The following is a 72,089-nucleotide window of genomic DNA, read 5'->3' as shown; positions in this document are numbered from 1 at the left end:
CTTGCACCAGTCCACTGCCACTCCTATTAGGCTGTTAAAGCAAGGCTCACTTAACAAATACACACACACAAGTACACAAACACAAGCAGTGTCTGACATGCACATTACATTGTAGTTTGTATGCATCATGCACACTTGCATGTCAGACCCAGATTAAAGAAAACTTCCGCTGGATGCCTGAAGCACATGATTTAAAAAATGTGAGTGCTGCAGCTGACCGTAATGCATTCTGTCAGGGGCGGAATGTTCTAGGACTTCAACTAAAACACGGCTGACCTGACTGATCCTAAATATATGTGAGTTTGAGCAGTGAGCACCTGCGGTAGTTTGGCTGCCGTTGTAGATTTGTAGATATTCTGTTTGGACATGATTAAATATTAGATAAAGCTTTTAATCAAACATGTGTCTTCTCATATATGCCCACACAAAGAGTCTGATACACCCCCACACACTTTTACCACTTTTATCAAGCATGGCCAACATTTTAGGCCAGAAGGATTTCAGCTGAGGTTGACGTGATGTCTGAATAAACCGCCTTTGTCCCTAGGCATAAAAAACATGACCATCTTTTTTAATGACCTCTTAATGAAATTATTCAGGGAATGAGCAATGCTCTCACTCTCTCATGCATTAGACATAAATCACTTCCGCACATCAACTGTAATTAGTATTTTATGGGCATAGGTTATAAGGTAATAAGGTGTTTGTTGGGTTACTAATTTCTAACAGAATATTTTAAATATTTCGTTATATGATCATTACTGATTTATTATCACAAATGTTTTCATACAAGTTAATTTACACAGGCGGTTTCAGAAGTAGCTCATGCTAAAATACTTTGGTGGTATACTCTCCACTCTGGAGATTCATAAACATATAGCATTAACAAAAGTATTGCTGATTATTCTGTTACTGCAGAAAGTTCATGAATAAATGTTGAATCTATCTATATTTATTTTAGCAATCCAATATTGTGCCCCAGGATCATCAGGTCCATGGCACCAATTCATTCTACTAGGCTGTTCTTCCAGTTTTCCAACTTTTCCAGTTCAATTAAAATAATGTAGAATCTCTGAAAAGGGGTAATGTATTGAACATTGTCCTGTGATTAAGATCTACTGACTGCAACTGGCCGATTTGTTTACAGGCTGTAAGGTGTGAGTCACCTAGTCAAATAATACATGCACTAGTCACCAGTGTGGAGCTGTCAACTAGTAAGGAAAGCAGAAAAAGTGAGGCAGACGGTAGAAAGCAGGGTAAATGTAGATTGTTACTTGGAAAATATTTCAAACAAGATGAAGCCAATTCTACAGTCATCTGCACAATACTACACTGGGAAAGGAAATGGAAGGGAATGTTTAATGGAATACTATCACATCCCAGACCCTAATGTCGACGTATAATCCTCCATCTCGCGATGGCTACTCATTGCGCTATTAGGAGGGCTCTGTTGATGGACACAAGCTTCTCCATTGTGCTCTCAGTTCCAGAATCAGCGATTTTGCTATCAGGGCATCCATATGAGTGCTTTTTAAGAATTGATACACCCTAAATAAAATAGTATAATATGATACATAGCTTTATCATGTTGTCTATCTATCGCACTGATATATTTATATTTGTCATTAAAAAAGCATTGAAGTTGGAAATATAATTGGTAGCCTATATATAGTTGTTAACTGAAGTGAAGTGCGGATTGATGCATTCTGTTATCTGCACTAATAAAGTAGTCTGATGTCCTATGGAAAATATGACTAGTCAACTATTATTTTAAATTACTGGTCGACTAGTAAAAGTGATTAGTCATGCAACCCCTAACATGCACACAGGTTATAGCATTAGAGCAAAAAATAGCATTGCTAGCATGAGCTGTTAGACTAACAAAACAAAAAAGGAAGAAAAAATTGTTGTTAACCCAAGCATTCAAAAAACAGCAACGAGCAAAAATGTAAGTGAGTAGGAATTGGTAGTGAAAAACTAAGGTACTATGCATAGTATACAAGGAAATTATGTTATTACCTAAACAAAGCACAAGAAATGCAGGTCAGCTTTATTTTTTAAAATAAGAAAGTATTATGAAGTACTATGAAACAACGCTCTCCTTGAGGTTTACTCACGTTAATGACCGATACCTTGTAGTGAGGCATGAGGTCCCTTTCCAGAACCTTCATAATGACTGTCCCTCAGTGCTGAATGAACTTCCAACCTTAATCTTCACCGCAGAATCTGTCACTATCTCCAAAAAGGCTAAAGACCCATCTCTTCCGTGAACACTTAAATATATACACACACACACACACACATACATATACATTCTACTTACACCTCTACTCTGCGCACTTTGCTCCTCTAGAACGCAATTATAAATCTTGTATGGTAGCACTACTTGTATTGTTCTCCACTTGATAGATCGCTTTGCTTGTATTTCCTCATTTGTAAGTCGCTTTGGATAAAAGCATCTGCTAAATGAATAAATGTAAATGTAATTACTCTGAATGTTGACATGTTATAAATACATCCTTGTTTTCAGTGTAATTATCATCGTTATTGTGTGTGACTCAAGTTACAGTAGAAATTGTCATGATTTCCCCTCGTGCTAGCACTGTAGCATGCAGCGCGCCCCAAAGCTCGAAGCGTGAGTGCGAGCACGCGCTTCCAGATTTCAGTGACATTGACTTTGTTTACTTTTAACATGGGCATTTGTTATGATTTCTGTCCTGTCTCTGCCCCTGTATTGTCATCGGTTGTTCCCTTATGTGTCATCATTAGTCTCAGCTGTTTTGTGTTCACCTTTAATTACTTTTATAATTTAAACCCCTCGTGTCTCTTTGTTCGACGCGAAGTATTGCGTGAGTTTTCCGTGTATCAAGCTTTTGTTCATAGGTTCACGGCTCGTAGTTTTGAGCCTATCCTAGACGTCGTTGTAGGGGTGGGCAGAGCGAGGCTTTGTGAAACACTGAAGCAGTTGAAGCAAATGTGTCGTATTGTGTCGAGGCTTCGAAACAATCCGACACCCGTCTCAATGGTGACACCTAGTGGTCACTTGCAGGTGTTTGATCTGAAACAACCTTGACAACGATTCAGACAAGTGTCGACAAATTATAACCTACATGTTGTTTGTGTAACACAAGGAAGTGGGTGGGGGAGCTGATAGTGACCTCGACTGACTCACTGCTGCCTTGGATTCGAATCCTAGGTGAAGTGTCCCTGTCAACATCTTTGTAAGAGCCATTTAAAAAATTAGTGTTTTTTTAAATTTTATTTTATAAATGTGTTGAGGTCTGACAATTACATGAGCTTGGTTTTGTAACCTGTAGCCTCCTCATTGTGAATTACTAACTATAGGTTATTTTGGTCATGGAAAATGAAGATTAGTAAATGCAAAACTGTCCAAATTCTCTCTCGTCTACGTAATAACCCACAGCATCTGGCCATGTCCTCTTTACTTTTATCAGGTACTTTTATCTTTACTTTTATCAATTTGGTGGGATTTCACGTCAGATGATTAACAAGGCATCCTGAGGCAAGCAATGAAAATGGATCAGTCCAAACAGTTTAAACCTACATAATAAAACTGACCGGAGAACAGTTCAAATTATGTATTAAACACTGGTTCATTGGTTCATCTGGAGATGAACACCCCCTAGCGGCGAATCATGGAAATTTCGAAACGTTTCGAAACAGTAATGTTGTAACTAAGCCTCGTTTGCTGAAATCACGTGACTTGCCCAATTTGATACACGAGCCGAACCACTGATCCGAAACAAAAGGTTTCGAAGCTTCATGAAGCAGTGTCTTGAAAGCGCCATCACTACCTCCTTGTTTGATTCTTGTTGAGCCTACTTTATGCCCGTTTGCTGATCGCCTGACCTTTAGCCTGTTTTTGACCATGTTATTGATTCACGGTTTCGATTTGTCTGCCTGTCTCTCGTCTAATATAGCACTTATCTGCACTTGCACCGATCATTAACCTTCATTTACGTGACAGAAATATGGCAACAGGAGGCAATTATCAGTTCTTCAATGTCAGCTTAGTATACTAAGCCTAAAGACATTCTCTCAAACACCTCTTTCAACACCTCTTTCCCCTGCCATGGATGTAAACATAATGCCGTTCCAATCTTGCTGCAATTCAATTACAAAAGTGACTTAATTCAAAACTGGCTTTAAGCCAAATTTTATTTGTCTGTTTAATTATGTGCAGTGTGAAATTAAACCAAAAAGTATGGTTCTTGCTCTGATGTCGGCTCAGGGATTGGACTAATAGGTGTGAAAGCAGCCATATTGAACTTGGCTCCACAGCCCCATCTGAAAGTGGTTCATTTTGAAGAGAGGAGAGACACATTCTTATTTCTCTGCATGCCATTTGTCATGCTGCCACCTCTGTGTGTTGCCTTTATAACTCAGGACTTGCCTTTGGAGGATCTTCATTCCGGTCCCATTTAATCTCCTTTTATCCAATTAAACTGTGCCACACACACAGTCCCAGTGCAAATCTACTGCTTCTCACCACCTGCTTCAGGTTACAGGAACAGTCAGGCCACTGAGAGCTCATTGTCTCACAGCAAAACCCCACAGGAGAAAGAAAGCCAGTGTGGAAGAACTCAGTCATTTTGTTTAGCTATGTTTTATGTTTGCCATCTCTCTTTCTCCTTCAGTTTTGAGTCTCTTTGTTTCAAGGTCATGGTACATTCTGTTGTCTGCAAATGAGCCTGTAAGGCCCATGATGTAAAGCATTCATCCTGAGCATGATTCTTTCTTTCCTGGTGCCAGGGCTATTGTAAACCATCAGCGGTGATTCATAGCTCCAATAATCCATCAATAAAACACGCACATGTGTTTGTAGCTTTGTGCTTGTCTGTTGCAGTGACAAAATCGGCACACACACACACACACACACACACACCGAATGATAACAGTGAAATGATACTATGTTTAGGCATATTAGATTTCACTAAAATTGACAAGGAAAAAAAAGAGGATTTTTAGGGTAGAATTATATGTTCATAAGTACAGTTAACAGAATATGCTTGGCTTAATGGAAGAAAAAAATATTTATCTTAACTTTACAAAGAGGAAACTAGTAATTTTGAACATAAGTCTTTATAATTATCCATTTGCCAGGACATAATGTAAATTAAATTGCTAGTTGTAACACAATAACATGCACTGGTAAGAGAGGCATGAACAACACTGGAGTTTCTTGTGGTTCTTTCCAATATTTCCTCTACAGTCCATTCTGGTTATTAATTACATTTATGTGAACAATAATTGCTGGATGAATTGTTGATCGAAATCCTTAACCAACTTATAGCTTTATCACATGGAGATATTAAAAAGCCATTTGAGCTTTAAAAAAGTTTTCTAGGCAATCATAGATTCCTTTTCCTAGGATATATCAATGAGGAAGTGAGACATGCTTGTTAAAAAAAGAGAGAAAAGGCAGAGAAGGAGAGATGCAGGATCACCAGGAACAGACGCATGATTAATCCTGCTTTGACGAACTCCTCCGGGAATTCCATCAAAAGGCCAGGGATTGTTTAATTGCCATTCCCACTTCTTCCCAAAGCTTACCTCCCTCCACTTTCCCGGTGAGGGGGTCTTGCTGGAATCTGGCAGCCCCCACACACAGACCGGGAATTGCTTTCAGATGTGCATGTCAGGCTCAGGAGCAGGGGATGCTAGCTTACCTAGCAAGGGTTAGGCAAGAGTTTGTAAGAGTAGGTGGGTTTTGGATGCATGCCAGAGGGCACAAAGAGCACTATAATTGTCCTGGAGGAGGGCTGGTAACAGGTAAGGTTGGAGAATTTGATTTCAGATTGCTCAATGATGAATATTATTATGGGCAAATAGCTCTCAGATCCATCAGATTGAACCAATTCCTTCCATTATGCCTTCATCTGGTCTGAGTTAGGGATACAATTTTTTTCATCTCTTTTATCATTTTCCTGTACGTTTATTGCCAAGGTAGTTTTACAGAATTCGAGAAAAAAAGATTTCCATCGTGCATGTTGATATTTGTAAGCTAGTCTTGCATTGACTGCACTTAAATTGTGAAAAATCTTAATATGAAACTACAAAATCTTATTATTTCATACCTCACATCATGCATCGTATTGCTTGACAATTATACCATGCCCAATAGGGGGAAAAATGATCTCTATAGTCCTAGACAACAATGAGTATCTACTGTATCTACGCAAATGATAACGCATTCCTGTTGTATATACGCAACGTGTTTTCTTAAGTTACTGTAGTGACTATAAAGCTCAGTTTGCAAGAGGAAGATAGAGCGTGTCTTTAAACAAATCTTCACCCAGACAAATGTATTCCAATGCTGTTTCCATTTTCTCTTTGTTGCTTTCTTTGTCAGAACTAAGAGAACTCGCATTTTCTTGCCAGGCATTGCTGTTCGATTGGAGAAGAGATCTGTGACATAACACTATATGGACAAAAGCATGTGACCATCACACCCATATATGGGCCTTCTTCAAACTGTTGCCACAAAGTTGGAAGCACACAATTGTCTAGAATGTCTTTGTATGCTGTAGCATTAAGGATTCCCCTTTACTGGAACTAAAGGACCAAACATGTGCCAGCATGACAATGTCTCAATTCACAAAGCGAGATCCATAAACACATGGTTCGCCAAGGTTAGAGTAGAAGAACTGAAGAGGCCTGCACAGAGCCCTGACCTCAAACTCACTGAACACCTGACGGCCTCCTCACTCAACATCAATACCTGACCTCACTAATGCTCTTCTGGCTAAAAGGGCAAATCCACACATCCATGCCCCAAAATCTATTGGAAAGCCTTCACAGAGGAGTCTATTGTTGCCTCCTACCCAACTTTTTTGAGACGTGTTGCGGCTATCAAGTTAAATATTACAGATTTTTTTTTTTTTCGTAAAACAGTACATTTACTCAGTTTAAACATTTGATATTTTTTCTATGTTCTATTGTTAATAACATATGGGTTTATGAGCTTTGCAAATCATTGCATTCTGTTTTTATTTACATTTTACACAGCGTCCCAGCTTTTTTTGGAATTAGGGTTATATAATGGGATGTTTAACAAGAGTATGGCTCCTCTTGAGTTTCGATAGTAATGTATATTTGGAAAGATGTACAGTTTATGTTTGACATCAACTATCACTATAAGTATATTTGACCAGAAGCAAACTAGTGCATTTTTGATAAGCTGGTTTAAGTACATGGAGAGAAGTACACCTTATATTCTAATATTTGTAAATATATTTGAAGAAAAGTACAATAGGTGCCAAATATTCTACAGGATGTCTCAAAAGTCTCCATACATAGGGGACTATGTATTCCAGCACCATGTCGGTTGTGCCTTCGTCAGTGGATGTTCGTGGACGTCCACTTCTCGGTTGATCTGCAACTCTTCCAGTCTTTTTGAATTTGTTAATAATTTTGGCAGCAGTGTCGTGTGTGATGTGCTTACAGTGTTTTCCTGTTAAAGTCCATCGCAACCTTGCGACAGCTTCCTGATTCAGCCATGAGAATGATTTCAATACGTTCCTCTTCTGTCAAAGGTGTTCTTAAAGGTCATCTAAAAATATAAACTAAGAATGAAAAAAGTTTGGAAGACATGTTGCTAAAAAGTTTTAATTTCCTCAGTCTTTGGAGAATTTAGGGACACCCTGTATATTCCTAAATAACTAGTATTTTAGTTGTAGATGTAATAATACATGTAGAAAAAGTATTTTAGTATGCTAAATACTCAGATCCACCTAAAATTATATATGCCTTATGCAAGCAAGTTTTAATCAAGTAACGCTATACTAATATGGAAATAATACATTGTTATCAACTATTTAACATTCTATTTGAAGAGATTTCAATTCTGTTTTACTCAAATCAAAATATAAATTATAAAAAAAGTTTTATACTTTTTTTTTTGACAGTATTCAACCAACACATGACTCAATACACTTACCATTAAACAATTGAAACACTAAAAAAAAAAAAAAAAGAAAAAGAAAGAAATCCAGGTGGTGTACTGGTAACTAGTGTTGGGTAAAATACTCAAAAAAAGTAATCCACTACAGATTACTAATTACTATTTTAATATTGTAATTTGATTACATTACTGATTATAGCATGTAAAAAGTTATCAGATTACTAATTACTTTACTATCACGTTACTTTCAAAACCTATCAAACCTACAAAAATACACTACACAGTGAAGTTCATAGTTCTTTGTAGTGTATTTCAGCCATTTTAGTGCGTTTTTCTTTTCAGAAAAAGTTGGATTATTATCAAAACTTGCCTCGGGTGTTGTGACTGTTTGAAGGACTACCAGACTGATATAATATGAAGCTATTCTAACTAGGCTAGTTTGGTGTCACTAGCCAAGGGGAGACACAGCTAAGCTATATGTAGCTCATACAGTGCCATGCAAAGTACATTATCTTTCCTTATGCTCTGCTCATATCCTGTTCACGTAAACTGGAACTCATAGACATTTACACAGCTTGTTTTCTTGCTCAGCAGCAGAGGATGTTACTGTCTCAGTTTTAACCATTTTACTGGTTAAAAAAAAAAAAAGTAAAAAAATATATTTTTTAAAATCTGTGTATATCCATTTTTCCTCACACTGACTGTGTGCTAGCGTTTGGCAGAATTGAGAGACTGTCACCCAATAAGACACGAGCATTTCCACGTATTTTCCTGTAAAACCCTGTCTGATTGGTCTCGCTTCCGTTCACTGAAGATGTAAAATTACAACACCGCCATCTTCTTTTACTGGCGTTCAGTTACATAGTGACAAACCGTTCCAAATGGAGAATTATTCAGGGCTAAAGACAAATTTTTCGGGGTCACGCCCCTGGCAGTATGGGATTTATTTTCCGTCAAAAGTATTGTGGTCACGGATTTAATAATAAGTGTGAATCAAACATTTAAAACCACATGTAAAAATATATTGCACAAAACTAAAAAAAAAAAATGCAAAGTTATCAGAATAGCAAACAACGTGGTCACGGATCAAAAAATAATCAGTGTGAATCAAACATTTTAAAAAGCATTTACATTTATAGTGCACAAAACTGAAACATGAACTCAAAGTTTTCTGAATTGGACACAAAATCATGTTTTCCTTGGTTATATTACTATGGTTTTTGTGCTCTCTGATATTTTCTGCTCATGTTTGCTTTTTATGAACGCTCGCGCTGTGTTTTCCTGCGCGCGTGTTTCCACATTCTTGCTTTTCCAAATGTTGCAGTTCGAGTTTCATGTAAATGAGGGCGGGTTTTAGCGTCACCATTCGTCCATTACAGCTCCTCCTCTAGCCGATCAATCGAAGAGGGGAGTTGACATCACTCCACTGCGACTCCTGGGTGTTGTGTTCATATAGACATAAATATACGCTGCGTTGGCTGCTGGATCGTAGGTCAACGTCGGCGCAATATTGGTCTGGGCAACAGTAATAAGTTTCAGTTTATATTATAAACTAAATTGCTGATAATCGAGATTTTTATCTATACTGTTTTTTTTCTGCAAACCAACTTTTATGACAAGTTCCTCATTTCGGCTGAGCGATATGACATATTGTGAATCTTACTGTAGTTAGTTGACTGGCTAACTTTTCTGACCTGACAAGAAATGATAAAAGATGGGGCTGAAGACAGGAAAAGCCATTTTCACAATGAAAATTCATTTTCATGTACATGAAATCTATGCTTGACAAGCGTTTATGACAATGAATAATTTTCCAAGTCTTAACTATGGAGATTCTGAAGTAACTGAAGACATAACTTTTTTTTGTACTCCACGTAGATCATAAACTATTGAAATCGTTTGAGAAACGTAAGCGTTATTGTGCTTTTTATCCAGTGAAGCCGCAGTCTTGCCCGGATAAATATAGCGAACACGTTTACCTATCGCAGCACCGGGCCAGTGCGGCGTCTATGTATGTATATGGACACAACAGCCACGAGTCGCAGTGGAGTGACGTCAATTCCTCTCTTCGATTGATTGGCTAGAGGAGGAGCTGTAATGGACCAATGGTGATGCTAAAGCCCGCCCTCATTTACATGAAACTCGAATTGCAACACTTAGAAAAGAAAGAATGTGGAAACAAGCGCGATGGAAAAACAGCGCGAGCGTTCAAAAAAACAAAAAACAAACAAACAAAAAAAAACAAACAAAAAATAAAAAAAGAGAATGTCGGAGAGCACAAAAAACAGTAATATAACCAAGGAAAACATGAGTTTGTGTCCGATTCAGAAAACTTTGAATTCATTTTTCAGTTTTGTGCACTATAAATGTAAATGCATTTTAAAATGTTTGATTCACACTTATTATTTTTGAATCTGTGACCAATACTTTTGACGGAAAATGAATCCCATAGTACAGGTACAGGTAGAATTAGGGTGCAGTTTATACCCAACTCTAGTGGTAACATATTTACCTTCATGATTAGGAGATTGTGTGTTCAAATCCTGTTGATGCCAAGTCTGGCCTCTGTTTCTCCTTTAATCCAGACATCTCACATCTCTTTTTCCTTCTCATTCGATTTCTCTTTAGAAAACATTTGTGCCAAAGTTGATATCTAAATGAAACCCAAGTGAGAATCCCCGTTAAATCTCCTGAGGTATCAAAGGGAACCCTTTAAGCAAAGAAAATTTCCACTGGGGCTACACTTATTTCCAGATTTCTGGAAAGCTAAGAATAAGATGAAAGCCTGCCATATTCAGTATGGTGTAACTGCCTTATCTGATGTTAGACAACATTGAGAGCCTGACTGCTTGGAAAAGGGGGTTAAATGCAGTATGAGAAAGAAATGCAGCTTTGATCTCTTTTTGATCAACATCAAACAGTGCTTAATGTTCTCCTAGTTGTATTCGGAAAGGGAATAAATATGACATTTCCAGTAGTGCAGGCAGTGTGATAAAGCATTGCTGGTATACAAATCTACCTAAAAAAACATTATCTATAGGCCAAACTATAACCTGTAACTCTATGTCAGAACTGAAGAAGCTAAGAGTGGTTAAAGGACAGAAGAACATGTTAGCCATGTCAGTGCTTGGTATGATTCTTGTTAGTGCAAACGGGTGTCAGATCATAATCAGTGCCACACCTGCTGAGCTTTCCCAGAAGCCTCTCAGCATGGGGTCGACATTAAAGAGCTCTAATGGTCGCCTCATGAGAAAGACACTGTGACACTCCTGCACATATAAATACATGACGCCTGACTACTTACAAAAAGGCTTCTCCGTGTTGTCTGTCTGTTTAGTTGTGCACATTAAAAATGGTCTGTATTATTACTGCAACTGTGTCTGTGTGTGTTTTCTGTGGTAATGCAATTATGCGCTGATCCCACTTTCCTGTAGCATTTTGCTGCTCCTACAACTTTTTCCTACCCATTTAACTGCCCGGTGGTGTTACATAGGCATAGGATGCCAAAACACATTTGATGGTGAAAAACATACATACTCTAAAATGACAATAAAATGTTTTAAAATGCTCCTGAGGACCATTGAGAACTCTCTTCCTGTAGTCTCCATGAGGTCCGGCACTTTTGGTCTGTTCAGAGGGCCATAACCAGTGTTAAAATGCTTCTTTGGCAAGAAGCATGGCCTGGTTTGAGTTAGGAGGGAAGTAGCATGAAAAGCAAGCATATGCCGCTTCCATTTGTTGTTAAAGGGCATAGGATGCCACAGCTCATTCTGCTCTGGGGGGAAAAAAAATGGAAATCCAAGATTCGTTTTGTACAAAAATGATTTTTGATCCCACTGTGTAAATTTAGAATCTGAAACAGACGTGTGTTCTTCCTACAGTCACTAGTACATATATAGTGTTTAAAACAGAACTCCATAGAAGCAATAATATTTCAGAGTAAGTTGTTTAAGTTTGGTCATTTAAAAAGGCTGGCAAATCGTAAAAAAAAACAAACAAATTTTTTTACGATTTGCCATTTGTTTTTAAACAGAACTACATATATGACCAACAGTCTTACACAGATGTGCCTGAATGACAGACCAGCATTCACATTCAGGTTAATTCAGATCCATGAATGCCAAGGCTGACTAAAACTTAGCCATTTTGTCTCCAAATTGTCCAGCTGTCTGTCTCCTATAAGGACGCAGATTGCCAGAGAACGTCTCAGAGACGTTTCCCCTCACTATATAACATAACAAGAGAATCTGTGGTACCACTATGTGACAAGGATTACAATTCTTAAGCTGTACTGGCATATGGACAGGATGCCTTCATGAATCATAACTATAAAGATTTCAACGTTTCAAGTAATCTTGCGAAACACTGAAATTTCAACAGCTATAATGGAACTAACAGTTTTTCCATCATTACCACTCCAGTGTCAAAACCAACCATATTTCCTGTAACTTCAGCTTCAACTGATGTTAGGTATTACATTTATTACAGCACTGAATTTTGTAATAATTTGGGGCATGTTTCTGGCCCAAAAAGCCAAAACCATCTCAAGTCAAGTCATATATCATATTTATATGCGTCTAGTTCTCATTGTGTGTGTGTGTGTGTGTGTGTGTGTGTGTGTGTGTGTGTTTGGGTGTCAAAAATACATATCAGCTTGAGCTCTAATAAGCCAATTTTCCCCCTTTACACGGCCAACTGCTATTTTCGTGGTCAGAAGTGAACACACCTGTGCTGATGGAGGTGGAGCAGCACAACAGGGCCACTTGAAATCTGAAGTTGCAGTGGTATTTATACACCCACTGTTATGTACTGTCAAATCAATTAATTAATTTTAAATGTTGCTCTTATTATGATGCTCTGCTCACGGTATTGCATGATTGCTTTGTCTGTTTGCTTGGTGAACCTCTGATTGCTGCTCTCATTTCCAGGGCCATCTGAAACAGAGAGTTTTAATCTCAATGAGACTGTTGCCTGGTTAAATAAAGGCTAAATAAAATAAGATAAAATCAAATCAAATAAACTGCTGTAAAAAATGATGCTTAAGATACAGCCTGCCTAAATTGCCCCTTAGGATTTCTTACAACCCAGTTTTAGGGATGCACACTATTTAATAGTTTACTTCACACAGCTATAAACTAAAGCCATTCATTCATTCATTAATTTATTCATCTTCAATAACAGCTTTATCCAGGTAAGGGTTTCCGTGGATCTGAACTTTTCCCAGGAACACTGGGCGTGAGGCATGAATACACCCTGGATGCATTCCTGTAAATAGGTTGTTATCTCATTATGCAAAGGAACATCATATCATTATTGCAAAGCCAAAACTAATTAAATACCAGACTCAACAAATTCAATGCCATCATAAAAAACAAGGAATAAGCTAATATAAAACCCCTGTCCATGAATGCTTAAACATTAGTGGTGCAACAGTAAACAAGTAATGAACATATAATGTCTTAAACTCATGCAAATACAGATATAGAAATGAGGCACCCTACTCTTTTTTTTTTTTTTCAAAAGCTTGTTTGAAATCTGTTTGAGAATAGATGTGTGCATTGGACTGGGATGATGTAGGATGCAACAAAAAATTTACACAAGCAGGAAGTTTTTACTTTTATGTGGCCAAGTGGTTAGATACGGAGCTTGTGGGTATAAGTGAGCAGTCAGATGTGAAGCCTGTGAGACAAAGAAAGACCACATTCTATAACTTTCAATTAATCTACCAGTTTGTTTATATTTAGGGTAAATATAATCAAATTAGTAGTGAATAAAACCAAGTAAATTAATTAGAAAATATCACAGGCAAGTACAAACAAAAATAACAACTGCAAGTCCTTAACACATCTGTAGTAGAGACAAATTTTGTTCTGGAGTGAGGTAGCTGAGGTTTAGGAAGTGTCAGAGCCAGAACTCACAGACCATGTGCTGGGATTTTTCCAGTGTTTTCCACTGTTTCTGAGGGCAAAATGGCAGGGTTTTATATTTAATTCATTGTGAATGAACACCCACAAAAGTGTACAAGAGAACAGAACATTATATCAACCCAATCTGACTAAAGAACAGCGTTGATTCTGCAGCATTTGCACTTGAGTAATCATTGTATAAAACTGAGTGCCATTATTTTCCCTTTTATTTCCTCCTTAGTACCGGTGACCATAGACATGTGACCACTACAGACAAGTCCAGAGAAGGACAGCAAGAGTAAGTCATGAGTGAAATTCTAAAATGAACTAAACACACAGTTGCAGTGAAAATGTAAAAGAAAAATGTGTCTAGTCCAATTGATCCCTGTCTTCATTGTATTGCTCTGAATCTTCGAATAGTGCACATCTAGAGTGCATTTATCAAGATCTGTTTTCCCCCTAGGTAGTGCATTACATGTAGTGCACGCCATTTAATATTCAGCCACAGGAGAAATGTGTCGTAAGTACAGAGCTGTGTCAGATTAAAACGTAATCCCATTAAAACCACTCGACTGCTTGACTGAGGCTCTTGTGCCAAACTCGAGATGTGTCTCCGCTTTTCATTACTGATTCCTCCTCACATATTCTTGCTCATTGTTGTTCCAATAGCTAACAATAGCAGTTCTGGCTGTTTATACGAGTATGTTTTTCCGCTATGTGGTCCTGCTCTGGTGATGTCATCCCTGATGTCAATTTTTACATAATTTTCATTTAACTGGACAAAAAAAAAAATGTGTGGAAGGAACTGCAGCCAGAGAAAGCTCCCAGCGGTATGCATTCAGATATAACAGTACTATTTGCCTATAAACATGTGCTGCTGGAGTTTGCAGATTCACAGTGCATAAATACTGAAATTTGTGCATACAGAATGCATATTAAATTTGATATCAAACATATTAAATTGCAGTTCTGACAGAGAGAGAAAGAGAATGAAAGAGTGAGGGAATTACAGAGGTCTTCACTTTGAGCTGGTGATTAGTTTAGCCCCTTTTGCCATTAGTTTGAGAGCTTCAAGCATGAGCCCATTAAGGTGACGGGTTGAGCCAGCTGCTGGCAACCATAACCACGGGCAAAATAACTGAACACGGTGATGGATCTCATGGCTGTAAACACATTGACCTCTGGGCCATGGAGAGAAGAAAAAAGGATCAGCAGCCTGAGCATGCAGGGGTGCTTCAGGAGGCACAGGGGAACATCTGTCATATCTTAGTTACTGTGTCATTCCACAACATCAGCACCATGTAATGTAGTTGAAAAGGGACACTGGTTTTCTATCACACTTAGGCTTAGTTCTTATCTCAAAACAATAAATGTTAAAGTGAGTGTTAACGAAATGGCGCACGAGATCAATTGAGGTGCTGCTGAATCTTTATGATTTTACTGCAGACTCCGTCGGGTTGATTACATCCTTTTCCAAGTGTCATGTCATACAGGTGATTAGTCTGTTTTCCCTGTCGGCTTGGAGCCTCTCCAAATGAATGATCAACCGAGACCCTTTGACCTGGTCTGCCGAGAACAGGAGGAGGGAGAGTGAATCTCACTCCAGCACCTTCACAGCAGCAAACAACATCTGGAGCTTATCACGGAGGAGAGTTCACACAGAAATGCGAAGAGAGAGAGAGAGAGAGAGAGAGAGAGAGAGAGAGAGAGAGAGGGAGTGAGAAATGAAAAAGGAGATGAGAGAGTTGCAGTGTTGAATGTACTGTTCTACTTGGTTTATATCACAATATGTCACATGCTCTTATGTTCTAATGATTGCTATCTTAGTTATAAATGTTATAAGCAGAAGTACATATATAATAGTAATACCATTTTGTGGGGCTCTTTGCTAGTTAAAAAAAAAAAATTCCTAGACTTTGCATTCAGGAAACTGTTAAAACATTCAACTCGTGACTGATCTTAAGCGCTTGAGCTGGTCATATTTAAGATAAATAGACATAGAAAAGTGCTGGCTCATGCGGCGGTCTCTTGTCCAGACACAATGGCATTGTTTAAACTGCTTTCCTGGCCAGCGGCCTCTCGTAGCGCCGACCTGTATTAACATGCAGGTCAAGGGGCGCAGCCTCTGAGAAACTCAGGCTTTGTTTAAACAGAATGGGGCTGGCGCAGCAGCCCGGAGGGCATAAACCAAGCCACAAACCGCATAATGATACAGCAAGCCTTGCAATGCAAGCCATAGCTATAAATTCACTTAAAGACTAGCTGACATGATTTTGTCATTTTTGGATCACTTGAACATCTTTGAATCACAATACTATTTTGTAAACAGTGTTTATTTACATTAAAATGTGATCTTCTGACCATGACTAATTTGTCCTCAGTCACATCCAGCTTCTCTGATTTCAGAAGTGCTTTCCAACATAAACTGTGTCACTTTTTTTGTGAAAGCCTTTTTTGTACTTAAAATCCTCTTTGTATTACTTGAAGTTGACTAATGTGCCTTGGATGAACATTAGTCATCCACTGCACATTAGTCAAGATGAAGATGATAAGCAGGAGTACATATGGGAGCTAAGAGGCAAATAAATACAAAGACCCAAAGATTGGGCTTTTTGTAAACTAGTAGAGTTTCCTCCCGGTGAATCGGAGACTTCGTGACCCTGTATCGACTGAGATTTGATAAAAATCCAAAATCATGAGTTGTAGCCGACTGAATGGCTGGGATGCAGGCAGAGGCTTCGCTCTGTTTGCTTCGCTGTCTGTGACCATGAGATTGTGAGGGGATCCATATGTGTGTGTGTTTGTTTATGACGTAGCCCATAGCACAGTGAGAAGAGAGCAGTACGCTGATTATCTCAGAGAACTGACTAGACCATATTGTGGATAATTATATACTGATGAGGTTCTGTTGTTGCGCCTGGAGATGCAAGTAGCATATTGCTCTACTTTAACTGCTTGTACTGCCCTCTTGTGATGCTAATGAAGAAAGAAGAAGAAAGATCCCTACTGAGCTCCTTACTGCTGATTTGACACGGGTGGTGTAATTGGTGTTTGGTTTGGACTCCACAGACGTAAAAACACTGTCCAGTCCAGAACATATTGTGTTTTGTTGGCGCTTTCGATATTCGCATGGTTTGTCTTGTGCAATTGCTTATCTGCCATGCTGTTGTTGTTTTTTCAGTGCAGCTCAGCTCTGGCTGAGATTACCAAAACCGCTTCCCACCACAATGGGCAGAATCGGGGAGGAGATAAAAAGCCTGGAGAATCAGAAGCGACACACGTCAAGTCCAGGATGTCACCTCTTGAAATCCCCTCGCCTCTCCAAACTCATAATACCGTGGAAAAAGTCGACCTGGTCAGCAGTTTTACAGGCCACGGAGTCTGGCACTTGTGCACGGCATGTTTCCTCAGGCCTCATCCCAACAGCCCAGTAATTCGGAGTATGTCGAAGTGCCTTATTCTCCCCCATCCCATCTCCAGCAAAGTCATCAATCTCTCTCACCAGTCTGGAATGAAACTTTTGGTTTATTGAGAAGCTCAAGTTGACAAAGCTATTTTGGTTGCACGTAATTCCAACATTCCTATGTAAAATGTGGCCTTGACTGACATACACACGTTATTATCTTTCACTTGTACATTATAAATCAGTCAGGATGTATCCTTGCAATGCACACTCATCAGAGTTTCTTACGGGACGTGCTCAATAGTTTTGGTAAATTTCTCTTGAAAGGATTTGTGTTATGTGTCAGGTTGTGCTTACACTCACAGTATTTTAGTAAAAATGCTGTAGACCTGTGTTTCCACCTGAGGCATCAGCACTAAGCCCACCATATCTTTCAAAGATAAAACATCAACATAAGGCTTTGTTTTTTTTTTTGCTGTTTAGAAATGTACTATGAATGATGGATTATTTTGCACTGTTGTGGAAGCAATAATACCACCACCAATGGTTGTAAGAAAAATGCACAGAATGGTATGAAGAAGTGAGGCTGGGGCTGATTTCTTTCTAGCCCAGACTGTAGATTAATGCAGCGTATCAGTGACAGTTGTGTCAAGTGATTAAACAGAGTAGAATACTCAGCAGTGAATGAGAAAGAGCATGTGCAAGGTCAATTATTTACTCTATCATCCTTTTTCCCTCAAATGCCTGTGAATGGGAGAGTAAAAGTAGATAGTCTATGCACATATTGTTCAAAGAAGAACTGTAAGTTATTGGTTTGAATGAAATAGCATGTTTGATTTTCAGAGGAAACACAACACAAACCGAGTAGAGCATTAACTTTAAACACTTAAAACAAACTAAAATCATGGATGCATCTGCCGGTAATTACTGTATGTGTGTAATAGTTTGCTCCACATCATTGTAATTATGCCATTAGTGATATAATGCATTATTATATCATTATTATATAATTATTATGCCTAATATTATCAGTTTGAGTAATCGGTTCATTGTTAAGCTATTGGTAGATAGAGATAGAGATTTTAGCACACCTATCTAATAGTATGACCAATAGATTCCACCAATAGACCAGACACATAGCAGGATATTTTGGCGTAGAAAAACACAATGGAGTAAGTACTAACGTTTTCTACACATCCATCCATCCATCCATCCATCCATTTTTCATACTCCTTATCCTACACAGGGTCATGGGGCAGCCGGGAGTCTATACCAAGGAACAAGGCAGGGGACACCTTGGATGGGGTGCCAATACATCGCAGGACACAATCACACACACACACACTATGGAAAATTTGGAAATGCAAGTCAGCTTACAGTGCACGTCTTTGAACTGGGGGAGACACATGGGGAGAACATGCAAGCTGCAGGTGCACAGGGCAGAGGCAGGATTTGAACCCCCAACCCTGGAGGTGTGAAGCCAATGTACCACTAAGCCTCCATTCCCACAGACAATAATACAATAATAATATAACTGTGAGAAGCACAGTTCTGTCCCAAAACTGCACAGTCAATGAGAGTGTACCTACATAAACAAATAAACACATACACATAGACGGATTGGCATTAGATGTATTCATAGCACTAATCAGCTTCATTCCCAGTCTGTTTTTGCTATATTCAAATTGGTAGATTAACCGTGAAAGAGTATTTGTGGAATCTAGGCCACAGAAACCTTTAGCCTTTTCCTGAGTATGACAATTTCAAAAGTTTAAACCATCTCAGCCTCCTCTCGTGTGGTGTGTTTCTGAGAGATGGCTGCAGCGGGGTACGACTGATTAACAGCCTTGATTCCACCAGGGGAAAAATAATTGCGGTATTTTAGGGTATGAGTTCAGAAGAAAAAAAGCAGTAAATGTCTGGCATAGTATCAAATATGCAGCTTAAATAAACTGTTTACATTATGCAGGAAGAATATTTAGTGTATTCTGAGCTGTAAAAGATAAAGTGTGATAACAGAATCATATTTTACGGTACTAAACAACAAGTTTTGATTAAAAATGCAAAGGTTATGTCCTTGTTTTGTCACTCTGTAGCTTTGTATGCAACAGGGAGTTTTTGCTGCATAAGAATATGATAAGTGAACTGCTTTTTTTTTTTTTTTATAGCACAGAGGTACCGGCTAGACAAATGAATATCGCTTCTTTCAGTGAAGCGATTTTTTATTTCAGTATGTCAAATACTTCCATAATTAGGTTCCTTAACTGGAGAACAAAGGATTTAATCTAGCACTGACACTGTAATGGTAGAAATAATCAATAAACACTGTAACTCATTGCTCAATTTTTGTTTCCTGCCGCAGAAGATAGATATTTCTCGGATGGAGTGATATTCATGTAAATGCTGAGAAGACCACAAATTGTGGGGGAAATTTTGAGCCCTGCACTCCTTTTGGGCTTTTGGGTTTAGTATCACATTATTTTTTATTACCAGTGGGTGTAATAGTGAATTACCTGATTCTGGAAGATTGTTGCTGGCAGGTTTAGATGAGGATTGGGCGGAGGGATTTAGCAGCAAGAATGATGAAGCTGTCTGGAAAGTATCTAACATATGAGGGAGAGATGTTTTTTGTATTTTTTTTTATCTTAAAAGGACAGGGTTCAGAATGATAAGGAATTAATCCAAAGAAATGACAATTAAATTGAAAGAAAAATACACATACATATGCACAAAAACAGCCTGAAATGCTTGTGTCAAGAATGATATTTAAAGCAGTAGATTACATAAAATTGTATGACATTTAATTTTTTTTTCTTTTCTTATAGATATGATGCTGGATGGAGCTTTGTCTGCATTTCTCTGTGCTGATAGGAAAAATAGTCTCAGACTGCGTCCTATTTTCTTGATTTTCTTTTGGCCTTTAAAGCCAAAGATAAAGCAAGACTCTAGATAAGACTCCTCCCCTCCGTAACTGAAAATAAGCCATACTAAATGCTGAAAGTAAATGGAATGTTTATTTAGTAAATCTAACCTGCAGTAGATATCTTGCCAGGTAGTTAGTAAAATTATGAGGTAATATTTATTGGTTACTGCTTTATTATGATGTGTGTGTGTGTGTGTGTGTGTGTGTGTGTGTGTGAGAGAGACAGAGAGAGAGAGAGAGAGAGTGAGAGTGAGAGAGAGAGATGGAGAGAGAGAGAGCACCGCTACTATATTCAATGCTTTTTTTCATATGTGTGCAGAGAAAAGCAGAAAAGTTCTATTAGAAAAGTGAATTATTGAACTACATTAAGTGATATGAAGTGTTCCAATACAAGTCTCTGTTAAATAGTTTTTAATACGATTGAGCATATTATTATCCATTCGTTCATCCATTTTCCATACCGCTTATCCTACACAGGGAACTCTGGGCACAAGGTGGGGGGACACCCTGGACGGGGTGCTAACCCATGGCAGGGCACAATCACACATGCATTCACACACTACGGACAATTTAGACATGCCAAACAGCCTACAGAGCATGTCTTTTTACTGGAGGAGGAAACCAGAGTATCCAGAGGAAACCCCCGAGCCACAGGGGAGTACATGCAAATGCCACTTACACAGGGCAGAGGCAGGCTTCGAACCCCCAGCTCTGGAGGTGCGAGACAAACGTGCTAATCCCTAAACCACCGTGCCTTAATAAACCTGTGATTTGTTCTGCAGCCAGCATTACTTGTCAGAGCAGCTGTTATAGGATATTAATCAACACCTTGTGAACGATCAGAATTGTGAAGTTAGCAGTGCCTAATAATATTATCCAGCATTGCCGACTCACACCTCCAGGGTCCCTGGTTTAATCCTGAGCTCAGATCTGGCTTAAAGTAGTCTGTGTGGAGTTTCACATTGTGTCCGTGTGGTTTTCCTTCGGGTTCTCCAGTTTCCTTTCACCTTCCAAAAACACGCTAGTAGATAGATTTGTATGAATGATTATGCGAATGTCTGTGTGCATGGTGCTCTGTGATGTTTTCCCATCGGATCCACCGCAACCCTGACCAGAATAAAGTGTTTACCAAAGATACATGAATGAATATATTAGGCTAATTTGAATAATATGAATCAGCAGAATAAATGCACAAGCTAAATTGACTGTGATTTAACTGTTGCTCACACTCTCTCTTTCTTTGTTGCTTATTTGTGGTGTCGAGAAAATGTGCTTGTGCCCAACAACTAGCACAAAATGAACAATTAGGTGTTTAAAAAAGAAGTCAGGGTTTCTGCAGCATACTTGTACCAGTTTCTCAACATACTGGAAATATTTTGTTTCCCGCGAGACAAAATTAAGCACTTAAAAGGACAGTTGCCCTGTGCATGAACCAGTTTAAAAGAGAGACCAGAGAGCGGCTCTAGTGTTAGCGCCAGTTGTATAATGCACTAGAGTGCACATGTATATGATGTAACCACACAAAGTACAGTTTTTCCTATATTTTGGGTTTATGATATAAATTAAGCAACACCTGGTTTCATAACCACCATATACAAATAAAATAGATAGTATAGATACAAATTTCAAATGCTGGCCAATGATGAGGTTTCCTTATGATTACATGCACTTACTGGCTACTTTAATAGAAACACCTGTACACCTGCTCACTCGTGCAGTTACCCAATCAGCCAATCATGTGGCAACATGCAACGTATAAAACCATGCAGATACAGGTTAAGAGCTTCAGCAGTTCTGCAGATGGAAATGCCTTATTGATCAGAGAAGTCAGAGGAGACTGGGATAAGCTAGCAGGAAAGCTACGGTAAGACAAATAACCACTCTGGATAACCATGGTGAGCAGAAAAGCATCTCAAAAATCACAACATGGGGTTCTACTCCTTTCAGCCAAGAACAGGAATATGAGACTGGAGTGGGCACAGGCTCACCCGAACGGGACAGCTGAAGATTGGAAAAAGACCAAGCAATGTTTTGTTTTCCGATTTTATACTGTCCATTTTCAGTGAGCCTGTGCCTAGTGTAGCCTCAGATTCCTGTTCTTGGATGAAAGGTGTGGAACTTGATATGGTCTTCCTCAATGCGATCATGACTGTTTTTCAGCATGTGATTATGTGAGTAATATATTGTATGAGTGCGTGAAGATGTGAACATGTGAAGGTGCATTTTATCATGAAATTGCACATGTGAATTCCAGTATACACGTGATCACATGAGAAAAATAAAAGCCTGTGAAACATTGACTATGTTTACATGGACAGCAGTAATCTAATTATTGACCATATTCTGAATAAGATAATATTGTGATTAAGATGTTTACATGAGTTGCTTTTAGAATATTCCGTTCATGTTCCCGTTTTACATGTTGTAGAACAGAGATCGATTAACGGCACACGTCATTACGTCCCCACGCCACGCCGTCCAACATTCCCTCCAGAATTTCACGTATCAACGTACAGTTCATCTTCGTTATGGTACCGTATACAGTTTTGGGTGTTTCATTTTTAACTTTATGAAAGCTTCAAGTGCAGTTAGTTATTTGCCATGCTGTATGTGCTAATAGAAGACTCTCTTGTTTGCCATTAAACGGTTGAGCACTGCTGTGTGTGTACGTGTCCTGTCACAAAATGTGGTGAAAACTCCCACACAACGTTAATAATGTGATTAAGGTGTGTACATGTCTGTAATGCACTTCGATAATGCGACTAAAACAGGAGTACTCCACACGTCTTAATTCGATTTGTGTTTACTTCGAGTATGACTTTAGTCGAATTAAGGTCATCAATAACCACTGTTTACATGGTAGTTTCTTAATCAGAGTATTGTCTTAATCGGGTTAATATTGGATTATTGTTGTCCATCTAAACGTACTGAATGGCATGCAAAAATAAAAGAATAATACAATTTTTAAAAAATCTCATATCTTATGCACTGTATTGAAAGGTCCGCAGGTGAAAATTGTGCGCAAAATAACATGTGAAGTGTTTAAAAATGAAAAAAGTTCAAAAGTTTACTATGAGCAGTATTCAGTTGTGCATATTCAGATTTTGGCCCATTCAGATTATGCAAATCAAAGTGCATGACTCTGAGGTTGCCAGATTTTCTGAATAACGCTTAAGACCATAATTACATTTGAGGTCTGAATACCGATTTGCACAATTTCCTCACTCAACTCTGAATATGCTCCTATGTGATTATTCACATGGGACTTACATCTGTAAGGGTTACCCCTCTGGATGAACCCATAAGGGTTCTATGTGGATTGTCTTTCACTAAAGATTTCAAGCAGAAGGTCTTTAGACAAATGAAACCAATACCCATACAAAGAGGCTTACAGAACCCTTTTTTAAAGAACACACATTATAAACTTGAATTAATTTTAATTCATATTCACAATGCTTCTCTACTCATTATATTAAATAACAACAATCACACCACAAATAGTGGATTCTGAAGATTCTGTGTCTGGCTGCCAGGTGTTTGCAACCTTTTAAAGCCTATAAAGTATTCTGCTTTTCATAATGGAGGTTTTAAAATGCAGGACCATACCAGCAATGAGAATAAAACTGATAGTAATAGCAACAGGGTAAACAGGAGAGAGAGCAGATAAATGAATTTAGAGCAGAACCCATAAATCCATGTCCTGGGATGGCATCAGCAGCAAACGAAGGGAGAGAGAGTAAGTCTTCTAATCAGTGGGCAGGGGGTCTCCGAGCTCTTATCTCAAATCACTCCTCAGTGCTGTGAATCTTCTTCACAGATATCGCATGTCTCCTGTCGGCTGCATCGCAGAGGATGTTTACTCCGCCCATCACTTAGCAACAATCAAAAATCAAGGAAGCAACTTTTTTTGTTGGAGGTGTCATAGAAAGCAGTGGCCTTTTCAACAAGCAGTCTATCTGTGCCCGGGATCTGACCACAACACAAGGCAGAGATAGTGAGTGTGAGCGTAGGTGTGTTACTCAGCGATGGGATCACCCCACTCCGCTGAAAAGCACGCACCCTGTGAAGTTCAGCCAAGTAGAACTGAGCTGCCTTCCTGCTGAAGAGAGGAAAGTGCTGGAACACTGGCGATGATGCTGATGATAGTGTTGACAGTCACCACCCCTCTAACGATCGCAGGTCCCGATAGAGGAAACTCTAATCTGCCTGTGCAAGCTGCGTCAGCAGGGCTGAGGGTGTCTAGGAGCCGCTCTTGTCGTATCTGTGTTGTCAGGAGCAAGCATGGTGTTATAGATATGATAAACACACTCCCTGTAGTCCGGCCTGTGGTAAGTTTACTTACTTGACTGCCAGGCTTGAGGTTTTTGCAGCCTGTAGAGGTTTATTAGCTTTTATTTCCAGGTAAGACAGAGTAGAACACGCTGTAGGGCAATGCGTTTTGCCTAAATTGCTCTATAAAATGTACAGATCTTAACATAGGGAACTAATCTCACATGAGGGACCACAAAAGTATCTTTAAAATAATCGTGCTTTAAATCAACAGCTGAGCATTGTAAAAAAGAAAAGGAACAGTCTATAAGTCATTGATACTCCATGCCCGTGGAATGCATCTAAATTGAGACTGTGTTAACAGCTAAGAAATAATTCATGTTAACGTTTGCTCTTACACATTATGACAGATGATTTACAGGTAAATCAACTGAACAGTGCATGTGAAGTTCTTGCACTGGGAAGAAATAAGAAACGATTTGAACTACTTCAGAATTCAGTTTTCTTGATGTTTCCATGCTAAATGTTCTCAGAAACCTAAAAAGCTGTATGGAAAAAAAAAGCATTTCTAATTCTGATAATGCTGAACAGCAAGTCTTTTCTTCTCGAGAGTGGTTAGTCTGTTTTTCTTTAAAAAAATAAAAATAAAAATTTCTCTCATAAAAAAGCACTATGTATTTATCTGTTCTACCAACTAGATGGGTGTGACTAGACAAGGGCACTGCTATAAATCTTCAACGAGGCCTCTCCTGCTTTTGCTCCGACCACTGCTCAAAAAACATTGGCAATACTGTGCAACTTGACCCTAGGGATAAAAAAGCAAATGTATTTATGTGTCTATTTATTTTTTTTCCTTTTCCATTTATACACATGTGCTTAGGATGGGAACACTGATGTGGCTGGCCACTGTGTGCTTATAATTAATGAACTGTAGACTCGCCTAAGTGGAATGTTTTGGTAAACATAATCTTTATGAGTGTGAGAAGCTGTAGTGTTCCAGGACGTCCTGGCAGGCTCAGCAGATCAGGCGATCAGGCACGCTCAAACTGTAACGGAAAGACCAAAAAAATAAAAAGAGTACAGAATGAAGTCACTCTCTCTGATGTTGGTGTGAATGTAAGTGCTTTTAAAAACATACTCTCCAATACGAGTGACCTCAGTGCTCAAAAGCTGGGTGACCTTAAAGCTGGGTGGAAAACTTCCCAGCATCTGATGTTCCAGACAGCATTTGATAGGAATTGTGAGTGTGGCTTGGCCAGGTCTAAAAACAAATTCATTTCAATTTTATTTGTATAGCACTTTAACAAACGACATTGTCACAAAGCAAACCAGAGGTGACAGCTGCAAGGGAAAACTCCCTGAGACGACACGAGGAAGAAAACTTAAGACTCAAAAGAGAGCCCACTCTCTTCTGAGTGACACAGTATTCAAAAATAATTACAGAATAGAGCTGTAGAAGAGTAAAGACAAACAACACTAGTGATGCATCTATACTAATAAACGAAACAAAATCCTCTCTTCTCCATTGCAGCTCTAATCAATACAAGGTAACTACTGTAGTTAGCTAAAGACACTCCTGATGCTCCTTAATACAAAGTAGGTTTTGGTGTCAGTATCAGTATCAGACTTGGACTCAGTCTGAAAAAAAAATGGTATCAATGCATCCTTAAACGGGACAGACTTTATGATCACAGCAGCAGCTGTTTTAATGTACAAGTCTACAGTATCCAGGTGAAATTATCCTCTAAAGCAAAGGTGAGTCTTGGGCATTAACTGTTTTTGGGAAATGCAAAGCTTTATGATTTCCATGTGAAACCCTCCACAGCAATAGAAGGTGAGTCACAAGTGCAGAAATCTCCAAGCAGAAGTAGCAAATAAGGACAAGAAGCACGAGAGGAGCCTCAGCAGCACAGTCTGTACAGTATTTCATTTTTTTTTTATTATTGATTTTGCTGCTGCTTTTTTTCATATTTGCAATGCAGCTTGCAGAGATTTATATGTTGTTGTTTTGTTTTGTTTTTTTTTGCAGAAAACTACTTGACGAAATTGCAGTCGCACAAAATTGTTTTGCACGGTCTTTCGCAGTGATGTTTGTTGGTAAATGAGACATTTTAGCTGTACTCGTGTTCGACACTCGTAAATCAAAGAGATCTTTGGCTGAATGCGTGTTGTGATGATGTCACATGAAGTGTCTTGGCCCAAATCTGCAGAAATCCTGCAGTAATTTTGAAAAATTGCAAGCTCTTCCAAATATTGGAGAGGTACATTTCTGCGATCACAAAGTCGCAAATCCTGGAGGGACTGGCAGTAGAAAGCGTTTCAGGTTCAGGCAGCGGCATCACATCAGGCAGACACATCTACACATCTCTACACGGGTCTACACATCTCTCTGCAGGAGCTCCTATCTACAGGACAAGGGGAGTCATGTTCCAGGCTTGCGTGTGGTTGGCCATGCAATAGTATATCATGTTCATCAAAGATTCAACATAGTAATGCTCCGAGTAATGCTTTATGAGACATATCAACCCATCAACCCTGCTATGCTGCAGTACTTCATGCATGGTCACTTAGTGTAAGAGTGTTCAGAGAGAACCTGAGGGCTACATGCGGCGTGGTGTTTGTGGAACGCACACGATTGTGATTACAGCGTGCATGACTCCTGATTGAAACGGTTAACTCTGCGTGGTCGCACGCACTCATCGCAGGGTCGGCCAAAGCACCCTCTGGCTAAACCGTGTACAATGTAATACTTTTACAACTAGGCCCATTACATTTTGATATAGGTTTATTTCCCCAGCCACTGCTAAACATCTCTGCTTTTCTTAACAAGCCCCCCTGGGTCTAGACTCAGCATGTTAGTTTACCTGGTGTTTAGCAGGGCTCGGCTCCAGGTGCATTATAGAAGCGGTGAAGGATGACAAAAAAAAATGGTCAGCGCAGTACGCGCTCACGCTCACCAAGCTGCTAAGGTTAAAAACTCTCGCTGAGAAACGCTCCCAACGAAATGCTCCCCACTCTGGGTTGGCGGGACCTGAGAAAGTGTGCAGACAGCCGTTTTTGATTATTCGTGCCCTAAAAACCCTGTAAAATACTAGCAGCACTCAAACCACAGCAGAAATGACTAAATTCTTTCATAAACGGACGGCCTCATTGGCGCAAGCCTGAGGCGAGCCCTGCTGAGTAAGACTGCTTGGCCACTCTCATTTTCCCCAACACTACAGCACGGTCATTTCCTCCACCCTATGAATCTATTGCGTAGCAACTGACCGTTCTGTCTTCAAACATGATGAGGACAACTTCAATTTATTTTCAATTTAGCTGTTTATGGGCCAGAAATAAAAGCAGACATGGTTTGTTCATGCAGTGGTTCAGACTGGTCAAGGCTTTTAATTTATCATCAAATATCCTTTAAATAACCTTTTATTTTATTACATTTTTTTTATTCTGAAATTCCTGGGTTTATTAGTGGCACCATAATCATTAATGCTGTCAGGACATAATGGTGTAATAAGCAAAAATACACACAGGCCCTTTCAAGCTAATTGTGGGCACAAACACTGATTGCAGCACTGAACATCCATCATACAATTAGACATGGTTATAAATGTGTTTTCTTACAGTATATAAGCAAAGCCTGTTGGTAAGTGATTTAATCCCCTTTCTGTTTCTCGTCAGACCAGACCAACAGCTTCCATTCCTCAGCTGAGATTGTTTCAGAAGAAGCAGACAAGGAACATGTAAGAAATAAAACGTGACACTTTCACAGGAAAATAATCAGCAACATGGAGGTGTGATGCATTACCACACGGAAACGGATTATTTTCCAAAAACAGGCTGTCTTGAAGTGTTTTATTCCTCATATACTACAGCAATGTACCAGTGATTCCATTCATCCAACCATCCATCCATTTATTTTGCATACCACTTAACACAGGGTTGTGGGGAACCTGGAACCTATTCCAGAGAACTTGGGGGCAGGGAAGGCGGGAGACACCCTGGACAAGGTGCCAACCCATCACAAGGCACAATCACACACGCATTCACGCACCCATTCACTTCTAGCAATTTGGAAATGCCAGTCAGCCTACAGTGCATGTCTATGACCTGTGGGATGAGACCGGAGTATCCGGAGGAAACCCCCGAAGCAGAGGAAGAATATGTAAACTCCACACACACAGTGCAGAGGCAGAAAACGAACCCTCAACCACAGCGGTGCAAGGCAAACGTGAAAACCATTAAGTTAATATGCCCCCTTGCCAATAATTCTTTTTATTTATTTATTATTAATTAAAGAATGTGGTACATTTTGTCTATTTAAAGTTACGCATAATGTTCTGGAACATACCAAAGATATGTTAGTTCCTGTTATTGCTTACATTATAGCAACTATAAACAGTTGTTTCCTCACTAACCATTCTTTTTTCTCTCTCTCTTTGAGTTAATAATAGACATTAATGTAGCTTCTCATGTTACTGAGAAACTGGAAAACTTAAGTACTGATGCCGGAGACTGGTTCCGAAGATGCTAAATAAATAAACGTTTCCTCACGGAAAATCTTACCATATTAACAAGTAAGTTTTTTTTTTTTTTATCGGTTTATTTGGAGTGTCCGCCATACAGAATAATTCCCAGCGTGAGTTGTTTCTTTGCAAATGATAGCGTACTTTGTAGTTTTAAATAGAATGTGAGAAGTACTATAAACATTGCAGAAAGAACTGCTGTCAGAGCTGTTGTTATAGGAAATGTGTTACTATGCCGAATCTGATACAGCTACAAACACACAAGTTCTGACCAACCAGAATTAAGCAATAGCACTGTGGTATAAGAAATGTTTATACAAACATGTCCTGGCTCTTTCTGGGTTTTTCAGCTGACTGAACAAGGCAGATCCAGAATCTAAATCTGATGAGTGTTTTTGTGCTTGGAGTTGAACACTTTACATCCCTGTTGTTTTTTTTTCATTTACTCTCTTTCATTCACATACAGCCTTCTTGTGATGACTAGATGCATTCAGACAGATCACATCACAAAGGCCAAGATTTCTTTATCGCTCCCCCTCTGTGTTTTTCCGTTTAGCCATACCTGTACGGGTGCAGAGGCGGCTGGAAGTGGAAGGTGCCATGGCCTAGAGAACTGAAAGAGCTCCGATACTGCTCAAGCAGAAGGGCCACCCTGAGGATGGATGAAGTCATTGTTTGCTTGCAATGCGTTTCTAGCCACCCAACACTAGAGTTCCAAAAGGGCTGGTATTTATGCGCATGGGCACACATGACGACACAATGTGCATGCAGCCAAATGGGAAAAGGAAATGTTCGTATTATTAGCAATGACAACTAGGCCAACACATGTTTCTCACTCTGGTTAGTGTTTGTGTTGGAGGGTTGAGGGACTGCATGAAGCCAAATATATATGTATGTGTGTGTGTGTGTGAGAGAGAGAGAGAGAGAGAGAGAGAGAGAGCTGGAACAAACCCTGCAGGCCAAGTTCCTTCGTTTTTAGCTGAACTTCAAATACAGCTAAGTTTTGTTTGACACATGGATTTTGGCATGTGTTCACACAGAAAACAGAAATATTCAGGACACAATATTTCTGTTCCAGATTGCGTCTGCCGCAAAGGATGAAAATCAGTTGGGCCCCTTAAACCTGATTACATTTAACCTGAGTACTGATTATATTAATAAATTCTATATGGCCCTCTGTAGCAACTTACACTTACCTGTCCTGCCATCTAGTGGACAATTGGTAAACAGTTTTTTTCTTTTCTTTGATCATTTAACTGAGATCACCATGTCACTGTAACTGGGAAGTTAAAGATCAGAAAAAGATCACGTGATCCCCCCCCACAACAACCTGAACTAACAAATCTGAAATCAAATCTCAGGTGTATGGTGGCTTGGTGGTTAGCACGTTTGCCTCACACCTCTGGGGTTGGGAATTCAAATCCTGCCTCTGCCCTGTGTTGACAGAGTTTGAATGTTCTCCCCGTGCTTCAGAGGTTTCCACTGAGTACTCCAGTTTCCTCCCCTAGTCCAAAGACATAAATTGTATGACTTTGTATGCGACTGTGCCCACCGATGGGTTGGAACCCCATCCAGGGTGTCCCCCGTCTTGTGCCCCAAGTTCCCTTGGGGTCCAGTAGGCTCCATGCGGTACAGAAAATGGATGGATGGATGGAAATCAAATCTCAGTTTCTGAGATCTCGTTTTACCCGATACTGATGTTGGTGGGAAAATTAACTAAAGTTCTTGACCTGTGTTTTCATGATTTTATGCATTTTGCTGCCAGTGAGTATATATCATGACAAAGCAGCTTCATAAAGGGCTTGTCACAGAGTTTAGGTGCTAACTAAAGATCCACTACTGATGTAAGAGTCTGTCTGTGGCCATGGTATAAACTCTGTTAGGTTACGACCGCTGTCATAAAGTACCTATTATGAAGTGTGCAAAGTACACTTATTGCAAAAAATGCATGTGAGTCAACCTTTGCATCATTGCATCAGCCATTGTAGCAGCTATCATAACAATTACTTATAATTTCAGTGTTTTACAACTGGACATGAATTTTCATGGTGATTAATGACATTATGGCATCCCCATGACATGTTTATGGTGTGAGTTCAATGTCAGATGGCAACTCTATTGTTTTTAACTTCCTGACTCATGAATGGTGTTTAGGAACAGAGAGAGAGCGAGAGAGAGAGAGAGAGAGAGAGAGAGAGAGAGACTCAAATCCACACTTAGGGCGGTACCGTCAAAGTACCCCTTTATACCTTTTTGCTCTAAAAGGTAATTATGGCTAGGTGAAAGGTACAGGGAAAGGTACAATTTAGTACCCTTTCTTGAGAGTGCACACACTGATTGATTTTTTTTTTTAAAAAGAGGAATAACAATTTCACTATAACCTGGTCACGTATGGAGATGACTGCAGTTGTGGTTTCAGTATTTTGCAAAATAGGTGGGCTGATTTCTTTGTGGTCTCAATTATTTTGCAGGTTCGACTCTAATTCATCTCTGTAGTGTCTGTAAGAGAGGGTAAAGGAGAGGTGAACCGGACCCACGGCTTCTCTCTTAGTGCCAAAATCCATCCAAGGGGAAGCAATTTACTTCTCCAACATCAATAATCCTGTAACCACAGACAAAACTGGAGACACAAATCAAACACACATGGAAAACTTATGCTGAAGCGCATTGCATGCATTGCATCTCACTGACCAAAACCAAGTGCCCAAGGAGAAAAATCACGTATTTTAATGAGAATATAATGTCATGGGTTAAGCTACACAGGCTAAAAAGCGATTAACCTCTCGAAAGCAATTAACCGTAGGAATGGCAGTGCTGTTTGCTAAAGATGTGCCATGATTTTGTAAAATCATTTGTTTTAGATCCACTTTATGGTTTATGCAACTATTCGTGAACACAATTCCTTTTATACACCACAGGGGCCGGAGCCTGGGGCAACTTTCTCAACCCAACAGGAGCCAATAAAGAAAGCTCTATATCCACTGAAGGGGGAAAAAAATTATATTGTAAACAAGGGATTTGTTTTATTACATAAAACACTCAAACAGTGTACTGCACGGAAAAAGATAAATAAGAGCAGGCACGACTGGTTGTGACGGTCGATGGGAGAGCTAAAATCTAATATCGGTCAATAGCTAGACAATGAAATTAGGACTAATCAATGCATGATATCATGAGGTCTCATTGATGACATAATAAGAAAGATGTGGGGTAAACTATTACACAGAGAGAGTAATTTCTTTTTTCCTCCAAAAACCAAACATGATAAACTCTTTTGTTCAAACCAAAAACGTCCAATTCTGTTTTCTGTTCTTTTGTCTAATTTGTACTTTGTTTGGACAATGTGTGCTTAGTATATCTATTTTTAGTTTCTTCTCCTATCTTTTATTTATTTAATCTTTTTTTTGGGGGGGGGGGGGGGGGCTGGAGAATATAAACTATAACGATGGGCTGGAAAACATCAGAGCAAATGCATATGAAATCTAGGGGGCTGTATGAATCTACAGTCCTTTTGTTTTAAATCTTGGAAAGGCAGAGAGCTTAGCCCTGCTATATTATTCATACCAGCTGTCTATGAATAAAATGCAACAGAAAAGATATTTTATAATCTTGTATAATGTTACTTAGTGGGAATCGTATTTTATAATTTTTATTATTCTAGAGGAATGCTGGACAAAGGTCAGTTAAATTAAAGCAGAATATCATTTATTATTTGGAGGTTCATGGGTTATTTACAGTAGATAAAGACTGCAAATTGCATGCTTATCTTACCACCATTATAACCAGAATGTGTTTTGACCAGAGAACTGGACCAGAGAATTGGATTTAACTGTCAATTACTTTTTCCATTGTAGAATTGTTTTCTCTTTTGTACACCTCCACTTTGCTGTACTTCAGTCAGCACACACAAAGGTTTTCTGGGGCAATTATTATTAAGTAAGACTACTAAATGACTAATAATAATAATAATAATAATAATAATAATAATAATAATGGGTGGTACAGTGGCACAGAGGTTAGTGTTGACAGTTTTCTCCCGGCTCCAAAAACATGCCTGTAGGTGGATTTTTAAATATATATATATATATATATATATATATATATATATATATATATATATATATATATATATATATATATATATATATATGTGTGTGTGTGTGTGTGTGTGTGTGTGTATGGTGCCCTGTGATGAACTAGTATTCCCACCTCACAGACAATATTCTTGGGATAGGCTCCTCAGGTGGTTACTGAATCCATCCATCCATCCATCTTCTATACCGCTTATCCTCTTCAAGGTCACGGGGGAACCTGGAGCCTCTCCAAGGGAGCATCGGGCACAAGGCGAGGTACACCCTGGACAGGGTGCCAATCCATCGCAGGGCACAATCACATACACTCACACAACCATTCATACACTATGGACACTTTGGACATGCCAATCAGCCTACCATGCATGTCTTTGGACTGGGGGAGGAAACCGGAGTACCCGGAGGAAACCTACGCAGCACAGGGAGAACATGCAAACTCTGCACACACAGGGCCATGGCGGGAATCGAATCCCCAACCCTGGAGGCGTGAGGCGGACGTGCTAACCACTAAGCCTGGTTACTGGATATAAATTATTATTCATAATAGTAATAATAACATGAATAGTAATGATAATAACTTTCTCTTAACACACACACACACATACACACACACACATATATATATATATATATATATATATATATATATATATATATATATATATAATTATTATTATTATTGTGTGTGAAAAAAGATTCTTTAAAATATTGTCCATTTAAACATACTTATAGTGTGTTGTTTTAATAAAAGCAACCAGGCGATGTCACTGTATCACAATATTTCTCGTCCAGAAACTCAGCGCTAGCGGTTGTATCGCTGCACTATGAAGTCGTTCCCACTACTGGTTGCCATAGTTACATGGATGGCGCAACTAACATTACACTTTTGACAACAAATCAGTTTTCTTGCTGCTAAATTTAAACATTCTGGAGGGAGAGGATCTTATATAAAATTCACCAGTGTGTATATGCATTATATCATAGATGAAGAAGAAGCAGTTTGTGCCATCGCGGCCATCTATCTGGGCAAAAAGGCAAGCGCCAATTAGCTTAGCTTAGCTTATGGCATTAGCGCGTTTAAAACGAAATAATGATGAAACACACTCACTTTTCCAATTCAATTAAATTCAACAATGGACATTGTCTCAAAGCAGTTTTACAGAAGCATATAAACACAGGATATAGATTTTAAGTGTGAATTTATCCCTATTGAGCAAACCGGTGGCGACGGTCGCAGGAACAAACTCCATAACATGATATGAGGAAGAAACCTTGAGAGGAACCAGACTCAGAAGGGAACCTATCCTCATAATTTTCAAAATAATTATTGCATATTCAATAAGAGACTATAAAAAAAACTAAATTTGACCAGTTCATTAAATTAACTGAAATTATGCATTTATAACTATATACAAATAATGATATATACAGTACAAGTAATCAACACCATTGTACTATCTCTCTCTCATACACAGACACTATAGAAACTCTGTCTGGATGTCTTCATAAGCTGTTGACTTGTAATTTATTATTCCCCAAGTACCAACAACAATGAACTTTACTATTATTATTATTATTATTATTATTATTATTATTCACTGAGTGAATAATAGGTTTCACACACGAGCAGCTCCAGAAAGACATGTGGAAATGAGCTAAAACAGTGACAGGATCACTGAATCAGTAGGTTGAACTCGAGAATCAAATCGGTTCTATTCGTGACTGAATCATTCAGACTGGTTTTATCAACTGGATTCTCCAATTCATTGAAATGAACCGACTCAAACAAACGATTCACTCAGGAATCGGACATCATTACAACACTTCTCTCATAAACTCACGGGACAATTAAAGCAGCTTTATATGATGACATTAAATTTCGTTAACACGTAACATCAAGCTGCTGCTGCTAGTCCACTGACCCATTCTGCACTGAGTTGACAAAACTAGTTTCCCCTAAGGGGGACAATAAAAAAGTAAACAACAATAACAACAACAATAGTCACCTGTCGGTCTTCTGTCTCTTGTCCTATCTGAAAGTCATAAAGATGACATTAGTGATTGCCATTGACTATCGTGCAAATTTAAAAACATAATTGTTTTTTAATTAAAAACAACAGCAACATGGCTTTTAACCATGGTGTGTTAACAAGGTAGGTAACGCTAACTGACCACACCAATCCTCAAATATTAGTGGATTTTATTTATTTATTTAAACATTGATGTAACCACATATACATACTACATACACACGTCGGTGTATGTTATAAATATTTTTAAATCATGTATTGGCTACTAATGACCAAAAATCGCAGTTGTGTCTCTCTCTAATCCTATGGATTCAGATAGTCCGCAAATAACTTCCGGGTACTATCTGAGGTTTACATTAATCACGTGACGATCAAGCGTTTTGAACTTCCTATGACTCTCTCTCTCTCTGAGCGATACATAGTTGCGAGTAGCTGCCCTCGCGCGCGTGACGTCACGTTTCCACAGCTGCAGTGCAGCTAATGTGAGTCCCAATATCCAATTTTGGCATCCAAAACACTGTGCTATTCTTGGCCATAGTGTCAGTTACTATGGCGTCAGGTAGACATGGTGGAGTATAGCAGTAGTAAACAGTGTTTAGTAGTAATCCAGAGTGCGTGTGTTTGGGACTGGGACGTGCTGTACTGGAGCTGTATGAGGAGCGTGTGCTGTCGAGGGAGGATTTAAAGCACGCAGATAGGAACGTCGCCGGAAGGTGTCCGCCTGAGTCACGGTTTTGGTTTGTTCTGTTGTTTTCGAATTCACACTGGCGTTTAAAAACACACTTCGCTAAATGGGAGCGTTTCACAGGATTTAAACTGCGCTGCGAGTCTGAACAACAACATGGGGTTGAACAACAGGTGACATGGTCTCCTCTTGGCTGTAGGTAAGCGGCGCCGCTGTCAACAGAGGCATCTTCTGCTTCGTTTAGTAAAACTGGCTTGTTCTATTTTTAGTTTCTACACGTTGTTTAGTCTTGCAGGTGTGACACCTGTAGAGTAACGCGAGTGTAACCTTTTACTTTACTGTATAAAGCTTGGAGAACATTTCACTTCACTCCGGTAACTCGGGTAGCTAAAGGTTTATTTAAAAAAAAAAAGACAGAAATTCCCAGCATTAAAAAAAGTATGTACACAGTTTATGTAAAAACAGGGTACATTTGTTAAAACTGTCCTCATGTCAAGAATAGTCTTTTTATGCTAGAATTTAACCTGGGATAGTAACAGAAGTGAAACCTGACTTGGGGAAGGAAATATAAATAGTTATAACATAACATTTTTGTTTTTAGATTCTTCAAGGAATGATAACCAACCTGAATTACCTGTGAGTGAAATGGTTTCCTCTAGGTAGTATCCACAGATACTTTTCCACAAGTGGGTCAAAACAGGCTACATTTCTTATGGTGTCATGACCTTGTTGTTTTTCTTTTTTCTCATTTTTTTAGTCTGGTAAAATATTATACCCAGTTCTTAGTGCCATTTCAATCCTTCAGGAATTCATTCACAAATGTAAGACTCGCACATCTTACAAGGAAATGTAATGCACCGTGTTTATTCATTTGAATGATGAGACTTAATTGTCAACATTTATGACCTAAATGAGAGGTTAGTGTGTTACAGCTCCTCCTTACGTGACCACCTTTGACATTTGTCTGGATTTGAGTGGGGTGCACATATGCCTCACACATCCAGGGTCGGGGGTTCAATTCCCACTGCTGCCCTGTGTGTGTGGAGTTTGCATGTTCTCCCCGTGCTGTGGGGGTTTCTTCTGGGTGTCATGTTTGGCATGTCCAGAGTGTATGTGATCGTTCCCTGTGATGGACACAATAGCTGGACGTATACCCCGTCCAGGGTGTACCCTGGGCCTTGTGCCCCCTGGGCTCGGCTCCCCGTGACCCAGTATTATAAGCGGTATAGAAAAAGGATGGATTTGAGTGTAAAACTCATCAATAAACCTTTTTCGATAGACAGAACAATTATCACAACAATCCACGTAGGAGATCAAGATCAAGTCGCTTCAAGGTATTACAAAAAAAAGAAACAAAATCAAGGGAAAACGGGGAGAGTTGCCAAAAGTAGACTTTTCCTGATATTTTTTTCCCAAAGAGGACAATTACGATAAAGTGAAATTTACACAGTGTCACAAGCTTGTTGTCGCAAAGTAAACATTTAATGTGTTGCATCTCTTTTCCTGTTACAACATTACAGTTGGATCTCAACTAATCTTACTACTCACTTGCTTTGTAATACAAAGAGCTTAGTTGAATGTTCAAGCTTTCTGATATTATAATACTATTTTATTATTATTATTATTAATCGTACATTGATGGGGACTTGAAACAAAACCTGGATGAACTTAACTGTAATCTAGCTTCTTTTCTTTTTACACTGGAGAGTCAACTGAAATAAGAACGACAAAATAAAAATTTCATGCAACTCCAAGATCTTTTAGGATTAAAAAAAGTCAGTTCACAGAGTATTGTTACAGTTTACAATCTCTTGTTTCTGCAAGAATTGCTGTTTCCAAAATTCTCCATATGTACGGTTCTATGTTTACCAGCCCCACGTCTGTTGTGCCTTCGTCATTGGATGTTCGTGGACGTACACTCCGTAGTTGGTCCGCAACACTTCCAGACTTTTTAAATTTGTTAATAAGTTTGACAACAGTTTCGTGTGTGTGTGATGTATTTGCAATGTTTCTTGTTAGTCAGCTTCCTGATCCATCCATGAGAATGATTTCAGTACGTTCTTGTTAGGGAAGAGTGATATCTTATCGTTTGTGATATAGCGGTAGAAATTCTCCCCACAGTAAGAATTAGTCTTCCCGTGATAGTAATGATAAAGCCTAGTTGATGAAGTATTTCTATGTTCTACGATGTGCGACCCATTCGAAGCTCATGTGCAGAGCAAAAACAAGTATGGCGGAAGGTGGACATGAAGCTGTGGAGGAGTTTATCGCTAAACAAGGAGGCTAGTTCTACAATCTGGAGTCGGTTTAGTTACAGAAAATCAGTGTTACTTTTAGATCAATGTGTGTGATTCTTCGGCTCTCAAGACTGCATGCAGATGTCACTTGTAGCTAAAAACAGTGGTGAATGGTACTATATTTATATCATCACTGATATCGTTATCGCAATAAACACCAGAACATATTGTGATATAGTTTTAAGTCCATATCGCCCATCTTTAATTCTTCTTTTGTCAAAGGGATTCTTAAAGGTTATCTGAAGGAATATATATATATTATTATATATTATTATACGTATGAAAAAGTTTGGAAGACATTTTGCTCTAAAGTGTTAATTTCCCTGATGTATGGAGACTTCTGTGACACCCTGTGTTATGCTTTAGCATTTTATTCGTGGAACATCAAGGATTTTTGTCAGTAAGTTATTATATGATAAGATTGTCTGCTGTCTTTGAATCTTTCTAAATATCTGCACTTCTGTCTACATATGAGTTAAGGGCCACTGCTCACTTATATCAGAGCTGTTATTGTTATGGGGAAGTGGTAGTGCAGTGCCTGAGCTTCTGAAATCCCATCCTCAAGCTCTAAATTAAAAAAAAAAAAGGTGTCAGAGAGCCATTGTTAACTCGTTGAGAAAGACTCATAACCCTCAGCTGCTTAGTTCTGTGCTTGGATGGTGTTTTTGCTTCTAAAATAAAATAAAAAGAAATTAATCAACTACTGGGTGGTGTGATGGTGATACCATCCCGAAGCTGATTATTTTTCAATAACATCACGTCTTAACATGTTTTCTTCCTCTTCTGCCTCAGTGATTTGCAAAAGCGAACAAATTTTCATTTCTGAAAGAAAGACACACCATACTTTAAAATAATTAAAAAATTTTTTTTTTAAATTACCGTATAGTGACTTTTAATGTTCTGGAAAGTTCACAAAGAAAGTTTGTTCCTGTTATCACTTACACAACAGCTGTTCCCTCACCATCATCTCAAACATCACAGCTGGTCATGTTAAAGAATTTCTTTTTAATCCATCTGTATGGTGTCCTCCATACAAGTCCGTTTGAATGAGCTGTTCTGTGGGAAATATAATGTATTAGATTAATATAAATCTTGCATCGGGCACTCTAGTCAGAGCTACAGAAAGTTACTCTGACCAATCAGAATTAATAATGCAGCAGCACTGTGGTCTGAATAAATGTCATCAGGAAATTGTCCTGGAGTATGGAAATAATAATCAGTAAATAGTTCATTATATGTTGTGAGCATCCTGGCAAATCCCAATTGTTTCACATGAGCATTATTGGAATTAAATGAATCTCAGCATGTGCAAGAACCAACAATCATGTGGTTTGTAGTCAAATTGTGTTTGCAAAAAGAAAGGAAAAGAAAACGCGAGACGATCTAACCACGTAACATGAGCTTTTCTTCCATGCATTGCAACGCAGTGATACATGATATCTTCCGCCTCCTCTCTGCCATTGTGTAACAGCAGGTCCTGTGCACATGTTTGTGTCTAATTTGCACCATGCCTTGTTAATCTGTTCACAGCTACTCAGTTTATAGTCTGTGTTTTGTTTAACTTTCACAGTAGTCTGTAAGTCAATCACATCTGCTGCAGCTCTGTAGGATGTTTAGGCTCTTCATATCAAGTTAAGTCTGTGTCTTGCTTTATTTGTCCTTCATACTGTAGTTGCTTAAATGTCAAGTGAAGTGATTTGTTATCAATCCACTCTTAGATACATATTGAGCAATGTGAGACACAATCTAGCATCGCTGCCTCACAGCTGTAGGGTCACCCGTTTGATCCAGTTTCTCCCTTGTGTTCATGTGGGTTTCCTCCCATGTGTTCATGGGTTTCCTCCCGTTTCAGTCCATTGAGCTCTCCAGTTTCCTCCCACCTCCCTTAAACATAGCAGTAGGTTAATTGGCTGTTCAAAATCGCGTCAAGGTGTGAATGTGTTTCTGCAGAGTTTGACAGATTGATCGGTTTTGCCTATTAATTGGCACCGATAACCGATTGCTGGAACTATGTTTTTCCCGGTTGCATCCCTTGTGGGAACAGCCGAGAATCCGCTGTCATTATACAGTACGAGAGCGGCGTCTGGAGGCGAAATGAAAACTATCACTGACAAATTTAGTTGTTATTTGAAGTGTGTTTTGTTTTTTTGGATGTCTCTGTTTTTATTTGTTATTTGAAGTGTTATTTTTTTGGTTCAGTTTGGAAGTATTTCTTTTTTACTTTAATATTTATTAATATATTAATATTGATATGTTTATTTCATTCAAAAAAGTACAGTGCATTTTTCATGGCACAGTCAGTACTGTTTATTTTTGTTGAAGCTCAGCAGTATTTTACTTTTAGTGTTACGTTTTCATTCAGTATCAGTTTTTAAAACTGATCATTGCTTTAATCAGTTATTGGCAGGTACCGCCAAAATTAGAGGATTGATGTCAGTAAAATCCACTATCGGTCAACCTCTATTTGTGCTTGGTGCTAGTGTCCCGTTAGGGGTGTATTCCTGCCTTATATGCCTCGTGTTCCCGGGATAGGCTCCAGTTCCGACGTAGTCCTGACCAGGATAACGTTCTTACTGAAGATGAATGGAGTCCAGATACCATGCAGGTGGTCTGGTATAATTTAGAGCATGTTTGAAACTGCACAGAGATTTTGCTTCAGTCATTTACCCTCTGATGTTACTTTCGGTAGTGTGTATGTGTATTTCCTGCTGCTTGTTCTGTTTAGACTTTAGGCTGCTTCCTCAGCCAGTGTCACTTCCTTTTCACAAGCTGCTGCAGTCAGTCACTCTATTCAGTTTTGTGTGTGTGTGTGTGTGTGTGTGTGCGTGTGTGTGTGTCTGTCCTGACTGGCCTTATCCCATTCCCTCCTGCTAATGGCCCCTCCTTCCTCTGATACACTCTTCCACTGACCCACCCATCCCCCTTCAGTCACACATCCATGCCACTTGAGGCCCTTCAGTCTGACTCAGTGGAGAAAGTTACTCCAATCAAATGCGTGTGTGGTTGTGCCAGACTTTTTCCTCTGATGAAACAGGCTGCTCTGCCCTGCTCTGTCTACACAGGAAGATCTAGCATCGATTGATCTGTCTCTGAAGGTAACAATGCTCTTTAAGAGATATTTTAAGCGATCTGTCTTGTAGCAGACCTGCTGTTTTCCTCCCGGCTCGACTGCAGGAACATTGTACTGCACTGCACCACTTTTAACAGGGCTGTCAGAGCTCTGCGAAACATGCTGAGCAGGGGCTTTTTTCTGTTTGTGTACATGCGAGCTCAGCCCAACTTACGCGATTTATCCCTGTAGGAGATCTGTGTGGTTTGCTTTGGTAAAGTGTAAGTTGAAGCTTTGTATTTCTGTGAATGTTGACACAGCTGAAGAGAGCAAACAGAAAAAAATTGTGCTTGATGCTTTCCCAGGAATTTTTTTTATTTTGTTTTTTTCCCACTTGTCATGCAGCACGTTTCGGACAACATTCGGTTCTTCTTATTTAAATCAAGGTTTCTTAAGGTCGAGGACTATATGGACTCTTGCTACATTTCGGGAGGGGACATTTTTTTATTTTTTTTTTTAATTTCCCTGTGGTTGTTCCACCCCAGAAGACATAACAGTGCTAATCAGTCGAGGTTGAATGGCTCCAACTTCTGTTCTGTCTGCAAACAGCTTTAACAGAACTTGTGTTCATTTTGGAAATTGTTAATCCTAATTGGAATCTATATTTTCAGAGAAACGTCCTAAATTGGGATTTTAATGTACTCTGGTTGGTAACCTTAAGAGTACATAATGCTCTTTACTTTACTGAAGGACATAATTACCATTAATACCTTAAGGACTAGTGTTGTACCTTTTTGAGGTGGTGTTTACATTGTTCATACTGTTGGGAACACAAAGGGACATGTACAGTACCTTTTCCTGACAGCACGATTATAAAATTTAAATTTAGTGAGTTGTTTTGATCTAGATTATAACTGGGTACTGTCACTTCACTTGGCAAAGGCAAGTGAAATGCTTCCTTCCTCTTCAAGTGATCTTCAGTCCCTGGCTTTCTCATTTTATACAACTGAGCAGTTGAGGGTTAAAGGCTTTGCTCATGGGCCCAGCATCGACAACTTGGCAATGCTGGGATTTGAACTCCCGACCTTCTGATCAGTAGTACAGCGTCTTAACCTCCTGAATTGCATGCTCACTGGTGTCTGGTATCTGATATCTTAATGCTAAGCAGAAGTACTATGTTTTCCCAGCTGTCAAGCAGGCCTAGTATGGAGCGTCGATTTGGGAGGCTAAGTAGGCAGGGAACGTCAGAGGAACTCCCTGAGCTGAAGGAGGTGGCTGAAGAGGTGAGATGCCAGATACCAGTGGTTTCTGTGGAAGGTGTGGATGGAGCCGTTGAGGACTCCTTCGAGAATGAAGAGGAGGACGTGGGGATGATGAGGAAGACCGCACAGGAAGAGGCAACAGAAAGGGAAAAGGTGGCTCAGAGGCAGCTCATGGCCATCCAAGAGCTGGTGGACACGGAGAAGAACTACCTGAAGTACCTACAGATTTGCACAGTTACTATCCGCAGCAACCTACAGAAGCTACAGGTAGGTCCGCTTCTCAGTTTTCATGTGACGTTTCATCTAATCATTGCTACATTCGATCTCTTCAGCACAGACAAATTAGACAGTCTCTATGTATCAAGATGTCTGGACTTGACTGTAATTACAAGTGTGATGTATATATTAAGACTATTTTTCATCTAGTGAAGAAAATAGAATCAGAATATTAAACCTGTGCCTAGAAGTCCACTTGTGTATATATGTGCTGTTCTGTAGTTAATGTATAAGCTTCTAGCAGTGGCAAGAAAAAGCATGTGAACCTTTTGGAATTTCATGGTTTTCTGTATAAATTTGTCATAAAATGTGATGTGATCTTCATCTAAGTCAAGGTTATTGACAAATATAATGTGCCTAAAATAATAACACAAAATAAATTCTGATCCCTCATATCTTTATTGAACACACTCATTCAACATGGCAGTGGAAAAAGTAACTGAACCCTTAGAATTAATAACTGAGAACCCTTAGAATTAACCCCCCCAAAAGGTTCCAAAAGGTTCACATACTTTTTCTTGCCACTGTATGTATGGAATAAAACAGGATGAGGAAGTTATTTTAGAATAACAGCATAGCCTGATCTGTTTTATTATTGTTATATAACAGCAATTTGCCAGTGCTAACATTTTTTTTTCATTTATGAAAGTACATATGTGTTCCATTTAATACTGTAGCGCTTCTGGAAAACAGGTTAACACTGACAATGGAGCCTCCTTAGATGCAAAAGCAAAATCCTTAAATGGAAATAAACATTTCCTTAGGAAAAATTTCACAATATCAAGAACTACATGCATTTATTTAATCTGTTTATGTGAAGCGTCTAGGGCTGCAACTAACGATTATTTTCAGAATCGATTAGTTGGCCGATTATTTTTATTTATTTATTTTTCGATAAATCGGATTGGGCGATTAGATAAATTATATCTAATTTATTTTATAGTATTTATGCATTATGTTTATGGATGTACAAAAAGCACCGAATTAAACTACAGTCCTACATTAAAAATAAAAACTCACTTTCACTGCACCTTGTGGTTTCTGTTACTTGCTGTCTTTAGACATATAATTTTACTTTTTATCATAATGTTTTAATTAGACGTTACAGATCTTGCTCACACTCCATCACTGCATCTACACTGCGCGTGATCAGCAACGCGGCCTCTTTACTAACACATCATTAACACATCACTTCCGTTATAATAAACGACAGAATTTCACTGCTAGCACAAAAAATACAGCATATAATCAAATTAAACTAAAGCAGCTTGCACCATTTTCCCCGCCCCTTACACACAGTGGAGCATTTTGGATATAAACATAAGTTTGTCCTCATGCATCAGTTTGATTTCCACGGTGTTTAAAATTCTCCCCTGCCTTAGAGGACTTGGAAGTTACACACTTTCTTCCGATTTTGCCTTCGTCTGATGGTGACTGAGGTCATGTTGGGAATAAAAGGTAATGCTGACTTCTGGTTAGTAAAAAAACCCGCTAGTGTTTTATTTTAGATGATATTACCTTTCTAAAATCCACACACTAGACGGTAGTGCATAGTGTAAGTGTACAGTACTTCATTTGGGACACAACTTTGGTATTTAATCTCCGAAGCGTGTTTTTGGAACAGAAGTAACGTAATGAATAAACATGCCCCGTGGCGTGCGCATACCAACTAATCTATAATGAGATTCGTTGACAACGATTTTCATAATTGACTATTATCGATTCTATCGATTAGTTGTTGCAGCTCTTGAAGCGTCCTTCATACAAGTCCCTCTGTACACTGTTGCTATAGAAATGATACCATAGTGTATGAGGACAAGTGTGTTAATAGAAACCTGTGCTGCACTAGCCTCAGTGTTGCTGTTATAGAAGATTAATCAACACTGTCTGACTAATCAGAATCGAGAATTCAAATTCAACAGCACTGTGGTATAAAATGTTACATTATAAACCTTCTGACCCCTGCAGCCCCCACTGGTCAATCTGGATGGAATGTTCCAGAACATTGACAAAGTGATGGACGTATCCGTTCGACTCCTGAGCGTCCTGGACCAGGCACATATGAAACCCAGTGATCCTCAGTACCTTGAAACTCTCTGTAAGTATTATAGGAAAACTAGACTGTCAAATTCAAGTTCCTCAGCATGCTTTCTGTGCACTGGCTGCACTTACAGTGTTGATGTGGAAAGGTATTTAGAAATACTTGGCATTGTAGAACAAACAGGAATTTCAAGTTCAAATTCTTCTGAGTACTCACTCATCTTTCTGATTCACACCCATCATACCTCAGCCTTATGAGATGTTTGATTGGAATGTACCAAAATTAGCTCTGACACACTCTGAAACCTGCAACGTAATGATGGAGTTGCTTAAGAACCTTTAGAATGTACAAAGGTTTTCAGAAGGCATAGGTGCTGTCTGCATACCGGGGGTGGTGGTAGTTGGAGAGAATTATAAGCTATTTTAATTGTTTTGTTTTTTTTCCCCCATATTGTTTTTGACCATTATCCTTACAATATTTGTGATAGAAAGATGGCAACACTTATTGTACTTGTAGTCAAAAGTCTGCTCATTTCACCGAATACATATAATATATGTAGATTACCTTAATTTGTACACACATGAAGAACAAACATGTTGAAATACATATGTAATTATTTTTGAAAATGCAACCAAAGGACACAAAGAAGACAGACAGAGAATTTCTTGATTTCTTTCAACATTTAATTCAACTGCAAATATCGCAGCCTTCCTTTGAACACTTAACTTTCCTAGCTTTGTTGGCCCTGTAAAATTGTCTAATGAAGTTTTTGTAGTCCAACAATCCCAACATCCCATCCACCTTGCTGCAGACTTCCAGGAGACCATCAGTCAGCCTGTTTCTCAGTGGGGTCTTGACCTAAAAATGAAACTGATTTTAAAGGTGTAGTCCAGAATCCTGGCTAAAGATTGTTGCCGCACAACCCGCAAGTGTTTGGAGAAGAAGCAAATGGAGGAATGTATGGAAGTCTTTACTCAGTTTCATGTAAAACCTGATAAACGCATTTTTACAAAAGACTGCTTTGATGGGGGCAATCTTCTAATAACTGGTGCCAAGCTTTGCAGGAATAAATTAATGTCATCTTCCCTGCCTTGCTCTCTGCGTTCCTTCCTTTCTCTCTCTCTCTCTCTCTCTCTCTCTCTCTCTCTCTCTCTCTCTCTCTCTCGCGCCTCCTTAGCTACCAGGTATCTTTCCACAAAGTCTGGTGTCTCTGGCCACTTTCTTTATTTTTGTTAACTTGACCAAACAGGTTCAGAACTTGTAGTGGAACTATATCTATAATGCTTATGACTTTAATAAGATATTAAACTCCCCATTGATTCCCATTTTCTCTGCAATTCCTTGCCAGAGAGCTTCTTTTTTGTCAATGTTTTTGTAGTTGCTGTGACTTTTATAAAAAGTTATCTGTTCTCAGACACCAGTGATAACAAGAACTCTACATCCATTCTCTTCTCTCTTCCGGAATACTTTTCTTCAGTGTTTACACTGTTTTCAAAACAGCTTTCTGTGCTATAGCACCACCAGTCTCACCATATTGTGCAACAGCAGCGGCTCTAGGCACGTGACCTAAAGCTCAAATGTGATTGTATGGCCCGTTTCATCGTGGAGTGACAGGGGGAAAAATCGACACACTGGTCGCGCCCGGTGTGAATAGCTCCATAGGGATCTATGTTTCGATTCAAGAGCGTCATCAACGTTGTACATTCGTGTTGCTTAATCACGCTTGGTGTGAAAGGCCCTTAAGGCTGTGTTCACACACAATGCCACTGTATTTTGGAACAGTGTTTTTTTTTTTGTTTGTTTGTTTTTGTTTATTTGTTTGTTTAATATGAAAAAAGTGGCTTTCATCAGAAAAAGATGTTACGTGTAAACACAGCCTAACTTTGTTTAGCTACCAAGCTAAGTTAGATACTAACCTTAGTTCAGTCAAGGAATCTTTATGTAACTTCAACTAACTAGCATCGCTGACTAACATAACTTAATCAGTACATGAATATCTATGTGTTAGCTAGGCTGGCTAACTTGCTGTCACTATTGTTAAGAATTACTCCCTAACAAAAAATGATATACTTAATTTATGTTGACGGTACAGAGAAATATCCAATCAGCTGTTTGATTAGCTTGACGATGTCACACACCAATCACTCAAACGTTCGTCCAAACACTGATTGTTGATTGGCAGGTCTTTCCTGTTGCCAGCTTACCTTTCCGTTTGAGATCAAGCCACCTGTCTGTTTTTTTGCCAGCACATGGAACTCTCACTGTTGTTTTTACATTCATTCTGATATGTCGCCTAAATGCCTTTTTACATCAATTCACATTAAGGTGCTCTGCAAAAACACTTATGCACTGTGCTTAAGCCTTTCTATGCTAGGGAAAACCCTGGGTGTAGTAAACGGATACCCTAAATTTAGGTTGGAAATGAAACCCATTTTTATCAGCCGTGACAGGAAAGTTACCTCGTTTTTAAGACTCGAGCCATTCCTTTTAACTTGATGGTGAGCAGATTAAAAGCATTACCGCCGATGCCAACCTTAATTTCCACTGTCCTTTTTCGTAGGTGGTTCTTTCCTGCATATGTCAGAAGACATCGAGATGGCGTACAAGGAATATCTTACCAACTATAATAACATCACAGCTATAGAGGAAAGCTATAAGCAGAAGGAAGCCCAGTGGCTCGAAATGGAGAAAGTCATCAAGTCCTCTGTGTAAGTTGCTGTCACACATCGAGTGTTCAGTTTACAGCCTTTTATCACCTTGGAATCAATGAGTTGGCTGATTGTCTGTCAGTACAAACACCTCTATATAGGCCTGTCACATTTATTATATAATCTCATAAAAGCTAATGTTTTGAGCTGAAGAAGATTATATGAAGTGATTTTCACATGTTTCCATCGAAACAAATGAAGTTTATTCTTAATTATTACAACATTTACTTAATTACAACAGCGTAGTACATTTATTTATTTATGTACTTTTATTCTAGTAATGTAATTGAGTATTTCAATAATGAATAGTTATGATTTGTCTTTCCTTTTGTCATTTTTTTACATGGTAGACAACTTTCACTCACATTAATGTACTACATTGATGCACTACTGCTGTGAATATACTATAAAGATATCTTAAATTAACCAGCTCAGTTAAAATCACAGTTTAATCACAGTTGTGTGTACGGCAATTAATTGTCAGCCAAAGTTTCATAATCATGACAGGCCTATCTGAGTTCTTCCTGAGTACTGAAGTCAAAATTTGGAAAAAAATGAACCAGAAATAATAGGAACATTTTATGCTATTCTACATAATACATGGCACAGGAAACGGTGTTGCTCATACCTCCATGGTACCTGGTTTGATCTTGCGCTTGGGTTAGATTTTTGCATGTTGTCCTCATGTCCATGTAAGCTTCGGGGTTCTCTTTTTTCTTCCCACCTCCCAAAAAAACATGCTGGTAGGTAGATTGGTGTTGCCTCTAGGTGCATGTGCATGGTGACCTGTGATGCGCTGGCATTCCATCGAGGGTGTATTCCTATGTCCTTTCCAGTATTCCCAGGATAGGTTCTGGATCCTGGCACCGATAAAGTAGTTACTGTACATGAATGCATTATACTTGCATATCCCTGATATGAAATGTTCAGTTCACCATCTTATATTGTTAATACAGCACATTAACATCCTTCTTTTCTTATTGTCTCTCTCAGACCAGATGTGAATGCCTCCACTCTCAGCTTCTTCTTGGTGATGCCAGTACAGAGAATTGCCCGCTACCCCCTGCTGCTGCAGACCATACAGAAACACACTGATACCCAGCATCCTGCCTACCTCCTGCTGGAGCACACGGCGCACACCGCCGTCCAGCTCAACTGCAGGATTAACGAGTACAAGCGCTTCCGTGAAGTGGGTGAGGACCTAACTTCAGTTCTGGAAACATTTACAGAATCAACAGTTGTTTTTTTTTTATGTAAACATGGTTGGCTATTGGTTATTCACAAGAAAGAACTTTTATTATATATCACTGTTGTTGTGGGTTTTTTTTCATCACATGAAGCTGATAAGTACAAGAAGACTGAAACCCTGACCATCAAAGACAAGATCAACCGACTGAGTGGTCACAGCATTGCTAAGAAGACAGCCAGACTGGGCCAGTACATTAAACATGAAACTGGTATTGTACCAAAGGTATCGCACACTGTTTACTAAAGCGTTCATATAGTATAAAGTGAGATTACGCCCTATTGTGAAACAGCTTAATCTTTAACAGCATAGGCTTTGTCTTTCTTGGGATTGGTGTAAATGAGTCTGATGGGCAATCAGATATATATATGCATACCGTATTTAACACTTCACACGTTGAGACTTGGAATCACTTTGCTGAAAAATACTATGGAGTTTAAAAGCCTTGCTGTTTATATACATTTAGAACACACTGTGAGTGCTGTAAATGATTCATATGTTTTTTTCCTCTATTGACTGTAGGTAAAGGATGAAGAGTTTGATGCCCTTGCAGGCTTTTTCTTTGTTTTGGAGAAAGGTGTCACAGAGCTGCAGGCCAACATGGCAGCCTATCTCAGCCATCTGCAGGTAGGTAAAGAATGCCAACATCCTTTTAAAAACTCTTACTTTACTATGATTTTATTGCCCTATATCCTGACATTAAAGTAATATTTGTTTGCGTTTGTATTGCTTGGTGTTTTGTTTTTGCTTCCATTGCTGTTTTAGCTGGTGATGAGCCTCACCCCAGGATGAAGAATCTGGAAAATCCTGTGGTGTTGAATTTGTCTCATCTGTGTGTTCTGATAGTGTAGCGGTATAGTACAATGTTCTGAGCTGTGAACTGTTTTTATTACAGAGGTTCCTCAGCTGTAGTCCAGAGGAGGTTGACTTGGACCTGGATGGCGAGAAGGCCGCCCTCTTCTCAAAGGAAATTTTTGTCGCACTCAGGCAATGGATATTCCCCGTTTATGTGAGTGGTCAGATTATACATTTATGATAATAGGGGTCAGCGTGTCATGTTAGCCAATCATCAATTTCAATTTTAATGGATTTACTGGTCAGCTAATGAAAAAGCCGAAGATGACGAGGAATTTTAGGAAGAAACCTTGAAAAAATTTTAGCCTGATTTGTGGTTGTTGTGTGTTTTAAAAGTATTTTTAGAGCTGTATTAATCTCACAATTTCAAAAATGTATTTGGAAAACAGGTTTGCAATATTGGCTATATGTTTTATACATTTTTTTTTTCTATATTGTTTTCATTTCCCATTTGAGGGTTATTGGTAACACATTTTTCTGTGCCAGAAGTTAGCTCTGCCACACTCAGAACCTGTTCAGCTTCATTATTGCAGTCTTCCTTGTGTTTTGCTTGAGATAAAGTTTGGAGATTATCTATTCCAAAGCTTTTAACCTATTCAGACCCAACACACATCCAGTTCTGTAAATGGGATTATGCGCTATATAGTATATGTATAAATGTACCCTTGGTTCCTGCAGGAAGGCCGACTGAAGACTCTGGTATTCAAACCATTGTCCTCTCTACGTGAGTTGATGGCCGGGCCACACAACCTCATCCGCAAGAGGCAGGACAAGCTGCTAGATTTCGAAATAATTGAGGAGAAGAGTAGCTTGACCTATGATGAGCAGGCCATTGCCAACACCTACAAGACTATTAACACACTGTTGCTCAACGAGCTGCCTCAATTCAATGCCAAAGCCATGCAGCTGCTGTGGGCCACTCTGGGTACCTTCAGCTGCCTGCAAAAGGACCTGGCTATGGACATGGAACTGCTCGCCACCAGCTTTACTCATCAGGTTGGTAGAGGAAGGGCGAGTGGGAAAAACAATGGCTTTTGTAATGAGTTTAGGCATAGCATGGGGCGTCCAATTCCCATAATCCCGTAAGTCAAAGAAACAGATGGTCTTTGTTTTGCACTCTGTTCCAGTTAGTAGGAGCTTAGCTGGATATAGAGCTTCACATTTTACTACACTGGTGTAAAAAGAAAAAGCCCTGATTCATTCATATGACCAGGTTACACACCTCTGACAAGGTGGAACCCACCAACCAGGAAGCACGTCTCGACCAAGAGGCTGAATACAAATGTTATGATTTTATCTTTCTCTCTCTTTTCTTTATACAGCTCCCACACACTCATCTAGACAGCAATGCATTCTGGGAGTGGGCAGAGAGCTCAGTGCTGGAGGGTGCCAGGAAGCTGGAGACGCTGTGTCAGAGTGTTCAAGATGAGCTCAATGCTCCCATTGTGCAGGTCCGTCCCAACACAGAGCCCGGTTATTTGTCTATGCTGCGTGGGTTACAGCGTGTCCACCCTTAACTTATTATGGAGCTTGTGAGCCATAGCAGAATGTTGTAGGAAAATGGGCTCAGTAGAGCCATTCACCTTGAATTAGCCAGCCTAAGGGTCATGTGTTTCAGATGAGCCCGCCCATTAAGCAAACTTCTCTCCAAGTCAAACACTTCTATTTTTACAGCTGGGAGCAAACATCTGTCGTCTATTTGTACAACTCCTTTTAATAAGGAACATATGACCAGGCTATGAGAAATTAGAAAGATAGCAAAGTATGTGTCTTAAAATGCAGTTCTATTCCTTTTCCTTATTCCTTAAATTTTATTTGAACAAAATAAGTAAACATGACAGTTGTCATTATTCATAATTGGTGTGGCTCTCCTGTTCGTTAAATGCCATTACTTCAGACAGTGAAGTCTGTGGTCAGTGAACGGATCAGAGTTGCTTCTGATCCGTTCAGCATAGTATCAGAGCGTCCTTTCTAACCCATAGCTTATATTTGTTGCTGTCATTTATACTGACATCTTCATATGCAGGCCTTGAATGACCAAAGTCCAAGTCCTGTGTATGATCAGAGCCCTGATTTATTTCATGGACATATAGAGATAATTATTAACTTAACAGCTGACTGGTCTATTTGCGCACCATTTTTGGAGGACACAAGCATTTTAAAAATGTTTTCTAATTATGTGTCCAAGACATCCAGCTGCACCAAATGAACAACAATTCAAATGCCATGTTGCGTGAGTAGTGATGATGTAATATCTGTACTGTATTTTGTAGTTTGGCAGGAGCTTGCAAGACTGTGGCTTTGACATGGTGTCATGGACAATAATTACAACAGGGAGTCAGATACATTATGCTAAACACATAACATTACCATACCACAGTGACAAAGCTTTAGTTGACAGTTCCATAACTTAAAAATCAAAATTATTCAACCCCATTGCAAATCAGGTTTGTCAGATTTTACAGGCTTTTAGCTGTTTGCGATGAACAAATCATACAAAAGCAATTGAAATAGTTCAACACAACGAATGCTTCAAGTGGATTCCCCAAATTCAACTGAAAATGCAACTTATAATGACTTTTTCTCCAGTTTCAAATTATTTAACCCCTTCATGGAAAGCATCTTTAGTACTTAGTGGAGCACCCTTTTGCTGTTATGACCTGCTGCATACGAGATGCATAGCTTCTGGCAGCATTCCTGAGGAGTCTTAGCCCATTACTCATGAGCAACGGCCTCCAGTTCAGTAATATTCTTGGGTTTGCATGCTGCAACCGCCTTCTTCAAATCCCACCAGAGATTTTCTATGGGGTTCAAGTCAGGTGACTGTGATGGCCCTGTAGAATCTTTCAGGACTTCTTCTGCAACCAAGCCTTGGTGGAATTTGAGGTATGCTTGGGATCATTGTCCTGTTGGAAGGTCCAGTGACACCCAAGCTACAGCTTCCTCACAGACGGCTTGATGTTTTCTCCTAGGATTTCCTGTTACTTCAATGAATCCATCTTGCCTCCCACACGCTGCAGGTTTCCAGTGCCAGAGGATGCAAAGCAGCCCCAGAGCATCACTGAGCCACCACCTGAGTGTTCTTTCTTCATTCTTCTTCCTTCAGACATACCGCTGATCCATCATGCTGAAAAGTCCCGGTTTTGTTTCATCGCTCCACAGAACAGAATCCCAAAAGGTCCGTGGCTTATTTATATGATTTTGAGCTGACCTTTCTTGTGCTTTTGGGTCAGTAGTGGTGTATGTCTTGGAGTTCTGGCATGGAAACCTTCTGCGTTTAGTACACGCCTTACTGTGCTCACTGAAACCTCAGTGCCTGCTGCCACCAAGTCTTGCGACAGGTCTTTTGCAGTCACTCGAGTGTTTTTCACAACCTGCCTTCTCAGAAATCTGGTTGCAGCCGTTGATGGCTTCCTTTTTCTGCCCCATCAAGGTATTTCATGCATTTTCTGCCCCTAGCCAGTTCAAGTATTTCATGTGTTCCAGCACAAGCACACCTGATGCAACTAATGAAGCCCTTGATTAGTTGCATCAAGTGTGTTCCAGACAACACCTGTTTTGCATATTTGTGCTGTTGTGAGGGATTCTATTCAGGGGGTTGAATAATTTTGAAACTGTTGAAATCATTATAAATTGCATTCCCAGTTGAATTTGGGGCAACCACCTGAAGCATTCCTTGTGTTGAACTATTTCAATTACTTTTGTTCGATTTGTTCACTGCAAACAACTGAAAGTCTGTAAATTTTGACGATAAACCTGATTTGCAATGGGGGTTGAATAATTTCAATTGCAGCTGTATAGTAACCCATGCATGTGTTTTTCTTTGATAAAATAAGTAACAGTGACACCACTGTCCTTCTGTCCATGGAGTTGTGACACCACTGATAACAATGTATTTGTGTGTGATTGTGTGTTTTGTGTGTGATCCATCAGCCTGTTGTCACAGTGTCTGAGAAGCGTCTGAAACAGTTGATGGACAGACATGGCACAGAAAAGCTCTACCAGCTGGTCGGCCCTGTGGTGGCTACGCGTGACCTCGACCTCAACCTGAGCAAAGGTGAGCTGGTGGCTGTGATCAGCGAAATGGACACACGAGGGGACAGACGCCGCTGGCTGGTGGATGCAGGAGGTATTCATTATTCATTTGTTATCGTTCAAAACAACACTAATAGCAAGAGTGCATGAAAGGCAGATCTAATAAAAACATCTGTGCAGACTAGCTAACATGCAAGGTGACAAGAGACATCGAGACAAAGGAAGAGAACATGACTTGAATGTTCGAAGAACTCCACATTGGTCCTTTATTCTATGTAATGTATTGATGTGCATTTCTAGAACAGCATGTGCTGTTTCAACAAACTTCCTGCTAGTCAAATGTTTTGAACCTGGAGTGTCTTAATTTTTATTACAGCTTCATCACATTTAGACAAAACCAAGCAGCATAGAATGGCAAAGAAATAAGGAAAAATATTAAACACATGTTGCAGCATAGACATAAATGTTTGTATGTAAGAATTTATCTTATCTGGCCTATGTAAGATCTGAATGAGACTCTGAGTGAGTGTTTTATTCAAGGCCAGACACTTTTTGGGGGAAAAATTGTTATAGATAAAAGACTTATAGACAGTGATAGTGTTAAGGGATAATAGACTGTGTCTAGACAGTTTATAGTAAAATAAAAAGCGACACTTTTTTTTTTATAAAACAGTCCACTAATTTGATTGGACAAGCGACGTTCCAAAAGTACGAATATAACAGCCCTGGTACATTTCACCGTTCGTATCACTCCACTTAACTGTGAATCCTTACATAAAATTCCTGTTCTAGCAATAGAAACTGTCGGTACACTTCCTATGAGCTGTCAATCATTGTGTGTGTTGCGTGGCAACACACAATGCTCTATCCAGCTGTAGCTTCTTTGGCCGCTGTTCATTGATGGAGCAAAAAATGAACAAAATATTTGGCCATATTGTGTCTGAGGCGTCAGTTACTTGACAATTTCTTGTTTATAGAAGTTATATAAAAGCAATGTCAGACTCGCAGTCGTGCTGTTGTACTGAATATCAGCATGGCTGTGAATACCTGTGGCCTCATGCCTACAGCTGAGCTCATATTCAGTACGACAGCACTCTTGCTTGTGTGATATTGCTTAATTATACACACGTATAATTAAATATACACGTACCTGTGACTGCATCACAATAATTGAATTCTGTATTAACAAGCCAGGGTTTAAACCAGTAACTGTTGTTACACTTAAGCCATTGTTCTGTCTGTAAAATACCCTAATCTTTGCCTGTTATGTTAACCACGGCCTACTGTTAACAGATTACACTCTGTGGTGAAAGAATTGTTTATTGTGAATCTTATTAATATAATAAGTGTCATTTATTTATTGAATGCTGGATTTTATTAGCTTGTTTTGGTGCCCTTTCATGTGTCTCAGAACACCATTACCTGTAAGACGTGCCCTGTCCTGGTTTACTGCTTTAATATAAGGGTGTGTCTACTACTATTATATTTTCTCAAATGATTAATTTTATACTGTGGTTGTATTATTTGTCAGAAATAAAAGTGGGATTTGTTTTTTTTTTGTTTTTTTGGTTAAGTGACTGGATATAAAGTACAGTTGTTTGTTATTTTAAGTTAATCCATTTTTGTGGCACTAACACTGCTTTAATGAGTGTTGTTTGAGGTGTTTTATAATATCAGCAGGGACACCTACTGCTCATTTGCTGTCATTGCACTAGCTTACATGTTTGTTTTTTTTTTTTTTTTTTCTTTCTCCCTGACAATCATTATGTATGTATACATCTAAATCTGTCTGCCTTTTCAGGTCCCAGGGGTTATGTTCCAGCATCGAAGCTGATTCGCTACACCACTGTTGGCATGGCACAGCCTCCTCCTCCTTCTCCACTTCTCAGCGCCACATCCAGTGGTCCAGGAACAAGGAGGCACTCGTACACACCAGGAATTCAGCCTGTCATCACCATGGCTACACCCTGCTTCCAGGTGAACAACCCAGACACTCCTGTAAGCATTAAGTGCCAGGATATGAGTGCCGGCCAGTTACTCGGTCTGATTTATGTGTCAGAGAGATGGAGAGCCGAAGAGATCGATGGCGATGCTGCTCCACCTTGAGAGCATCAATCACGAAGAGAGACACGTATGCACATTTGGACAAATGTAAAAGAGTATGCCTACAGTGCGTGAGCTTTGCGTAGCAGTAGAATATCAGCACAATAAAATCATAAGCACAGAAATAAGCAGCACGGCCTTGCCAGCCATTTTAGATTTTAATTCTCCATGGTTACGTACTCGCACTGAATTATTCATTCATGTGCTTTGGCTGTCAAATAGCATATTATTTGGCCAGCTTGTATGGAAAAATCTGAAGCCAGGATGAGTTCCTCTCTATCTGGGTGGGTATAGGTGTGAGCATGAGATTTATGGCAGCTGTGACAATCAAAGTGTGGCCATTTTCCCCCTCCTCCTTCTTCTTTCCCCTGACAGAGTCATTAATCATTAGGCCATTAAACACAGCCAGGCAACATCCAATTTCAGAGATGAGTTGTATCCTTCACCTTTGTAAGCTCAGGTGAGGGAGGTTAATAATTTGCCAACAAGATATTATCTATTTAAAAACTGTTTGTTTGGTGAGGCGGTTCAGTGATGCAGCAGGTAGTGTTGGTGTGCTTCTGATCCCGAGTTTCATGACTGTCTTTCTGCAGTTGTCTGTGTAGGTTTGCTTTAGGTATTATGGGTTGCTCCTCTAGATTATATACTCTGTGTGTGTGTGTGTGTGCGTGCGCATGCATGTGTGATGCATTGACATCCCTTCCAGGTTGTACTCTCACAGCTTGTGTTGCCACAATAGGCTCCAGATCCAATGTGGCCCATGATTACAGACAGTGAATAAATGCATGCATTAATACATTTTCTTAGATTGACGTATAATTTGTAGTAGACATGGGTCCATGTATTGGCCACATGGGGGCGTGCTTAATCTTCATTATAATTTGTCTGAGTCTTGCACCAGTTTAAGAACAGCAAATGGGTCAGTGTTTATCGTTATGATGTATGTTACGAAGTATAAAACCAGAATAGAGCAAGTTCACATGGCAACCGTGAAACTCCCTGCTGCATTTCACTCCAGAATCCATCTTTTTGTTTCCTTCCTTTTTTTTTCCTTTTTTAACTACAAAAAAGGGGGGAAAAAAAGGAGATTAAACATGATGGATTGTTCTGTTCAGGGAAAATATTAATGACAGGATGGTGTGATTATGTCTTCGTTATTTTTCAATAATAGCACATCCCAAAATCTTTTATTCCTCTTGTATCATAGTAATTTGCCAATGCTAATTTTTTTTTTTTACATTTTTTTTTTAAAGAACCCATACTATAGTTACATTTAATGTTATGAAACTCCTGTTCTCACTTGCATTATAACAGCTATAAACAGCCATTCCCTCACCAGGCTTTCTTTTCTCTCTTGAAGTTAAATAAGGGAACAAAATGCAGCTTGTAGTGTTAAGGAAGCTCTGAAGTCCTGAAGACTTTCCAGTGACGAAAAAATTAAAAGTTACAGCGCTAACTCTGACTGTTACAAAAACCCTGACACTGGAGACTCTTTGGGGGGGGGGAGCTAAATAAATGTCTTCTCACAGAAAACTTCACCATATTAATGATCAGATTTGAATCAGTTTATGTGTTAAGTACAATAAAATTCCCCGGCAGTTAGTATTACTGTGTCACATTTAATTATCATTAAAACTGTGCGCGATTATCGTAATTTGTAAAAACTCGCGGTAAATGCTAGGGAGGTAACGAAATTTCAGCCGCCGAAAATGCCATTTTTGGTTTTTGGCCGAAAGAGAAAAAAGGCTGAAAATATGAGCCGAAAATATATGCCACCACTATGTACCCCTCAGTGCTCGACACTTATCGTTGCATTGCAACATTACTAGATCCGTGATTTAAAGAATATTACCCGTGCACGCTACTTTTTCTCTGCATCAAAATGATGATACAGGCAGAGCTGGAGGTGATGAATGCATCTGCTGAAGGATCAATGCGCAGCACAAAGCAAAGTGCGCCAGAGAAACGGGTGCGTACAAGTGATGAGGCGCAAACTCCCTCACTTTCTGACATGTTTGACGAGTCTACAGGAAAGCGCCCCAATCCATAGGAGTGCGGCAACAAGTGCAGCTACGCTTTCCGTTGCTCGTGCAGATTGCACGCAGGTATTTATCTGCCTCAAGCACCTGTTCTCCTGCCAGAAAGCTGAGCAAATTTTGTTCTTGAAGAGAAACCTACCACTTTTGCTTCAGTAGAAAGCTGAAGAATTGGCTATCGTGTATAGCAATTACATTCAAATTCATGTAGCCCTGCAAAGCTTTGTTCGTGACTTGAGGCTACATCTGTGGTTTACAGTTTGAGTGTGGTTTCAGTTCTATTGCTGCTGTTTTTTGTGCAATAATCTTTAATTAACGTGGAAATCTGTTTACCTAAACAGAATAGAGGCGTAGTTCATTACTTGACTGCTGTTTTGCAGATGATAATAGTTTTCTAGAACTTTACATTATTTGGATAATTGGATTAAAAAATCTGTTAAATTTGATTTGTTACAGAACTGAATTAAGCATAATATATTTAATATTATTTTTGGTCTAATATTAATACAATTATAGAAAAAATAACTATTTTAAAATTGGTTTCAAAAGATAAATTTTCGGTTTCGGCCCAGAATTTTCCTTTCATTGCATCATTAGTAAATGCTGTCCACACACCCAGCATTGTTGGTTTCTGGGTGTGAAAACATGGCGTAAGGCAGCGACAGCGCTTGAGAATTTCCAACCTTCCAAGAGGACCAAATCCGAAGTGTGGTCATATTTTGGATTTTATTAAAAATGCTGAGGGAAACTTAATAGAAGATGCTAACCCTGTCTGCAGAGTTTGCCAGAAGAAAGTTGTTGTGAAAAGGTGTTTTGGTGCTTCGTTGGCGCTTTCCCCTCTTTTCCCCACGCTTTTAAATCGCTTATGAAAGCCTGTGCGGCTGTGCACATTTCACTTTCGCATACGAATTAGCGACAATTCAGGGGCAATTACTTGAATGGTGGGTTTATTATCATTCTTAATGAAAAACACAACAGGAACAAAACAGTACAATGACGAACTTGCTTATATAAACCAAATCTTCCGCCATCGTCTTGTCAGTCAGCTCGCATCACTCTCGTCATGTGCTAAATGAAATCTGACTCCTGCTGATTTGTGTTGCGACTCCGACCCGTTCGGCTAATGCTGAATTGAGCAGATGCGCTCAAATTTTAATTGTTGTCAGTTCTCTAACTGAACTAAATTATTTTTATTACTATAAAAAAGCAAAACGACAGTGGGGGCGGTGCCGCAGAGGGCAAGTGATGTAATCAGTGTGCAGCCCGAACACCGTGTAACACCGGCCATCACAGCAAGCCTAGTGACAACCATCCATCACTTTATAGTCAAATATAAAACCTGTGTAAATAAAGTTTGTGTGCGTGTCAGTGTGCGTGTCAGTACTTGTACAGTGTCAGCACATTTTAACAATACCGTGATAATACTGATAACCATGATAATTTTGGTCACGATCATTTTCATACCGTTACATCTCTGTTAATTGTTGCTGTTGAAACGATAACCTATCAGAACGATCCCATTATTCTTACTCTTGCTGCTGCAACTAATGTTAGAGCTCTGTTGCAGAAAATTAATCTTTTCCTTCTGACCAACCAGAATGAAGAATCCAGCAGTGCTGTGAAACTGAATGTCTTCTTGAATGCTGTAGCCTGTATTCAAAGAAGCAGAATACAGACTAATAGCGTAGTGCAAATAGATTTTCCCACTGTCGTGTACAACTATTACTAAATGTATCATTAATGTATTTATCTTCTACAAATAGCAAGGGTGAATTATTTATTTTGGGCTGCATTCCAGTTTGCGCTATAGTGAAGCAGAAGTGCTTATCATGGTCATATGCATTAAAAGCTCTTTTTTTTTTTTTTTCTTTTTTGTTTTTCCAGGTGTTTGCTGCGTACGACTTCATGGCACGGAGCAGCCACGAGCTGTCTCTGCGGGCCGGAGAACCGGTGCAGGTAGTGGAGCCCCACGATAAGCGGGGCAGTACCGAGTGGAGTCTGGTGGAGGTGCGAGGTCAAAGAGGCTACGTCCCCTCTAACTACCTCGCCATCCTGCCTTCAGTGGTGGCATCACCCACCCTGCCCTACCACTAGAATCTACCACCATAGCATGTATCCATGTGCACTCCAAACAAACCCACACACACTGGTCACCCCGTGTGCACACTCTGACTGAAGGGCTCTCCATGTGAGTGTGGGCAGGTGATGATTCTACTGTCCAGTCTGCTGTGAGCTGGAAGGGTGCTTGGGCCTCATCGGGAGTCTCGTTTGCACATCAGCTTTGTTTAAAGCTGCTACAGAGGGAACCGTTTGTCAGAGCCACACTACCAGGTGGAGATGAGCTGTGCGGCGCTGATGGAGTGTGTGTTGTGTGGGTTTAACAGACTCTTCAGCAGAATTATTTGTCTGTGTGAATCGCTCTCTGACTGAGCGTGATGCAGGGTGTAGAGTGATCGAGTGATAGGACAAAGGGATGGAAGGGCAGTTGAATGTGGATCTGAAGGCATGAGTCAGTGCTGATCAGCCTGACTGCCATGCAGAAGGGGACATCATTTTTGAACAGTAGAAGACTGTCAGTGTTGCATTGCGAGGCTCAGTACTGATATTTTTATTTGAACTAAATGTAAAATAATTTCTGAGTGAAATGTATAGAAGGTACTGGAATGTTTTTATTATTATGCGACACTGTGGTATGTAGATATGGAAATGTATACTCTTCAGAACATTGTAAATATTTGTTTAAACCTAGAATTATGAATAGCAAAACATTACTCTATTTTAACACTGGATTAGTATTGCATTGTAGTTGTGTTGGCATTTTTTTGCACAATACGTTGCACTGATTTACCTACTGAGCATTTTATGGATTAACAAAACTTCAGAAGAAGCGACTGTTACATCAAATGCTTGCTGCAGTGTCTGCCCACCTGCAGTTGCTGTAGCGCTCCACTAGGGGCAGCACAGCTCCATTCTCACAGGCTCTCCATTCCCTGGAATAAGCTTATTCTGTCCACTGATTTACTCACCGTGTGTTCTCAGAAGTAATCATGGACTCTCTCTGCTGTCCAATGTTGTGTGGAATTGCTATGTGGCCATACTAAAAAAAAAAAAAAAAGCATTGTGGCTTCTGCTGTAAGCATTACCTCAGTTAGTAATGAGCTTAAACCAAGAAAACAGAATGGTAGAATCTCTGGTGAGAAGCAGTCTGTCCTTCTGTTCCATGGTAAAGCTTTACTCTGATACTGGAATCATTTTAATTTATTTTACCAGTCAAAGCCTTGCAAAGTTCAATGGCAAGAACATAAATTGCTTATTTGAACTTATTAAATTGTCCAGTTGCTCAGAACAATTTATTTTTCTCATTTTTTATAATCCCCCCCCATCACATTATAATCACGCCAGTGAAGTATTTAGTGACCTTCTGGAAATCCGCTGATGTCTGGAGCCTTACATATATGAAATGGGGTCTGTGTGTCTGATTAGGAATTTATATTTGAAAGCAGAAACCAGGGTTTGATGCTGCATTTATCTCAAACGCAGCTATTCCTGTGAGAGTGTGTGAATGTCACTGCACCACCACTGATGGCTGTATCGTGCTTGCTGCACACTGTGGTGTGTGTGTGTGTGAATGGATGCATGTTCTGTGTTTGTTGCTGTCTCCTCCCTCAGCCATTGTTGCTTGTCAGCAATGATTTGATGCATTGACTCCCTTCAGCTACTGCCCCCGCGCTGTGGCACAACACACTATAAATACATTTTTCTCTTCAGCAGGCTAAAAATAGCATCTTGTCGGTAGGATCCCTCTGCCATGCTGCACTCCCTCTGTGACGCTGTTTGCACGTCACAGAACACTGCGTCCATTAGTGCGTGCGTAACACTGATTTGTACCTCCCATTTTTTAAACTATCCTTTTAAACCCAGGGTCACATGCTATGGTAATGCAATATGGCTTCCTTAGGTCTTCTCGTGTGTGTGTGTGTGTGTGTGTGTGTGCTTAGTGTTGAGTACCATGTGCAAATGAAATCAGCTGAGAGTAAGAGTTTTATAGGAGTATAGAAAACCTAGTGCTAGATTGGATTTGTCCATTTTGGTTGCAAGAGGCACATCTGTATCCAGTACTCTGGAGAACGTGTTCATTCCAGTGGAGCGAATGGCCATCCTGCTTCTAAGAAAGCCTCAGCAGAGTTCTGCTCAGAGCTGCAGTGCAGCCTGGGCTTAAAGTCACTCCAAATGATGTTGGTGATCCTTCTAACTTCCACCAGACTTGCCACAGAAGGAGCCCATCTCCTCACTTTAGTCCCTTAATCTAAACCTCTTTTCAAAGCTCTGCTCAATGGTATAACCCTGAAGCATCATGTTCCAGAAAGGAGTGCATGCGGTTACACACTTAATTGCAGATCAGTAAATCACCATCACTATCATCACCATGATTCAGTTTAAAGAATTAACTAGATTTTAAGGGACCTGGTTTAGTCCTGTGCTCCTGAGTTGTCCGTGTGGAATGTTTCACTTTCTCTCAATGTGCACGTGTGTCTTGTCTGGGTTCACCGGTTTCCTTTCAAAACCATGCCAGTGACTGGATTGGCCAAGCTAAATTGCCCCTGTGTGTGAACTGTGTGCTGCAATGGACTGACATCCCATCCACGGTGTATTCTAACCTCACATCCAGTGATCCTGCGATAGGCTCTGGATCCACCAAGCTGACTGAAGATTTGAATTGGTCACTGAAGATGTAAAATGACCTAGGCTAGGTTAAAATTCTGCAACCATAACTGTGCTTTGGCAAGCAATGGCACTTCTAAACAAATGAAACGTGCAGATAAACACCAGCAGAAATCAGACATAGCTATGAACAAACTATTTGACAGCATAAGTGATTATACCAGAGACCTTACTAAACAAAAGAATGACTGCTCACTTTGCAATCGAGGCCATTTGGATCATTTAGATCCCTAGAAACACACTTGATTTGGTCTGCGGTCAGTCTTATTCCAGTGTAGATGAACTACAAACACCAATTCACACCAGTTAGCACGTGTCACAACACCACCTTCATTTTGAGCAACATTTCAATCCACATTCCTGCTGGTTTCATCTCCAACCAAAATGTAACACACCTGCTTTAGTCAATCAAGAACTTTGTTAATGCTATGATTATATGGACAGGTGGGCACAATTAAGGTTGGAATTCAAGTCTTCATGAAGGTAGATCTCCAGGAACAGGGTTGATGACCACTGCTTTATACCAAGACAATACCACATACTGTACTGTATATTGTTATGCACGATAAACAACCTAACTATCTACACTGTACAAAAAGTCATCTTGGCAAGTGGAACTTTATTTATCTAGTATTTATTATTACAAGATTACAATAAACTAAATATCCATCCATCAATCCATTTTCTGTATTGCATATCCACAGGGTTGTGGGGAGCCTCGGGGCAGGGGACACCCTGAATGGGGTGCCAACCCATCACAGGGCACAATCACACACATATTCACATACTATGGACAATTTAGAGATGCCATTCAGCCTAGAACACATGTCTTTGGACTCAGGGAGGGAAGCAGAGTACCTAGAGGAAACCCCCAAAGCACAGAGAGAACATGCAAACCTCACACACACAGGGCAGAGGCAGGAATCAAACCCCCAACCTTGGAGGTGCTAGGCAAATGTGCTACCCACTAAGCTACTGTGCCCCCCATAAACCAAATATAAGATTATTAAACCTATTTCTAGTCATTTGTACTAATTTTGATCTTGATATCCTTGGTCTTGTTCCATTGGCAGATAATTGTGCTCTATTGTGCCAATAGGAGAAGAAAACCACAAGCCTGAAATGAGTAATAATGTCCAGAAATATGTTTTATGATCTTTTATTTGGTTTATTGCAATCTTAAGAAATACTAGATAAATTTGACAATATTCAAGACATTGTTGCAGTATAGCGAACTCTTGAACAACTAATTTTGTTAATTATTAAACATTATTAAACAGTTAATATTACTCTTAAAACAGAACCAGAATTGTAAGTTCATGTACTCATAACTGATAATTGAATGCTGAAAACAAAAGTTGCCAATACAGATTAAAATCAAAGCATGCAGTTGCACTTTCTCCTGCCATTAGCATGAATGGAAGCGTAGCTGAGATTTGTCCTGTGTGGATTATGAGGTGGACAACGTGGAACCTTAATGTTTGGTCAGAATTCAACCTGAATCACATTGCTGCAATGCTAGGCTTTCTATCTACTTAAAATATATATATATATATATATATATATATATATATATATATATATATATATATATATATATATATATATAATATATATATATATATATATATATATATATATATATATATATATATATAATATATATATTAGTGCTTTGCTACTTGTGTATATATAGCCTTCTCCTGTATTGGCTATGTGTACACATGTAAAATAATTGAGAGATATCTCCTTACAGAGATGTTTTCTTTTATGATTGGTTAATGTATTGCAACTGTGATGACATTATTTGTTGCAGATTGCAGAACCAAGGAAAGGCACGTAGAATTTTCCTTCCTGGTATTTTAATTCTAGCTGTAAAGGCTGCTTAGTTGAAGTCTTGTTAACAAAAGAATACCAGCAGCTTAAACTTTAACAGTAAGATAAACGAGTGTCCTGTTATGAAAATGTCTACAGCAGAAGCATCTAACTGAAGCTGTAATATGAGCTGAAGCATAGCTGTCATGTCATCCTCTGGGACAGAAAAGACGGTTAATGATGAGACAAACAGCTCAGACTTTTCACTCTTTTTTCTGATGAAGAGTCAGAGGTGGTTGAACCCTGTGCAGTGCAGATAAGTGATTTCTCTCATATGCAGTAAATTTTATCAGACACTCAATCAGAGAGTTATAACTTGCCCAACCCACACACAGGGTGAATAAATCAGTCCACTGGGTCCATGGTGCAGATTTACCCTGTAGGTGGACTTTATTCAGTCCTCATCTCAGCCTCAGATGCTCCACCCATGGATTGAATGATGTGCTGTATACTTAGCAGAATCCTGCTGGTAATAGTGTTGTTGCTTGCCATGTGTACCGGAATGACCTGACTTTTGACGGCATGAGCGCTTAAAGAAATGACAGCAATTACAGGAGCTTTAAATTGAGATTCCATTTGCTGTAACTGATCCACAACACAGCAGGCACTAACTTTAATTCTAGTCTCAGCCTCAGATGCTCCACCCATGGACTGTATGATATGCTGTAGTATATTATACACACTGGGGATGGGAAAAGGTACTGAGAAATTATACTTTGTAATAATTATGGTGAAAACATCCTGCAATCTCTGTAGGTTTGCTGGTCATACTTATAACTAATGTTACATAGTTTGCTAATGAATTAATCACAAGTGCAATAACATTTAAATTACCAATATTTAGCAAGAGCTAGAATTATGTATATTGGCCCCCTTAGAAATATGAGCAAAGAAGGCTGTGAAAAAACCTTTTGAACTTTTGTTAATATTCTGCTCTCATGGATATCAATCAATTGCAAACACAACACACGTTTATATATTTAAAAAAAAAATAAAAATCTAAGAATAGGTGTGCAACAATTATTGGCACCCTTTTAGTCAATACTTTGTGCTACCTCCCTTTGCCAAGATAACAGTTCCGAGTCTTCTCCTATAATGCCTGAAGAGTTGGAGAATACATGGCAAAGGATCTGAGATCATTCCTCCATACAGAATCTCTCCAGACCCTTCACATTTCGAGGTCCATGCTGGTGGACTGTTCTCTTCAGTTCATCCCACAGGTTTTCTATGGGTTTTAAGTCAGGGGATTGGGATGGCCATAGCAGCACCTTGATTTTGTGGTCAGTAAACTATTTTTGTGTTGATTTTGATGTACGTTTTGGATCATTGTCCTACTGGAAGAGCCAACCATGGCCCATTTTAAGCATTCTGGCAGAGGCAGTCAGGTTTTCATTTAATATCTGTTGATATTTGATTGAGTCCATGATGCCATGTATCCTAACAAAATGTCCAGGTCCTCTAGCAGAAAAACAGCCACAAAACATTAGAGCCACCACCATATTTAACCATGGGCATGAGGTACTTTTCCATATTGCTACCTCTCTGTGTATCAAAACCACCTCTGGTGTTTGTCAAAAAGCTCTATTTTGGTTTCATCTGACCATAGAACCCGATCTCATTTGAAGTTCCAGTAGTGTCTGGCAAACTGAAGACACTCGAGTTTGTTTTTGGATGAGAGTAGAGGCTTTTTACTTGAAACCCTTCCAAACAATTTGTGGTGATGTAGGTGACTTCAGATTGTAGTTTTGGAGACTTTCTGACCCAAAGACGCAACTAACTTCTGCAATTCTCCAGCTGTGATCCTTGGAGATTTTCTGGCCACTCTAACCATCCTCTTCACAGTACGTTGAGACTATATAGATACACGTTCATTTCCAGATTGATTAATAACATTTCCAGTTTACTGGAACTTCTTAATTATTGCCCTGATGGTAGAAATGGCTATTTTCAATGCTTGTGTTATTTTCCCATTTTGTGAAGTTCAACAACCTTTTGCTGCACATCACAGCTCTATTCCTTGGTCTTGTTATGAATGACTAAGGGAATGTGGCCTATGTGTTGCCTCATATATATATATACCCCTGTGAAACAGGAAGTCTTGGTTGAACAATTTCCTGTTCCCAGTGACCCAAGTATGCTAAAAATGTAAAATAAATATAAAATAAAATGGGAATATAATTGGAATCTATTTTCCTCGTATGAATTCATGGGCTGCCAATAATTGTTGCACACCTATATTTAACAAAGATTTTTTTTATAAACCTGTGTTGTTTGCAATTGTTTGATATCCATGAGAGCAGAGTATTTTTGTGTTTTTTTTTTGTTTTGTTTTGTTTTTTTGTTTGTTGTTTTTTTTTAACAAAAGTTTAAACAATAAAGACATTTTCACAGCCTTCTTTGGTCATATTTACCAAGGGTGCCAATATTAGTGGAGGGCTGTTGGGATAAAGCAAATAACAGCTTCTAATATCCCTCTTCCCTCAGTCAGCCTTCAGCCTTTCTGTGTTTAAGAGAAGAGTGTTTCTCTACTCTATGCTACCGCGCCGATGTGGTTTGCCTCAGAGTATATATGAGCCCGGAGAAAGTCTGATTGAACACATTGACACAGAGTAGTTCAGAGAGACTTCCCAATTTATTTGTAGACTAACAGAGGTTTATATACATATACAGAGGTACAGATAACCAGGGTAGGCATACTGCTGTGTGGAAATAATATGGCAGTTGAACTGTCTGGTCACATACGTGAAAAACATCTTAAGAAATACAAGAATGTACAGGTTTCTGAACATATATGGTAACTGTTCGCTTAACAGAATAGAGGAAGTTCCTATGGTGACATTTTAACTGGCACGTATACAACAGACAGGTCTAGAAAAGTTCATGAGACAGAAATTAAACTATAACCTAAACATACTTATACATATCTGAGGGAATAGAGAATAGAGAGTTTCCAACAAGGGCACTGTAAGCTGCTGGAGTTGATGCTGGTCTAACCTGGAACTAGCAAAGAAAACAGGCTAACTTGCTTAAACAGCAAATTAGTGAAATTCACCTCAACATGATTTTTGGAGTCCATGCTTTCTAGGGAGGCAAAGAAGAAACCAAATTTTACATGAGTGTTTGCTTACTCCATTGAAAAAATGAATGCAGAATCAAGCAAACTGCATTATTCGGGTGAGCATGCAATTTTTCAAAATTACCGCAGATTTGGGCCAAGGCACGTCATGTGACATAATCACAATACGCATTCAGCCAAAGCCCTCTTTGATTCATATGCATCGAACATGAATGCAAATAAAAGGTCTCGTTTACCAATAAACATGACTGCAAAAGAATGTGCAAAACAATTTTTGCAACTGCAATTTCGCCAATTCAAGTTTCCACAAAAAAAAAGCACAAAAAACAAGTTGCACAAGTTTGATAAAAGCCGCAGCAAAATCAAGCATCAGTCAATCATCTCGGACTGCTCCAGCAGTCAATTCCTGATCGGACTGCTCCAGCATATTGAAACATTTTATTGAGGTAGGTTCAGGGGAGCTCATCGTCAAGGTCAACACTTCAGCCTGATGGCTTATCCATACTCAGATGCACACAGATAGATATAGCACTAGCTATACTGGGTAGCATGAGAAGGTCACGGCAGATGATGAAATGGCATAACTTTTGATCGTATACTGATGAACTGGGTTGTCACTCATCCTGAATTGTAGCACTATCTCTAAAATGATGGTTCTGGCTGATATTTTACGCTGTTTGTGAAAGAGTGAACAGTGTGCTCATGCATGTGAGTTGGCCGGAGCTACTCAGGATCCTTCAGCGGGACGCGGCACAGCCGCAATGTTTAGGAACCTAGGCTATGTAAGCGTCCCTCTCTCTCCTCTCACCTTTTGCTCCTACTCTCTCCCTTCTCTGAAGTTCTTGTAAACAGTGATCCAGCATGTACTGTATGTACAATTTAGGTCATAAGTTTACATACGCCTTGCATAATCTGCAAAATGTTAATAATAATAAAAAAATAAGAAGGATCATTAAAATTGATTTAGCTTTTTATTTGGTTTTGCCCTGATTAAGCTATTTCACATCAGAGATGATATAGTCCACAAGACACAATTATAACTGAATTTACACAAATGAACCAGTTCAAAAGTTTACATACGCTTAATTCTTAATACTGCGTATCGTTACCAGGATGATCAACGACTGGTTTAATGTTTTGTGATAGTTGTTCCTGAGTCTCTTGTTTGTCCTGAGCAGTTAAACTGCCCACTGTTCTTCAGGAAAATCCTCCAGGTGCACATTCTTTGCTTTTCCAGAATGTGTTGTGCTCTGATGGCCATAGGAGGAAAAAAAAAAGTAAGAAATTACAATTCAGTGCTTGTCTTTTAGGCATTTCTAGTAAACTGACAATGACATTGTGCACAGATTGTACTACACATGTAAGTATTTTATAAAAATGAATGTGACATTTAACGAGATAAAACAGGACATTTTTAATTTTATTAAGTTCATTTACATAATGTGCCAAGAAAAAGTACAGAAATGTGTCTTCCAGCAAAATGATACGGCTTATAAAAAGCTTAAAAGCCCTGGGGGTTACTGACACGTAAAAAAGAAAAATAGGTTTTGCATTCTATCTCATTGACCTTTCAGATTGTACACAGTATTTACAATTTCAAAAATATCATCTAACATACATTTTGCATTGTAAGACTTTTCCATCATGAAGCTGCATTGTTATTGGGAAAGAATTTAGTGCGTCTGTATGCATGCTAAATGCAAATGCCATTGATTGAAGGAGCCACTCGGCACTTCAGACAGCAACTGTACTGCATGATAATGCAGTTTGGGGAGAGACATTGTCTTCAGTATCCACACTCACAAGTCTTCCATATCCACACAGAGCTCCGGCTCTTCGGCTATAGACCCGCCAAAGAGACCGATCTCAATGGGAATCCAGTCACACCAATACACAATGCATGCTTTTTAATCTTTCTGTCTCACCCCTCACCCCCTCCTCTTCCTCATCTCTGTCTGTGACTCATTCAGAGATGTATCTTGGTAAATTCTGTGACCTTCACATTTCCGTGATTCAAGTGAACCCAACCTTACCTTAAAGCTGCCATGTTCTCCTGATTCTACCTCTATTGGCTGTAAAAAGAATAAATAATGATGTACGTTTGAGAGGACCACCACACACTGATAGCTTTTCCATAAAGTGTCTGTCAATATGGACTGCGCCCACCCTCCTATACCAATATCCCTAGGATGGCATGAATCCAATTATCATCAGCTCAATTTTTCATCCTGTTCTAGCCTACAGGTTTTCATTAAAGTTTATGAACCAATATGAAACTGTCCTCCATCAAAGTGACTCCGATTATAGAATAGGTGTGTTTGACATTAACCAGTGTCAATTCTCCTTTCATTAATGTTGGAAGATGTGCTGAGTGATGCTTGGTTTAGGATTCCAATATACATATCCCTTTATTATTCCTGGAGGTCACATGGGCTTTCAGCAGCCATCTCTCTTTGAATACTGACCCACAGTCTTTGCATGTCTGTGTGAGGATAATAGCCCTGCTGTTTACCTTTCCACCGCCTCGTGTGTGTTCATCCTGATTCTTCTCTGACAGCTTGCATCTGAGACCTACATGTTAAAAACGCTGCCCTTTTCCACCACTTCCCCAATGCCCTACTCTTTAATTAGCAGCTCTGTCCACTCTCACAAATGGCACCCAGTCAGGTCAGACTTAGAGGTGGCAGGCAAATCGCAGAGATTGCTGACATTTCAGCGACTGTTTCTGTCGAGTATGTGTGTACGGTTCATTTAGGCATTCTTGTGTTGGCATGCTGTCTGGTGAATGGGTTTGAAGGAAACTGTGGATGAGAGAAACATTGAGCAGAGAGACTCACCAGCTGAACTGAACCATGGAGACCAGAGCGATGTGAAACATGCTGGAGACTGTAAACACTCAGACAAACAATAGCACAGAAAACAGTTTGACTGTTTAACTACGATCATTAATAGTTCACGTGATTATATACAGTAGAATATAATGTAATCAAGAGGACAATGCATGAATGAAGCCAACTAGCTGAAGTAAAGGCTTGGGCTCAAAATGAATAGATGTTTCTGATTTCAGTCTTCACTCAGTCTGACTTTCATTCAGACTTCATCTTGATTTGCCTTCAGCCTCAACATGGTGGAATTTTTTTACTTTCATGCAGGTGAGTGGTCAGATATGAAGCTTGTGAGCATGAGCAAGCAGCCAGATTAGAAGTTCAAGGGACATTCATTAAAGTGAATATGAACAATGTGCTTACAGCATTCATTCATTCATTTATCTTTACTCACCATCTGGTCAGAGTCATTTAAATAATTAGGCTACTAGTGTGTGTGTGTGTGTGTGTGTGTGTATATATATATATATATATATATATATATATATATATATATATATATTACAGTATCTCACAAAAGTGAGTACACTCCTCACATTTTTGTAGATATTTGATTATATCTTTTCATGTGACAACATTGAAGAAATGACACTTTGCTACAATGTAAAGTAGTGAGTGTACAGCTGGTGTAACAGTGTAAATTTGCTGTCCCCTCAAAATAACTCAACACACAGCCATTAATGTCTAAACCTCTGGCAACAAAAGTGAGCACACCCCTAAGTGAAAATGTCCAAATTGGGCCCAAAGTGTCAATATTTTGTGTGGCCACCATTATTTTCCAGCACTGCCTTAACCCTCTTGGGCATGCAGTTCACCAGAGCTTCACAGGTTGCCACTGGAGTCCTCTTCCTCTCCTCCATGACAACATCACGGAGCTGGTGGATGCTAGAGACCTTGTGCTCCTCCACCTTCCGTTTGAGGATGCCCCACAGATGCTCAATAGGGTTTAGGTCTGGAGACATGCTTGGCCAGTCCATCACCTTCACCCTCAGCTTCTTTAGCAAGGCAGTGGTCGTCTTGGAGGTGTGTTTGTGGTCGTTATCATTCTGGAATACTGCCCTGCGGCCCAGTCTCTGAAGGGAGGGGATCATGCTCTGCTTCAGTATGTCACGGTACATGTTGGCATTCATGGTTCCCTCAATGAAGTGTAGCTCCCCAGTGCCAGCAGCACTCATGCAGCCCCAGACCATGACACTCCCACCACCATGCTTGACTGTAGGCAAGACACACTTGTCTTTGTACTCCTCACCTGGTTGCCGCCACACACGCTTGACACCATCTGAACCAAATAAGTTTATTTTGGTCTCCTCAGACCACAGGACATGGTTCCAGTAATCCGTGTCCTTAATCTGCTTGTCTCCAGCAAATTGCTTGTGGGCTTTCTTGTGCATCATCTTTAGAAGAGGCTTCCTTCTGGGACGACAGCCATGCAGACCAATTTGATGCAGTGTGCGGCGTATGGTCTGAGCATTGACAGGCTGACCCCCCACCCCTTCAACCTCTGCAGCAATGCTGGCAGTACTAATACGTCTATTTCCCAAAGACAACCTCTGGATATGACGCTGAGCATGTGCACTCAACTTCTTTGGTCGGCCATGGCGAGGCCTGTTCTGAGTGGAACCTGTCCTGTTAAACTGCTGTATGGTCTTGGCCACCGTGCTGCAGCTCAGTGTCAGGGTCTTGGCAATCTTCTTATACCCTAGGCCATCTTTATGTAGAGCAACAATTCTTTTTTTCAGATCCTCAGAGAGTTCTTTGCCATGACGTGCCATGTTGAACTTCCGGTGTCTAGTATGAGGGAGTGTGAGAGTGATGACACCAAATTTAACACACCTGCTCCCCATTCACACCTGAGACCTTGTAAAACTAACA

General features: G+C 39.5%; 1 protein-coding gene across 2 annotated transcripts; it reads left to right on the top strand.

The window, feature by feature from the left end:
* The first annotated feature begins 35,525 nt into the window (after nucleotides 1-35,525).
* Nucleotides 35,526-60,510, top strand: arhgef37 (Rho guanine nucleotide exchange factor (GEF) 37). Of its 2 annotated transcripts, none has more exons than XM_053631030.1 (13): nucleotides 35,526-35,950; nucleotides 42,285-42,626; nucleotides 44,604-44,733; nucleotides 47,237-47,384; nucleotides 48,378-48,577; nucleotides 48,725-48,855; nucleotides 49,153-49,257; nucleotides 49,526-49,639; nucleotides 50,164-50,481; nucleotides 50,808-50,936; nucleotides 53,419-53,614; nucleotides 55,322-55,497; nucleotides 59,544-60,510. In XM_053631030.1, the coding sequence occupies exons 2-13, from the start codon at nucleotides 42,303-42,305 to the stop codon at nucleotides 59,751-59,753; spliced, it is 2,181 nt and encodes a 726-aa protein (XP_053487005.1). In that variant the 5' UTR covers nucleotides 35,526-35,950; nucleotides 42,285-42,302; the 3' UTR covers nucleotides 59,754-60,510. The 2 variants fall into 2 exon arrangements, with proteins under 2 accessions (XP_053487005.1, XP_053487003.1); XM_053631028.1 differs by having other exon boundaries at nucleotides 35,526-41,143.
* The last annotated feature ends 11,579 nt before the right edge of the window (nucleotides 60,511-72,089 follow it).

The sequence above is a fragment of the Ictalurus furcatus genome, chromosome 8 (assembly GCF_023375685.1).
Source record: "Ictalurus furcatus strain D&B chromosome 8, Billie_1.0, whole genome shotgun sequence".
NCBI lineage: Eukaryota > Metazoa > Chordata > Actinopteri > Siluriformes > Ictaluridae > Ictalurus > Ictalurus furcatus.
Note: the sequence above shows the minus strand (reverse complement) of the source record. Positions and strands in the feature narration are given on the sequence as shown.

What these genes read in the sequence shown, in the direction of transcription:
- arhgef37 (XM_053631030.1), top strand. Translation starts at nt 42,303, where the DNA reads ATGGAGCGTCGATTTGGGAGGCTAAGTAGGCAGGGAACGTCAGAGGAA. An exon ending in TCAGTACCTTGAAACTCTCT is followed by an intron (nt 44,734 to 47,236) that starts GTAAGTATTATA and finishes CCTTTTTCGTAG; the next exon opens with GTGGTTCTTTCCTGCATATG. An exon ending in TGGCTACACCCTGCTTCCAG is followed by an intron (nt 55,498 to 59,543) that starts GTGAACAACCCA and finishes TTGTTTTTCCAG; the next exon opens with GTGTTTGCTGCGTACGACTT.